The sequence below is a fragment of the Nuphar pumila genome, chromosome 6, assembly GCF_984573655.1.
Source record: "Nuphar pumila chromosome 6, dmNupPumi1.hap1.1, whole genome shotgun sequence".
NCBI lineage: Eukaryota > Viridiplantae > Streptophyta > Magnoliopsida > Nymphaeales > Nymphaeaceae > Nuphar > Nuphar pumila.
This window is the reverse complement of record NC_143254.1, coordinates 128,296,476-128,368,564: the sequence shown is the minus strand read 5'-3', so window position 1 is coordinate 128,368,564 and position 72,089 is coordinate 128,296,476. Positions and strand designations below refer to the sequence as shown.

Genomic DNA, 72,089 nt, shown 5'->3' with positions numbered 1-72,089 from the left:
AGCAGCTCATGGGCACAGGTGGAGGTTGGCAGGATCAGATAGGCGGCTTATATCCTGGTAGTGGTATCAAATGTACAAGTTTCCCAGGGAAGCCATTGAAGCTACATGTGATACCACTGGCTGCATCATCTCATTTAGTAGAGGAGTTGGAGCAGCGTCTATTGGTCAAGTAATTTAGTTCTTTTGATACTTTCACTTGTAGCATGTTTTTACATTCTTTTACAGAGTTGCTTGGCTACCAAGTCGATTAAAGTAAATTCTAGGACTAACCATTTGTGATGATGAAAAATCATGTATAATCTCAACAGAGCAGGTAACCATGCAAATGTTAGTTAAAAGGAGAGAGAGAGAGAGAGAGAGAGAGAGAGAGAGAGAGAGAGAGAGAGAGGACCTTTTCTTGCCTGGAACCATTTTGGTTTAAAGTAGACATTAAAAACTTTATATAGGCATGATTACTGTCGTTTTCTCCCTTTTCTTGCCTGTTGAATAGCTTGTAACAATGAATTAGCCTGTCAAATTTTTTGAAAATGTCTACTATTTGTAGAAGAGATTCCTGTACAGTGGCTTGTAGTGTTGGATACTTTTAGTTTGCATTTATATACTTTTATTTCCCAACGTGTCATTCTTCTATTTGTAAAAATCAATTTTCAAAAATTTGTTTGCATGGATTTCCATGCCCTTTTTACTACATTAAATTGTGTGATCTCGCATGATCCTAAACAGCAAAAGATTTTCACTGTTCCTTATCTCCATAATTTACTATGGTCCCTTGAGCAGGTCAGACTAGCTAAACAAGTTCTGCAAAAGGTAGTCACTCGATATCTCCAACGCGATAGCCTTTTGATATCTAGCATCAAGCGTCTTGCTGAACTTGCAAAGATCAGCCAAGAAGCATTGATGAATGGTACATAGACGAATTGGCAGCTATAATGTTGGAGGCCTGGAGACTGCATCAGGAGCTAGACCCCTACTGCAGTAATATTGAAGTGGATAACCTCTTCACGTTGGCTGAAAAATTCTGCTGCGGCCATAAGCTTGTTGGTGCTGGTGGTGGTGGGTTTGCACTGCTGTTAGCACAGGACAAGGACCATGCAATGAAATTGAGGAGAATACTTGAAGTCTCAAATTTAAACGTGAAAGTGTACAACTGGAAAATTTATTTTGATGGCTCTGAAGGTGACAAATTTACGTCAATCTTTAGCTGAAAACTAGTCTATTATTTATGAGTTTGTATCTTGATATTGTAATGTTGTATTCATTATGTAATTACAGCAACCAAAACATGGGGTTAACATGTGCAATGTTATCTTATGTACATGAATGACGACACTCTCTTTATAATAAATTTAAGCAAAATCTTCTGGCTACAAGCAGTTGTTTGGATCAGAATTTATCATGACAAGGGATATTCTCAACACTTCCTGCGATTCTTCACAGGATCACGTAGTAAATTCCAGGGATCCCAATAAACCTATATCAAAGGTTTGGAAAGTTAAGCATCAAGCTGAAGCGAGCGTGCACACACACACACACACACAGCGGTTTGATCTAATGGTATCCCTTTAGACTAATGCTACCATGTTCATCTACATGATTTTTGGCAGGCATAAGGCCGCAATGTTTTTTTTAAGGAGCTCCAATTAGATTATCCCCCATTCAACATGAAGTTGTCGAATTTCACCAAAATTCGAGTATGGAAGGACTTGTTCATGAAGAGATTTATTAAGCATTGAAAACGTTACTAAATTTTGTTATACCAACCTAGTGAAAACAGGATTTCAGAAGAGAGAATTCAAGCCTAGAGGCACGTTCTTAAGATCACTATCTTTAGAACTTCAATTGCCCCACTCCAGAAATTCCGAAGATGCGAAAAAGGGTTTTGTTACGACTGAGTTCCCAGGATACAACTAGGCTTGAACCTCAAGAGAGTCACTGCTTCGCAAGAACAGATGACCTCTCCCACACATGAACTCTGCAAGCCAAACCGAGAAGAAAGAAAAGGAGAAACCTAGAGAGTCAGAAATTCTGATATCCAAAAGACGAAAATAGAAGATATTTATAACCTTTTAGAGAGGCCAAAACGTTTTGCGATAAATGAGATTAAAGGTCATAAATCTGACAGTTTGAAAATAGGATGAAAGGTACCTGAACGGTCACCCACCTTTGATTGTCAATCAAAGGCCTCCAAAACCGTCCAACAGTCACAAAGCGCCTTAAACTCAATATAAATGCTATTAAAACCTTTCAAACGGCCAAATGTCTCAAAATCGAAAAATCAAAATGGATATTTGCGCCTCATATGCACCTCGCACCACTGCGAGCGTGCGAAGTGCGCCATCAAAACGCCACATTGCGCCTCAAGCGCCCTTGCGCACACACGCGCGCGTGTGCGCGAACGGCGCGTCCGTTGCTGCACGATGCGCAACAACGTCCGCAATCCACCTAAATACTCAAGGCTTACCAAAGTAAAGAATAGATTACAAACTCTCTATTTAAACCTCTTGAAAAACTTTTCTCTCTTAGATATGGGACTAAACTTTTTCAAAACACTTTTGGTAGTAACCATTAATAATTTAAAACTTTCCTAACAACCCCCCACTAGTTTTAAAATATATTTGGCTTGCATAGAAACTTATGCATTAGTGAGAGTGTCTGCATGACTTGAACCCCCACTATTTGAAAGAAAACCTAAATTAACTAAGGTGCTAAGTGGACTTACCTTGAACTTAGCTCCTTGTATTGTTAGCGGAGTTTTCAATCATACATCGGTTTCCAAAAGTTCGATTGTGTGGATTTCATGTTGGCACATTTAGAGCCTTGTGCTTTCCTGGATTCATGAGTGCTCTAGAGAATTGCCAATTCTCATAAGAAACGGCTCACATTTCTACACTCATATAGGTGAGTTTGTCTAGGTGTACTATAACACACACCTTAGCCTTAAGGCCTACAAACTCATTAAGAGCTATTAGCTCAACCCTCATATTAGTTACAGCTCATGAGCACACATTAGTAATGGGCTTACATAAATATGCTCAATATCTGTCATTCACCAATTCATTTCCCATTGAACCTATGCATGGGGGATCTCCAACGCTCTAGGTTGGGTATCCTTAGGTGATGACTTAATTGGCTTAATTCTCATTCCCCTCGATGTTTTATTGATGACATCTCTCGAAAGGCCTTTCGTAAATGGGTCTGCCAAATTTTGACATGACTTCACATATTTCAATGAAATAATATTGTCATCAATCATTTGTCTTATAAAACTGTGTCTTAGACTAATATGTCTAGACTTCCCATTGTATTTCATATTACCTGCTTTACATATAGCTGATTGGCTATCACAAAATATTGAAATAGTAGGTATAGGCTTCTCACCTAGTGGAATATCCACTAGCATATTCTTAAGCCATTCAGCTTCTCTACAAGCAGATGCCAAAGCAATAAACTCAGATTCCATTGTAGAATGAGTTATACAGGTCTGTTTCTTAGACCCCCATGCAACTGCTCCTCCTCCAAGGGTAAAAACCCAACCACTCGTAGACTTAGAATCTTCAAAGTCAGTATTCCAACTTGCATCACTATACCCTTCAATAATAGCAGGAAACTCGGTATAGTGAATTCCATAGTCTAAAGTATGTTTTAGATATCTAAGAATCCTGTTCACTGCATTCTAGTGTTGATGACCAGGATTATTAGTGTATCTACACACTTTACTCATTGCATAGGCAATGTCAGGCCTTGTGCAGTTCATTGCATACATAAGGCTACCTACAACACTGGCATATTTTAATTGTTGAACACTAACACCATCATTAGGAGTCAATTTCATATTTGGATCATATGGGGTGCATGCTGGTGAACTATTAAGATATCCATACTTTGTAAGAATTTTCTCAATATAGTGTGATTGACATAATATAATGTCATTTTTATTTCTTATTATTTTGATTCCTAAAATAACATCTGCAACACCCAAGTCTTTCATACAAAACAAGGAAGATAAAATCTTTTTGTTTGATTTATGCATTCACTATTGTTACCCAAAATAAGCATATCATCAACATATAAACAAATAATAATAATTGAGCCACTATCTACTTTACTGTAGACACATTTGTCCGCATCATGAATTTTAAAACCATTATGCACCAAAGAACTATCAAATTTTTCATGCCATTGCTTAGGGGCTTGCTTTAATCCATATAAGGATTTCTCAAGTTTGCAAACTTTGCGCTCTTGCCCTAGCACTACAAAACCTTCAGGTTGCTCCATATATATCTCTTCATCTAATTCTCCATTCAAAAAGGCCGTTTTCACATCCATTTGATGGATTTGAAGCTTATATATGGCGGCCATGGCAATCAGAATTCTAATAGTAGATATTCTGGTTACAGGAGCAAAAGTATCAAAATAATCAATACCTTCTTTTTGTTTAAAGCCTTTTGCAACCAAACGTGCTTTAAATTTATCGATTGTACCATCAGCTTTTAATTTCTTTTTGAAAATCCATTTGCAGCCAATAGTTTTGCAACCAATAGGTAAATCCACTAATTTCCAAACATTATTAGACATAATTGATTCTATTTCATCATTAATAGCTTCTCTCCAAAAGGCAGCATCTTGAGAAGACATAGCCTCTTGAAAAGACACAGAATCATTCTCAATTAGAAATGTATAAAAGTCAGAACCAAAATTAGTTGGTTTTCTAATGCGTTTACTGAGTCTAACTTCAGTTTCTGGTTCATCAACACATTCATTAGAATATTCAATCATGTCATTTACAGGAAGTTCATCTACTATAATCCGGCTGCCATCAAGAAGAGAATCAAATGCATTTTTATGTTCTATGAAAGATGCATCTCTAGATTCTACAATAACATCATTAACAATGTCCAAAAATCTATATGCTTTACTATGTTCAGCATACCCAACAAATGCACATTTAAATGCTTTAGGTCCAACCTTCTTCCTTTTATTTTCTGGAATTTTAACATATGCTAAACAACCCCAAACACGAAAATAACTAAGATTAGGTTTCTTACCAAAACACAATTCATAAGGTGATTTATCAGATTTGGAATAAGGAACTCGATTAAGAATATAACAAGCAGAAAGTATAGCTTCTCCCCATAAGTTGGAATGCAAACTCGTATTAAGAAGCATAGCATTCATCATTTCTACAAGTGTTCTGTTTTTCCTTTCTGCTACTCCATTCTGTTCAGGAGTTCTAGGAGCTGACGTTTGATGAATAATACCATTATCTTAACAGAATTTATCAAATTCTCCACCTAAGTATTCACCTCCTCTATCTGTTCTTAAATGTACAATCTTTGTTTTAAACCTATTTTGTACTTCAGCTAGATAAAGAAGAAATTTGGAAAATGCTTCAGATTTATGTTTCAACAAATAAACATAACAAAATTTTGAGTAATCATCTATAAAGGTAATAAAGTACCTATTGCCACCACGACTCAAAACATTATCCATCGTACACACATCAGAATGCACTAATTCAAGCAATTTATAATTCTTTTCTACACTAGGAAACGGGAGTCTAGTTAGCTTAGTTTGAATGCTTGTCTCACACTTATGTTTATGTTCTATTTTCACATGACACGGAAGAAGACCAAAGTTATTCATATTATGAATGCAACGAGAATTTATATGTCCTAATCTTGAATGCCAAAGAAAATAAGAGTCAACCATATAAACAGAAGTAGTAGCTTCATTTATGCTCATCTTGAACATACCACCAGTGGCAAACCCTTTTCCTACAAAGATTTTCCCTTCGGTCACAGTTACAATCCCAGACTCAATAACAATCTTAAAACCATTTCATGACAGAAGATCTGCAGAGATTAATTTTTTCCGAACTTCTGGAGCATAGTGGACATTCTCAAGTGTTAGGATTTTCCCGGAGGTGAACTTAATTTCCACACTCCTTTTTCCCAGCACTTTAGTTGAGGAAGAGTTTCCCATAAAGAGATTGCATCCCTCCCCCACTACTTCATACGACTTGAACAAGTTCCTGTCGTTTGCCACATGAACAGTGCTTCCAGTATCCAGGTACCAGTCCTTATTTGCAGCCACCATAAAGGTTTCAGAGATTACAGCAACAAGCCTCTCCTCTGACTCATTTGGCTTAGGACCAGTCCTCTTCCGTTCTCTACATTCTCTAGCAAAATGGCCAAACTTGCCACAAACATAGCAACTAATTTTCTTTTTTATCAGTTGGCTTTTTCCCTTTCACAAAATTCTTTTTGATTTTCTGGGTTTTCATGATTTTGCCACCCTTGTTACTAACAAAATTCACTTTAGGATAACCTTCTTTAGGACTCGAATTCTTTTTGTCACGAAGACGAGTCTCTTCCTCAATTCGGATGTCCTTAAGAAGGCCATCTAAAGTGATTTTCTCATTTTTATGTTTTAGGTGATTCCAATATTCTTTCCAGGAATCCGACAACTTCCCAATGATGACAACAACTTAGAAGTCATCATCAAGATACATACCTTCTCCTTTGATCTTATAGGCCAGTATTTGCATCTCATGAATTTGAGCAAGTATAGGCTTATCATCAACAATAGAAAAATTAACATACTGATCTACTATAAACCTTTTGTTACCAGCATCTTCTGCATTGTACTTGATCTCGAGAGCATTCCATAACTCTCCAGCCGACTCCAATGGTGAATACAGGTCAAAGAGTGAATCGGCTAAAGTGTTCAGGATATGCCCTTTGCATCTGTAGTTGTCAGTATGCCACTTCTCTCGCTCTTTCTTTTGTTCTTCTGTCTCAACTTCTCCAGCAACGATAGTGGGACAAGACTTTTTGAGGACATAGTCGATATGCAGTTCGGATAGCAAGAAAGATACCTTTGATTGCCACCGCTTGAAGTTTGACCCATCAAATCGATCAAGTTTTTCAAGGTCACGGCTAAGCAGATTGATGGAGTTGGATGTCGAACCAGAGGCCATAATTGAAGTTCTAAAATTGTTATACCAACCTAGTGAAAACATGATTTCAGAAGAGAGAATTCAAGCCTAGAGGCACGTTCTTAAGATCGCTATCTTTAGAACTTCAATCGCCCCACTCCGGAAATTCCGAAGATGCGAAAAAGGGTTTTGTTACGACTGAGTTCCTAGGATACAACTAGGCTTGAACCTCAAGAGAGTCACTGCTTCGCAAGAACAGATGACCTCTCCCACACATGAACTCTGCAAGCCAAACCGAGAAGAAAGAAAAGGAGAAAACTGGAGAGTCAGAAATTCTGATATCCAAAAGACGAAAATAGAAGATATTTATAACCTTTTAGAGAGGCCAAAACGTTTTGCGATAAATGAGATTAAAGGTCATAAATCTGACAGTTTGAAAATAGGATGAAAGGTACATGAACGGTCACCCACCTTTGATTGTCAATCAAAGGCCTCCAAAACCGTCCAACAGTCACAAAGCGCCTTAAACTCAATATAAATGCTATTAAAACCTTTCAAACGGCCAGATGTCTCAAAACCGAAAAATCAAAATGGATATTTGCGCCTCATATGCACCTCGCACCGCTGCGAGCGTGCAAAGTGCGCCATCAAAACGCCACATTGCGCCTCAAGCGCCCTTGCGTGCATGTGCGCGAACGGCGCGTCCGTTGCTGCACGATGCGCAACAACGTCCGCAATCCACCTAAATACTCAAGGCTTACCAAAGTAAAGAATAGATTACAAACTCTCTATTTAAACCTCTTGAAAAACTTTTCTCTCTTAGATATGGGACTAAACTTTTTCAAAACACTTTTGGTAGTAACCATTAATAATTTAAAACTTTCCTAACAAATTTCTGTCACCAGTAATTAATCAAAGTATCACTGGGGTTTGAACCTGCAAAGTCCCACCACAAGGAGGCATGCACTGACGGCTCCTACCAGCCACATGCCTGATGTGTATTGATGCCTGTAAAACATGTGTATTTAAGAATTAACAGGGCTCTGTAAAGGCTTGAGTGTCAGTGACCCCACCTGAGATTTATTTGCAGGGAGACGAGTTAATTAGGGTTTGTGTGATGGCTTGTCCACGAAATTATGGAACCCAAGAACAAAAGAGACAAAACACTCGTACCAAGTTCAATGTTTGTTTCAACAATACACAAAAGTTGTGTTCTAAAGTCCAACATTTGTTTTACGCTGTGGGCGGACTACACAGACACGCATGGACAATGGGTCAAATAACTTTGCTTTGGATAGTACGACTCCATCGACCCATTATTATCCAACAAGTTTATTATGTATTTTAACCTTAGATATGGATCTTGAATTGAATCCAAATATGAAAAAAAAACAGTAAAACAAGTAAGGAAACCATTTTTCGATGTTTTGAAACTAAAATCTTGGATTGGATTGGATTTAAAACTAAAAAATGTAGGATTGGATTGGATTGGATTTAAAACAAAAAAATGTTTAAAATTTGAAACTAAAAAATGTCATATTACATTATCATAAAAATATCAAATCCTATTAAATCAAATTAACTATAAAAAATATCAAATCCTAATTTCTGATAAAAACCTAAAAATAAAAAAAACGATCAAGGGTAGAGTATGTTGGGCTGGACACACACCGACTTGGATGGGAACAGGCCGAGCAACCAGCTGGGGCTGGAGGTAATGGTGGAGGCGGTGACGGAGTTCCTGAACATGGTGGTGAAGCCGGTGCTGGTGGGCGGTCCCAAGCTGAGGATGGCCAAAGCCCATAAGTCCTTCGTCGAGCTGGCGGATGCGAGCAGCTACACCGTCTCCATGTTGCCGTCTATAACGGGCCTGGTGCCGGAGCACCACCCCCACTTAATTGGCACCTACTGTGGAGCCGTCAGCACCCACTTCTGCAACGAGATCGCTCTGTCAGCCACTTCCCCTGCTTATCAAGAAGGAGAAGGAGAAGGCCCTCATCGTCCAGCCCAACCGTGGGACCATTGGCCACTTGTTACCAGTGGCCTTGCTGCCGGCCTCTCGCCAATGGCCTCGATGCCTGGCAGAGTCAGAGCATTGGGGGAAAGAGTCGGGCCTAACTTTTCTTTTTAACGTTCTTTCCATCTCTGCTATGAAAATAACAGGGGGGTGGGACAGAAACACCACGTTAAAAAGGATGTGGTGGATGCGTTTTGTGCATCCGCCTCGCATCTCCTGTTTGTCCAATAGGGCGTTCCAAGCGGCCGTGCAGGAAACACCGCATCAAACAAGCCTTTAAGTGACCCGGTTCTCGGCAAGAGTTTTTGGCATAAAAAAAAAAAAAAAACCAACGTACTTTTGGATGTGACAGATAGCCCAACATAACCATGTGGGAAACTGGACTACTTGTTTAACAACTCCCATATAATGACAAAGAACATATAATAAAAAAGACAGATAGTTGATTTTGGAAGAGCGGTAGATAATCCTCTCAAAACAAATTCATACATACACTATTGAGGCAGCTCTACTTTTTAGAGGAAATCCTTTAACTGGTGCTGCAATCACCAACACCTTTCCTTCAACCAGGCCAAGTCCTTACTGACTCTATTGAATCAACACTGAAGCCCGTTTCACTAGGCTCGTCATGTACCTACCTGGGGCTGGTACGTCTTGGTAAAAATAAAGGGTCAATATTCAATACTAATGAAGGTATGAAACTGCTCATAAAGGGTTCTGCTTTCTTAGTTAGCGCAATCATGGTATCAGTTGACATGAGACTATAATGGTTCGAAACCCAAGGAGGACATTTTCTCTCTCTCTCTCTCTATCTATCTCTCTTTCTCTCTCTCTATATATATATATATAGAGAGAGAGAGAGAGATTAAAGGGTAGGTCCCTGACGCTTTTTTGTGCCTACAGCGTGCTTATCCAGGCATGGAAAGATTGTTTTTGTTTTTTCTAAAATCTGACGATACAGATATGATCTACATGCTTGATTTTGTGGGAATCTACTTTTAGATCATTAGATTCCAACACCAAGTTAGGTTTTTATAAAATTAAAAAAGCAACGGTCTAGAATTTCAAAACATAATCAATACTTAAAAATCATTTTTTTCTCAAAAAAACATTATCCAAGTGTGATTTCCTAGTAAAACGATCATGATCTGTAGGGTCAGATTTTTAAAAAACAACCTGAGAAGTCCTATCCAAGCTCAGTAGGTACCCGGTAGGCACAAAAAGGTCATACACCTACCATTTTCTTATATATATATATATATATATATATATATATATATATATATATATATATATATATATATATATATATATATATATATATAGAGAGAGAGAGAGAGAGAGAGAGAGAGAGAGAAGGTGCTTGTGATACTTGTTTGTTGGTTTTTTTAGGTTGTTTCATTTTATTTTTAAATTCTGACCATGTGATCTATGTACTTGATTTTATAGGGATCAGCTCTTTAAGCGTTCGATTCCAACATATGACATATGGGGGTGGGTTTTTATAAGGTTCAAAAAATAAACGTCCGAAACCTTTATAAACTTTTGAGGCTTCAAATATCATTTTTTTTATTGAAAACACATGATCCAGGTGTGGATTCCTCATAAATCGACTACGCCCAACACATTTATGGGGTCGGAATATATATATATATATTCTATTGTGATACCAACCTACCATTTTGAGACTTCAAGAGTTTTACATGCAGTCACATGATTCAGGTATTTCCCTTGTTCTAGAAGAAAATAAGGGTATGAAACTCTTGCAAGGTATTCATCATGGTTTCTGTTAAAGATTGGACATTACATCACGTTTTTTCAACAACACTACTCTTTTTTTTTCATAGGCAAGCTGGGGTTAGGCAGCCCCCCACCAGTTATAAATCATGCCATTGGGATTTGAACTTACAACCGTGCCAACACAAGGTGACGTGCACTAAATGGCTCCTACCAAACAAGCAGACTGTTTTTTTTTGACAGAGAAAGCTGGGGTTAGGCAGACCCTTACCAGTTATACAGATATCATTTGGGGTTCGAACTTGCTACTTCCCAACACAAGGTAACTTGCACCAACTGCTCCTGCTAGGCAAGCTGAGCCCCTGTTGGATCAACACTACACAACACTACTTTTTTAAATCATGAAGTTTTGGTACATTGTGAGTGTTGATTTTTTAAAACCTTTGAGAAACCTACATTCATGTCACAATCACATGGTTCAAAACTCGTTTTTGCTAAACAAGTCACGTAGATCACGCATTTGCATCTAATCTTAAAGATAAAAAACCTGAAAAAAGCGGTTTCTACTCCGATATTACTGTATATTTTATTAGTACCAAATATTGGGACAACGATTGCATAAACATGTGTACAAATGCCTCTAGATAATCATGGCGCAGGTTATTTTGATCCATATAGACGGCAGAGATTGATTCAACATGATCAAAATAGGATCGAATTTTTGAATTATGTTATTTCAATAAAAAATATGATTTTATGACTTGAGAAAGTATCACATATGCAATGAATTTTGGAGGCCTTATAAAATCCTGCCTACATTTGTAATTAGACTGTTTCTTTTATTTATTTATGCACAAAGGGGGTTAGCGTAGTGGGGTGGGGCCTTGGCTGATAGAAGGGCAGTCAAGGTTCGATTCACATGGGTGTCGCTCCTCTGCGCAAGCCAATGCGTATCATAAGCCTCGAGGGAAGGGGTCCTAGCTTCGAAGTTTTACGCTGCCGACATGACGACCATAGGTATGACAGGCTGAGCCAGTGCAACCGAGTCTTAGTGCCAGGTACCAGTTTCTTCGGGTTATAAATTATAAAAAAAAAAACTAGGGTTTAGGCATAACCCTACCATAATACAAGGAGCTGTTGATGATTAGAAAGGAAACCAGGAAGAAAACCAGTCGTGGGTTCCATATGTCCTGGGAACACGAAGGATTTTTAAGGATAATATTTGCTACCCTCGTGGCTCGTGGGTTCCACATCTCCTAGTGAAAAACTCATAATTTTAATTAATTTATTTATTTTGCACATCTGAACATCCAAGTGCGATCTACACGTTTGGTGCAGTAGAAACTGACCATTGAATTATGTATTTTTGACATATAAATCATATTTCCGTAGATTGAAGAATCAATGGCCAGCGATGTACCAAAAAATCACATTTTGACATAAAAAAAATAGCTATTTTGACTATGCTAGGAGCCTGAAACACATCCACGACGGAATGAAGTCAGATTTAGTCAAAAGACAACAATCTCTCCTATGAAATTCAACAGTAGGGTTCCCCACCCGGGCAATATTTTCCCAATAAGTAAATGATATGGAGGTCTTGGTCACACTTTTCCAAGGAGAGAGTCGCAGCTTTCCTATTATTTTTGATTGGTCAACTGCGTCTACATAAAAGAATGTGACTCTTCTGCTTCCACCTCTTTGCATGCACTCAACTAACCGCCATTGTTCTTCCCCACCCTCCCAATTCGCAAGAATTGCAGATAAGAATGATCCCCAATTGGAACCCAATTCAGAAATAACAAGAAAAGCCCACCCCCATCTTTTTCTCCCACTGACCACTGTTATTCTCGGCACACCGTACACTAACCATTGGTCGATAGTGTCCAATTACTTGGGTGCCTTCACAGCAGAAGATTTTCTGGTTTTGGGTTGTTCAGGAAATTGAGAAGTGAGAAGGATGGGTGTTCTCTCAAACAAGATAGACAGAGCCCATCTCAGAGCCGGAGATCATATCTATTCGTGGAGGACGGCCTATACGTACTCCCATCATGGTGAGTTTTTCTTCCCTCGTGAATTCTTGTTTGAGATTTGTTAGTTTATGTCAAAAACGAGAATTCGTTAATTGGTTTGGGGAATTCTGCTTAGATCTGGTGGGATCTGGCAATGCTGGTCCTTCTTTTGGATCACCATCTTGTTCTTTACTTGACGATGTTGTGGTTGATGATTTATTAGTTGGATTCAATTAATTTCCTTAGTTATCTTCCCGTATGGAATCTGGCAATGCTAATCCTTCTTTTGGATCACCATCTTGTTCTTTACTTGACGATGTTGTGGTTGATGATTTATTAGTTGGATTCAATTAATTTCCTTAGTTATCTTCCCGTATGGAATCTGGCAATGCTAATCCTTCTTTTGGATCACCATTTTGTTCTTTACTTGATCATGTTGTGGTTTGATGGTTTATTTAGTTGGATTCAATTGATTTCCTTAGTTATCTTCCTGTATTTCCTCTAGAATTTATGCTGCTGGTTTCTGATTAAACGTTTGTTGATTTCACATCCTGTGATTTGCATGGTTATACCTTGATCCAGATGGTTTATGAGTTCCAAATGTTGTTTTTATTCTGCTAATCTCAAAACTTAACCTGTCAATGACGGCTGGTTCTTTTCTGAAGATTTTGAGATTTGCCATAAATCTTGTTCTTGAATGGAAAACACACAGATGATAACCTGATTATGAATATTGGGCATTACCATCTGCTCAATTTATATTGAACCTGTCTGCACTTTCCCATGTGAATTGATGGTTCCTATATCCATCTATGATTAGCATGTAGAAATGCATCAGGTATTTGCCAGCCTCTGCAACTCTGATCTTCATATCGTATTTCGATTAGCTAATTATATGCCAAAGTCATTCCTCATAGAATCACTCAAATCTGAAATTTATCTGGTAATGCTCATGAAGTAGGATACTAGGATGTGGAAGTGGTATGATGATGCCTTCCACAAGTCTACTCTGCTATTAACATTATCACTTAGTAGTCCTCTAACATGAATTTAGCTTTTATATACATCCGACTAGTGCTCTGTGTGTGTGTGAACCAAAGTAGAGTTTGGCAAGCTCCTATAGAGTATTGATAAGCTGAATGTAGTTTGAAAGATGAAAGCTAGATTGCTCATAGGCATGGCTTAACTGAATTCCCTATGCTAGATTCACTCAACCCCTATGGTTGGGTCAATGATCATGGTTATCTGTGCTTCAGAAGGGACCCAGTCACAGTCTTTTATGTGTTTTTACATTCTACATTTTTATTTATATGTTCATCCTAAAAAAACGAAAAAGGGAAGAAACTCTTGGCATTATTCATCTATCAAAGCGCTCTGTCACATGTATACTGTGAAAATGTTTATAGAGAAAATATGTGCATAAAAACACAATACCCTTGATATAATAAGTGTGCACAAAGGCACAAGGAGAACACTCACAAGTGCACAATGGCACGGATACACATGCACAAAGGCATAAAAAATAAACTCTTATTGAATCACCAAAGAGAGCTTTACAAAAGCTTAAAAAATATAAAGGGGGAAGACCCCTATTTATACACCTTAGGAGACCAAAGAGGGGCTCCAATATAGACTTGGAGCCCCTCCAACGTCTATGTTGGGGGCCCCTCTTTGGCTGAAAAAGAAAAAAAAGGAAAAGAAAGAAAAAAAAAGAAAGAAAAAAAAGAAAAAGACATACATTTTCATAAAGTAGAATATGTGTAAAATAGAGAGAAAAGACAGATTTACCCTTGTCGGGTACAAATATATTATTGAGACTGGTGTATTATCCGGATACGGGTCTGGAACCTGATCCATACTTATACATGTTGTATTTGGGTCTTATTTGTATATGGGTCTGACGTTACATTCTAGACCTGATCCATATTGTATTCTCCATATATATTAATGCTAATAGGGCTCGATCGGGTGTGTTGAATACCATCAACGATTGACGCCTCTTTACAACGTATCGTCTTCTTCCTCAGCACACACATATTCTGGTGTGATCTCTCACATGGTATCAGAGCAGGATTTCATCTGATATCTATCCAAGTAGGGATGGCAGTGGACCGGGGGAAAGCGGGGCCCCGCCTCGCCCCGTTTGGACCGGGGATGAAGGGTATGAAATGGGGATGGAGGCGGGGGTGGAGGATAAAATCCATCCCCACCGCGGAGGCGGGGCGGGGGTGGACGTGCACTTTTCCCCGCCCCGCCCCGTCCCCGCCACGATCCCCGCCCCGACCACTTTTCCCCGCAATATCCCTGCCCCGCCTCATCCCCGTTTGGACCGGGGATGAAGGGTATGAAACGGGGATGGAGGCGGGGGTGGAGGATAAAATCCATCCCCGCCGCGGAGGCGGGGCGGGGGTGGAGGATAAATTTTTGAGGCGGGGCGGGGGTGGAAACCTTGTCCCCCGCCCCGCCCCGCCCCGCCCCACTGCCATCCCTATATCCAAGGACGTGAAGTTGATCCCGGAAGGCGCGCTTGTAGAGATCGACCTTCGAACTCCAGGTTACGGTGATTCCTTTTTCTTTTCCTTCGAACTTCTCATTAATCCCAATCTCTCTTTTTCTAATCATCTCTTCTCTTTTCTAATCATTCCTTTCTCTCTTTAGATCTTGACAGATCTAAATCTATTTTCAGATATGCGTCTTTGATTTCAGATATGTGTCTTCTCTTTCTCGGTTTCGACCATTCTTTTTCTTCCAAATCTAATTGTCCCATGAGCTTTGTTTTATCGTTGGCTCTTTGAAATCTGATCCCCTCATCAGATCTATATCCCCTTCTCAGCAGGAACCCTAATTTTCACGTCAAAAAAAAAGCGAATATATATATGCCTCTTTCTTGCTATAAATCTGATTCATCGTTTTCCCAGATTCATTGTTTTTCCAGTTACGCCATTTTTAAATCTGTTCTTGTTGATATTTCTGGAATAGATCAAGTTTGATCGTATTTTGTGCATATCAGATTTATTTCCCAGTTACGCCATTTTTTTTAACAAAACAAAAATATGTCCTTGATACTTCTAGAATTGATCGCAAGTCTGATCGTATTTTGTGCATATCAGATTTATTTCTGTGCAATTCTTAAAAAAAAAAGGCTGCTACATCAGACTGACACGCCACTACCACTTAAAATTATTCTTTGCTCCCTTTTTGATTCTTGCTTCCTTTATGGATTCTCCTTCTCTTCCATTGGGCTTCCTTGGTCAACTTATATCTGAAAAACTCAACAATTCCAATTACCTAACCTGGAAGAGGCAAATTTTGCCTTTCATTAGGAGTTTGGATCTCTCTGGACACCTTGATGGGACAGTTCATGTCCCACCAGAATTTATTTTGCAAGAGGAACACGATGATAAAGGGGAGGTTTTCAGTAAATTGATTCGTAACTCAGATTTTGTGGCATGGAGAAGAAAAGATCAGGCAGTTGTGGCTTATATTACCTCTACTCTGTCCCAAGAGGTATTAGTAGCCATCTCAGATGAGTGCTCGGCCATGGAGCTATGGCAGACATTGGCACAAACATACTCTCAGATCTCAGAGGCCAGAATTTTACTTTTGAAAAGAGAGTTTCAACTTCTGAGAAATGACTCTTTATTTGTCACAGAGTATATGAATAAAGTCAAGATTATTACAGATTAGCTAGCTATGGTGGGTTGCGACATTTCTGACAGAGATAAAGTTCAGCAGACACTAAATGGACTTGGCTCTGATTATCACATGCTAGTCACGTCTCTTCTGTGTCTACCTTCGTTGCTTAATTTTGAAGATCTACGAACAAAGCTGCTACAGTACGAAGTTTCCATAAGAGGCGAGGAGATGGTCTCCAATTCGACCAACCATGATGTTCTAGTCACAGGTTTTATGTCAGGCAGGGGGCGTGGAGGTTTTCGAGGAGGACGTGGACAAGGACAAAATGGCCCAGGGGGTCATGGACTGCTGCCCACCCCTAATATGCAACATCATTACCTTTCAAGAAACCAGAGTTCCAGGAATGTACTCACTTGTTTTCAATGCAATAAAAGAGGGCATATTAAGGCGAATTGTTGGTTCAATCCGCAGAACAAAGGTAAATTTAATGGTGCTGGGACTTTTGCTCGAGGAAAGACAGGAGAAGGGCCTAAGGATGACGAAAAGGATAATGTGAAGAATCTCCTAATATCTGCACTTTCAGGACTGAGCTTTAAACAAAGTGAGCAAGGAACTTGGTACATTGATTCTGGAGCTGCCGCACATGTGACAGGTGATTTTGGTAAGATTTTGAAACCTGTTCCTTATCGTGGGAAATACAGTATTAAAATTGGCGATGGTGCTCTTCATCCTATTTCTCATGCTGGAAATGTTCTCCTCCCATTACCTAATTCTTCCTTGATTTTATCTGATGTTTACCATTCTCCTAGTATTGTTAAAAATATTGTTTCTGTTTCTAAACTTGTGGATGATACTCATTCTTCTGTCGAATTTACTCCTTCTGTATGTGTCAAGGACCTTCTCACAAAGAGGATGCTCGTTGAAGGAGAACGACAGGGAAATATGTATGTCCTCAAGGAAGCCTCTTTTGTTCGTGATGATCCCTCTAACACTTCAAACACTCAGTCAGCTTTGCCATTGTCATCTAAAAATGTTTTTAGTCTTTCTCAGTGTAATAAGCCAAAAATCTGGCATCGTCGTTTAGCTCATTGTAATTGTTCTTTTGTTCGGAAATTTGTGTCAAAAGGATTTATCCCGACATCCAGTCTGAGTCTTGAGTCTGATGTGTCACTTTGTTCTAGTTGTCAATTATGTAAGAGCCATGTTATCCCTTTTAATTCAATAAATCAAAGAGCTTCCCGTTCCTTTGAAATTATTTATTCTGATATGTGGGGACCTGCTCCTCAATCTTCTTTAGCTGAAAGTCGTTATTATGTTACCTTCATCGATAGCTATTCCAGATATACCTGGATCCATTTTATGAAACATAAGTCTGAGGTGTTTAAGTTGTTTTGTTCATTCCATGCTCTAGTTTGCAATCAATTTTCGTCTACAATTCAACATTTCCAATGTGATGGTGGGGAAGAGTACTTATCTAAAGAATTCACTGAATTTCTCCAAGATAACGGAATAAGTCATCGTATATCTTGTCCACACACACCTCAACAAAATGGTGTAGAGGAAAGAAAACATCGTCATATTGTGGAAAGTGCACTTAGCATGCTACATGATAGTTATATTCCTCTTAATTTATGGACGAAAGCCTTTTATTCTGCTGCATATATTATAAATCGCTTGCCAATGACGCTCTTAGACAATCAATCTCTCTATTTTACATTATTTGGCTTTTACCCTGATTACAATGAATTACGGGTGTTTGGCTGTGTGTGTTATGTTCATATTGACAGTTCTCAGCATAACAAGTTTCAGGATAAAGCGTGCAAATGCAAATTTGTGGGATATGCTGACCAATACAAAGGATATCGCTGCTATGACCCCATCACTCACTGCATCCGGATCTCGCGACACGTTGTGTTCGATGAGACTAACACTGGAGATCTAATGAGTGCAAATGGCCGCAATAAAAAAGTTGAAGGATACCAGCCATGGCTTGCAACTGAGCTATTTGATCACATAGGCGCACAAAGTATCTTGTCAGATCATATGCAACCTGTTGAACATCATGAGCCACATGTACGAGTACAACAGGATGCGTCGCCCGATAGACAGATCATTACAGGGACTGTTCCGGATATTGCCAAGTTTAAAGGGGCTATCTATACACGGCGCAATAGGAACCATGATCAGAGACTTGATGTGCTACCCAGACAATTTGCAAGAATTCGTCATCCTATCAAAAGGTGAGTCAGCTATGATAACTTCTCCACAGAATTGCAATTATTTATTTCTCAAATAGAAAAACAACACCTTTTTACAAGCATCTCAATCAACCAAATGGGTGGAAGCTATGAATGAGGAGATAGGTGGGACTTGGATGGTTGTTCCCAGACCTTTAGACAAGAATGTTGTAGGGTCTAAATGGGTCTATAAGATAAAGTACAAACCTGATGGATCCATCAAACGTCACACAGCGAGACTAGTAGCCCCCATGATCAAAATGGGCACCATTCAATTAATTTTATCTTTGTTCGTCAATTATGGATGGCCCCTCAGTCAAATAGATGTCAAAAATGTCTTTCTTCGTGGGAATCTGAAAGAAGAAGTCTATATGGAGCAGCCCCCCTGTTATGCAACAAAGAGTCCTAGTACACATGTTTGCAAACTACAAAGATCAATTTATGGGTTAAAGCAGACCTCCCGCTCATGGTTTGATAGTTTCTCCCTTGAAATTCAAAGGCATGGATTCATTCGATCTCACTTGGACCATTCTCTATTTATCTTCCATGATCCTCAAGTAACCACTCTTCTTCTTATATACGTGGATGACATTTTTTTATTACTGGGAACTCGACTGATCATATAGAAATCATAAAAGTTTTTCTGAGTCAGAAGTTTAAGATGAAAGATTTGGGCAATTTACGGTACTTCTTGGGCGTTGAAGTCGATAGGCAAAGTGAACGTGATGCAGAGCATCCTAAAGATCCACACATTGACGGTAAATTGGATCCATATCCAACTCATCAGATCCGATTCGGGATACGATCCGTGGTAGATCCAATCATACAGGACTATCTGGGTCCAATTGGATCTCTGCGTACCCAGATCCACTTTGAATAGCATGTTCCAATTTTTGGGATATTTTGTTTGTTTCTCAGAAATTGTATTTCTAAGTTTGATTCCATTTTGTATCTCCAGAATCATTTAGACTTTTATGTATTTTATATCTGTTATTTTATTTTATTTTATTTTTAGGTGCCGGATTCTACGGATCTGGATAGTTCTAGTGCCCTGTAGGATTGTTTTGCGGTACTAGATGGTGTATGAGGTACTCAGGGCAGTTTTCTTTTTTTTTTTCGATTTAAAAACCCAATATTGTGAAGGGTTTTTGGAGCAAAAACGTTATTTGGATCTTGGATCTTATCCAAGATCCAATTCAACTCAAACCCACTTTGGGTTGGACAAATATAACCCTTTTTTGAATCAGTTTGACCGTAGGAGGTCAAAAGGGTTGTTGGAGTAGCAATGATGCCCATTTTCAAAAGAAGCCCATGCATTGGGCAAGTGGGCGGCGGCTTAGAGAAACTCACTTCCCTTTGTGAGTGATTGGGGAAAATGGGCAGCATGATCATTACACCATCTGGAAGGCTTAAGACCCTCATGGGGGTCGACCATGAGGGGTGGTTGTTGTTTTGAGAAAAAATAAAGAAATCCGAAAATGGAGTGAAGAAGAAAGGTTTGAAGGTTGAAGACAGTCCCGACATTTTGGACGTATCTCCCTAGATACTGATCCAAATTGTATGATTTTTAGCTCGTTGGAAAGCTAAGATCCTGATCTACAAGTTTGTTTTTTACTACTTGGCTTGATTTGGCTCGGTTAAGCCGATAAAGTCTATGACAAGTTGCCTACTAATGGCTTCAAGGAAGTTTATGGGTGATGGGTTCTGAGGGATCCTAGTGAGTGTGAGAAGGAAATGAAGAAGGTGAGTGTGTTTTGGTGAAGAAGGAAAGAGCTCGAACTGGTGAGGAGGACTACGGTAGCTGCAGCTGGAGGAGTTGGCGCATTCAAACCATCCTACCTCGTCTCTATTGACATCCGCAAGCTTTGTTTGCCTTTTCAAACTCTTGTTCTTATATTTTGAACTTGTTACTTTTGATTCTCTCAGCATGCAAGCACTTGACTTATGTTCATGAATGAAAGTTTGAGTTTTAAGTTCATATGTTGTTTGAAAGTAGATTCCAACAATCTGCAAAACTCGTGATTGCTTACTCTTCCATTTCCTGTCAAAAATCAGATTTTCGGTTTTGGAGTTGTCAAAGACAACTCCAAAGAATCAACTGTATCTGCTAAGATACTGGTCCGATTCCGGTGTTCTTGGGCTTTCTGGAAAGATAAGATACGATCCTACAACATTGATGTTGAGGTCTCGGCCTAATTCGGCCGGCAGGGTCCCAGAAATTCCTTGTCAAGCAGTCGGTCAGACAGAATCTGTCAGACCCTGTCCCATCCAGAACACTGTGAACAGTTCTTCCGTATTTTGGGAATTTCTCACGATTCCCTCCATGAAAATCTGATCTGTTTGATTCAGTAGAAAGCCAAAACAAAGATCTAATTTTTTCATGTTTTTCATTTTAATCGATTCAGCCTGCAAGTAGCCTGAAAAAATCTATCTTTTTGTACTTGTCTTAGGTTTGAATATAATATTCACTGTTATAGCATTCTGTGTATGGCTGCTTAATTTTCGAATATCTGAATATGTATGGTGTGAAATCGAAATCCGAAAGTTAGTTTGGTTAGTTAACATCTGTCTGCACTATAGTGAAGTTCGGGATTTCTTCTGAAACCCTCTTCTGTATGCCCGAATCCGAGGTGATTCGCGTGGCCAACTAGAACCCCTTTATCAGGTTAGGTTAGTTAACAATTAGATCGTCAGGGATCTTTAAAATTTAGTAGAGGCGCGTAGGATTGCTCAAAAAATACAAGCCATAACTTTCTGGAAGGGTTTGAATCAGACCTTCAATTCATCTGTTGGGAGTTTTCGCAAACTCCATCGTCTGAAGAGTCAAAACCCTCTTCGAACAGGTTGTCCACCAAACTCGAAGAGCCTGTCACAAATTTGACTATCAGTCTTGGTTTTGAGTGCGTGGAGCGGACATTCCTGATCCGAATCCAATGATTTTGGATTCGTTGGAAAGGTGTGCACGTCGCACACAACTTTCCTTTGGACCACCTCTGTTGAAACAGAGCGCATGGGTCCCAAAAACCCTATTTCCCAGAGTCCTGTTCAGACTCATCTTAGTGAAAAAGTTTCCGCGCGTATTGAGATTCGTTTGGATTGTGGATCGGTGCATACCGAGTCTACATCAGAACATCTCTCATTAACGCAACATAAGTATACTTTGGATTTGTTGAATAAGGCAGGAATGCAAGATTGTAAACCTCTTTCTACTCCCACTGTGCTTAATCACAAGCTTGGCTCTCAGGATGGAGAAACATATAGAGATCCCACACAATACCGCAGTCTTGTAGGTATGCTTCAATATCTCACCTTTACCAGGCCAGGCATTGTATATGCAGTCAATCAAGTCTCGCAGTTTATGCATGCCCCATGCACAAAGCATATGAATGCAGTCAAGAGGATTCTTCAATACTTGAAAGGAACTCTTGGGGATGGTCTAGTTTATCATCAAACTAAAGCTAAAAGTGCACGTCACCGACTAGATGTGTATACATATGCAGATTAGGCTGGAGACCCAGATGACAGGCGCTCGGTATCAGGGTATTACATTTTTATTGATGGGAATCTAATAGCCTGGAGCAACAAGAAACAACGGGCTATTGCACGATCGGTCTATGGCAGCAGCGACTGCAGAGGCTACGTGGTTAAGGCATCTTCTAACTGAATTAGGCGAGAATGTTTTGCCCACTACTCTCTTCTGCGACAACCAGAGTGCTATACAAATAGCTTTCAATCCTATCGATCAACACTTCATTCGGCAGAAAATCGAAGACAAAGAGGTTGAACCAACCTATATCCCAACTGCAGATCAAGTCGTTGATTTGTTCACTAAGGGTCTCACAAGCATCAAATTTTGGTTCTTAAAAACAAGTTGTCCATGGTGCAGCACCACACACAACTTGAGGGAGGGTATTGAGACTGGTGTATTATCCGGATACAGGTCTGGAACCTGATCCATACTTATACATATGGTATTTGGGTCTTATTTGTATCTTGGTCTAACGTTACATTCCATACCCGATCCATATTGTATTTTCCATATATATTAATGCTAATAGGGCACGATCGGGTGTGTTGAATACCATCAACAATTGACGCCTCTTTATAATGTATCATTTTCTTCCTCAGCACACACATATTCTGGTGTGATCTCTCTCACATATACATATATATATATATATGAGTAGATAGATACATATACCTCTCTCTCTATATATAAGTATATATAGGAGATACAATTTAACACCCCTCCTCAAACTTAGGGCGTGATGACCGAAAGTTTGCCAAGAAGAAAGTTAAATCTTGGAGAACAGAGTTCCTTGGTGAAGAAGTCTGTCAGTTGATATTCTGATGTTATATAAGGAAGATCTATAACTCTTTTTAGATATTCTTCTCTAACATAGTGGCAACCCATCTTAATATGCTTTGTTCGCTCGTGAAATGTGTGATTTTTGGCAATATAGATTGCACTTTTATTATCACAACACAATTTTGTGGGCCCTTGAACACGTATTCCCATATCTTTCAGCAACCTCCAAATCCAAACAATTTTCATGGTAATCATTGCCATGGCTCGGTACTCAACTTCGGTAGATGAGAGACACTTTCTGTTGTTTCTTGCATCTTCAAGAAACTAATGATTCACCTAGAAAGATACAAAAACCAATGGTAGAGTGACGGTTATTAGGGTCACCTCCCCAGTCAGAGTCAGTATAAGCAATTAAATTTAATTCGGATGAGGAAGATAAAAATACTCTCTTATTTATGGTTCCCTTTATATATCTGATAATTCGAAGAATGACGCTCATATGTACTGTTGTAGAGGCATGTTAAAATTGGCTAGCAACATGTACTGAATGAGAGATATCAGGTTTGGTAATGCTGAGATATGTTAATGATCCGACCAGTTGCCTGTAAGGAGTGGGATCTTCTAGATGAATCCCATCATCAATCTTCATCTTCGATCCTACTATTTCAAGAGTTTCACAAACCTTGTCATCTGTGATTCCTGACCTGTCAATGACCTCACAAGCAAGTTTAGTTTGAGATAAAAAATAGCCTTTGTGAGAATAGACAACTTTAATACCCCAAAAATATGTCAGAAAACCTAAGTTTGACATTTCAAATTTTTTTGTTAATATAGATTTAATGTTCTTGATTCTTTTGGCATCATCACCTGTTATCAACATGTCATCAACATATAACAATAAAATCACAATTCTTGCATTAGATTTCTTGACAAACAAGGAAGTGTCAGTATAATATGAAGAAAATCCATTTTCCAACATCACATTGTTAAATCTATCGTACCAAGCCTTGGGAACTTGTTTTAAACCATAAAGAGATTTTCGTAGACGAAATACTTTATTTTTAGGAATTTTCATACCTGGAGGAGCATCCATATAAACTTCTTCGTTAAGATCATCATTTAAGAAAACATTTTTGACATTCATTTGATAAATATTCTATTTTTTAATTGAGGCAATGATGACGAGACATCTAACAGTGATCATACGCACAATAGGAGCAAATGTCTCATCATAGTCTATTCTATATTCTTGACTATATCCTTTGGCTACTAAGTGAGATTTATACCTTTCAAGAGATCCATCACTTTTGGTTTTGACTTTAAAAACTCATCTGCATCTTATAGTTTTTTTACCACTAGGAAGATTTTGAAATTCCCATGTTTTAGCTTTCTTAAGTGCTCTAAGTTCATTGTCCATAGCTTCTTTCCATTTAATACTCTTTTTGACTTCTTCAAAATTTTTAGGTTCGACATATGAGTGAATGACACTAAGACAGACTCAATATTTAGGTGAGAATAAATCATAGGATATAAATCTAGAAGGAACTCTTCTAGTTCTTTCAGTTCTTCGAGGATTTGCATCACATGAAGAAGTAGATTCACCAGGCTCACTATATTTTTCAATTGCACTTCTAAAAATGCCTCTATCTCTGTGTATAAGTGATAGGATCACTAGATGTCATTTCTTCACGATGATGGTTGGTAGGTGGATAAGAAACATTGTTGTTTTTGTCTACTTCATTATCACTAATATCATTACATGTGAATTCATCATCACTAGAAATATCATCATTTCTGGATAATAAGTCAAACAAAAGAAGGAATAGTCTATATTTTCTTCATGGGATTCACATTGTTCAAAACCACTAACATTTTCCAAAAAAGTTACGCTTCTCGAGACATATAATTTGTCATTTTTAATATCACAATATTGAAACCCTTTTTGCATTTTGGAATATCCAAAAAAAGCGCAAGGAATGACTTTTGGTGAGAGTTTGTAATTTTTATCTATAAGTACAAAACATTTGCACCAAAAAACTCTTAATCTATTATAGTCGGGTTCTTTTTTATACAATATTTCAAAGAGAGAAATTTTATTTAAATTTTTGGATGGAAGACGATTTATAAGATAAATGGATGCATGAGCCGCCTCGGCCCATAATCTCTTTGGAATATTTTGAGAGATAAGTAAGGTTCTTGTGGTTTCTATAATATGTCTATGTTTTCTTTTAGCCAAACCATTTTGTTGAGGGGTTTTAGGACAAGATTTTTGATGAACAATGTTATAATTTTCAAGATAACTTTTGAATTCATTTGAAAGATACTCACCTCCGGAGTCGGTCCTAAGTATCTTTAGATTACCATTAAATTAATTTTTAATCATCATATGATATGCCTTAAATGATGAGAATACTTCATGCTTATGTTTAAGAAAGTATATCCAACAAATTCTAGAGTAATCATCTAAAAAAATAACATAATATGCAAAGCCTCCTTTCGATATAACGGGTGTCGGACCCCATACATCAGAATTAACAAGTTCAAATGATTTAGTGGTAAACATGGATCTTTGTTTAAAAGGCAAGCTTCTCATTTTTTCAAAAATATAATCATTACAAGAGAAATTATTTTTACTAAGATTTTTAACAAAATATAAATAAGAGAGCTTGATGACATTTGGATGCCCAAGTCTTTTGTGCCAACCATTTATATATTTATGTTGGGCAACATTACAAAAAGAATTCTTTGATATTTGAAGAGATTCCACATAGTATAAATCTTCCTTCCTAGAGCCTTCCCCAATCAACTTCCGGACCGACGATCTTGTATCCAACACTTATCAGATGAGAATTTTATATCACATTCATGGTTCGAGAGTTGAGAGACCGAAAGCAAATTTAAATTCAATTTTGGTATAAATCTAATTTTGGGAATAAAAAATCATTGTCTTTCAAAGTTTTCAATTCCTTTGATTTCAAGAGAAGTGCCATCTGTGGTTGAAACAAAAGATGGTGATACATTTTTTGAATATTCGAAAAGAGAACAAATATTTGAAGTCATGTGAAAGGAAGCACCCGAATCTAAAAGCCAAGAAGTCTTACTGGGAGGAGAGAATGTTGACATGACGGCTCCGAAAATAGCTCCTTTGAGAAGATGTTGAAGTGCTTTCACGATTTGATTTAGAGAGAGAGCTCTATTGGTGGAAGTAGATGAACTTTCTTCTTTTTTTGGTTGAAATGTGGTGGACATAGTCAACAACTTCTTTCATTTTGGACATACCAGTTTAATGTGCCTTGGTTCTTTACAAAAATGACATATAATTTTGCTATATTATCTTCTTTTGCCTTGCCCACCCTTTTCTCTTGCTCCTTGATTTTGATTTTTAAAATAAGGAGGTTTGTATGTTCTCAAGTTGTTACCCGGTCTAGAAACGACATTTACTCCATCATTTTCTTCTTGATTGGAAGATGTTGTGAGAATACTTGGATTATTCTTGCTTATGCCCATACGAGCCCACTTAATTTGGTAATGACATCTTCAAGAGAAGGAGAAATAAATGAAGATAGGAGAGAAGATCTAATTTGTTCAAATTCGAGTCTAAGCCCATTTAAGAAGTTGAAAAACCGATCTTCCTCTAATTGTTTGTGTCAAAGTTCAATGACTTCTGCATTCCATTTGGGTTCAAGCATGGCAAGTTCATCCCAAATAGAAGATAGCTTAGCGAAATACTCTCTAATAGTCATTTCGCCTTGTTGGAGGGTCAAGGCCTTCTTTTGAAGGTAATATTTGTGAGACAAATCTCTTAAGGTATACATCTTTTCAAGGTATTTCTATGTTTGAGATACTTTTTTGAACTTTATAATGTTAGCTTTGATTCTAGTTTCAACTGACGAAAAAGTCCATGATAAGATTTTAAAATTTCTCATCTCCCATTCCTCATGTTTCTTCCTATATTCTTCAAAAGCTTTGGTTCTTTCTTCTCTCTCAAGAATTTTTATATCTTCTTTTTCTACCAATGTGATTTTTTGCTCCGGTTCCGGTATTGAGCCTTGGACATACCCCCAAAGCCCCTTACCTTTGATATGACCTTTCATGTTGCCAGCCCAAACATGGTAATTCGATCCATTGAGTTTGAAACCAAAAGAAAAATGAGTCTTTTTCCGCCATTTGAGAAGAGAGAGGATTCAAGAGTAGAGATACTTACCACAATAAGTCTTCAATGCTTACTTGAAGTGGTATGCTTCTCATGAATTGTATTGCAATGATTTTCCACACCAAAAACCAAGGATGAGGTAGGAGCACGTTATTCGAGACACACGCCGGAATGAGATAGCACACGATCCACTCTTTTGATGGCCGAGCTCTGATACCATGTGAAAATGTCTATAGAGAAAATATGTGCATAAAAGCACAATACCCTTGAGACAAAGGCACAAGGAGAACACTCACAAGTGCACAAAGGCACGAATACGCATGCACAAAGGCATAAAAAATAAACTCTTTCTTATTGAATCACCAAAGAGAGCTTTACAAAAGCTTAAAAAATATAAAGGGGAAGACCCTTATTTATACACCTTAGGAGACCAAAGAGGGGCTCCAATATAGACTTGGAGCCCCTCCAACGGTTAGAATTCTAACGGTTGGAGAGGCCCCAACGTGTATGTTGGGGGCCCCTCTTTGGCCGAAAAAGAAACAAAAAGGAAAAAAAAAGGAAATAAAAAAAAGAAAAAGGTACATACATATTCATAAAGTAGAATATGTGTAAAATAGAGGGAAAAGACAGATTTACCCTTATCGGGTACAATATATATATATATATAGAGAGAGAGAGAGAGAGTAGATAGATACATATACATATATACATGAAATATATATGTATATGTACCTCTCTCTCTATATGTAAATAAGTATATATAGGAGATACAATTTGACATATACATCTGTGGATATGAGAGTATGGCCATTTATACAAAGTTTATCAATGTACTAGCATAGAGAGGGGATGCAGAGTGGAAGTTATGTCGTAGTTGGAGAGTGATAGTGCTAAACTGTTCATTCTGGCTATCCATCGCCTCACTGTAAAGTATTCAGATTAATTCTTGTGTTTCTTTGATTAGAATACCATATGTTTCTACTATATGCAAAATTTTGCCTAGTATGGTCTTCCCAACAACTATGAACTTTGGCTTCTTGGATTCTCACCCGAAGGCCCTCAAGTACCTTCTGGAATCTGTGATGGTTGACATATATACTGTCATTTTCTGGATATCATTCTACACAAATCCAAACTTTCAAAGTCAAAGGCTGTTTTGGTTTCTCTGACATTCACAATTTACAAACTGAAAAGGATTTGGTTCCTCATTTTCTTTGATGATCAACACCGTGCTTGATTTTGCAGATAGTGTATCTGGCCTTGCACTGCAAAAGTATTAGAAAAAGTAAACTTAAAATTCTAGTTTAGCATTGGATCCTTGGTGCCAATTCACAATAGTTTTAGTTGCCCTTCCTAAGTTTCTTACTGAGGCTGAATGAACAGGCGATCATGGCAAGTTGATGGCCTTTAAGAGAGATGCTGACCACTGCATTTCGTAGTGATTGTGTTTCTGGGTCCGGTATCATGCAGTAGGATTCATGGCTACTAGTAGTCTAAGGACTTCTGAAAATTGTTTGTTCTTTAAGTTCTTGCTTGTCTTCTCAAGCTTCTGTATTCTAGTCTAGGATAGTTATCATATGATAGAGCCCGACTCCCAGATGGATCGGTTCTATTGAATCCTGGCAGACACGAGAATCGAAGTGGTGGGCAGAGGCGCGGTTGGAAGGGAGCAAAGTCTTTCCCGACTGGCCGGCGATGAGCGGAGATGGAAGGACGGGTGAGGGAGTAGAGTCCTCCCTCGGGAAGCAATCACACACATGAACAAAATTTAGAGAAATAACTCAATAAACTTCATTGAAAAAAACAAGGGACTCTTCACACGTATTTATAGAACAAAAAGGCTAACTAAGATAAGTTGTATCCCTTCCTGGATAGGATTCCAGGGAGGTGTGTCCCACCCTGAGAGAGTCCTGATGTGAATGATATTCTTCTCTCTCATCTACACAAGTCCTGATGTGAATGAGACTCCTCTCTTGCATTTGCACAAGTCCTGATGTGAATGGGACTCCGCTCTCTCATCTGCACAAGTTCCAGCTGGGCAGGACTCCAGCTGGGCAGTGGGGCCTGGGGTAGATCTGGGTTTGACGGGATAGATCCGAGGTGCGGTTCATAATAATCCACCCCTCTCAAACATACTTTGTCCTCAAGGCGGAAACTCCAGATACTGAGCTACTATCCGATCTTCTTCCCTGGTTGCTTCATCCACCCCACTTCCGGTCCACTGAATTAAGACCTCGATGATCAAGTGGTTGTCTTTCCTTTGCCTTCTCTTTCCAAGAGCTCTGAATGGCTGAGGTGAGGTATCACCTAGGTTCGATAGGGCCAGACTCTCACAGGGCGGCTCCCCCCATGTACGGCTTAAGGTGGGAGATATGGAATACATGATGAACTTGGGTTCCTACTTGGAGGTCCAAGCGATAGACCACTATCCCAATCCTCTTCAAGATATGAAAAGGCACGTAGAAACAGGAGGCGCTAACTTGTGTTGTTGTACGCGTTGTACGGTCCCTTGTTGGTGAGGCAACAACTTCAGGAGCACAAGGTCACCCACCTAGAATTGTTGTTGTCGATGTCTCTAATCATATGTCTGCTTCATCCTCTCCTGTGTGGTGGTCATATTTTTATGTAACAAGCATAAGAGGTGGTCTTTCTCTAATAAAGCAGACTTAACTGTGTTTGCTCGCGTAACTCCCACAACGTAGTTGGCTATGGCCGCTGGGGGTTGTTTGTACACTGCATGAGGCGAGGTCGCCTGAATGGAGGAGTGGTAGGCAATGTTGGACCACTCAACCCACAGAAGGAGCCTCACCCATGCCTTGGATTTGTCACCTATGAGGGCACAGAGGTAGTCCCCCAAAAATCGGTTCAGTACCTCTGTTTGTTCGTCTGTCTGGAGATGATATGAGGTACTCATAGACAGCTTGGTACGATATAATCGAAAGAACTCTACCCATAAGGTATTGATAAACACTGGATCTCTATCATTGACGATGGTACGTGGCATACTGTATTGACGGAACACCTCTCGTACGAACAATTCGGCGATGGATGTGGTGGTGTACGGGTGAGACAACCAAGAAACGCCTGTATTTGGACAAACGGTCTACCACAACCATAACTGTGGACTTTCCCTGGATGGAAGGAACCTAAACATGGTCCGGCAAAGGCATTGGCTGCAATAACCCAATGGGGGAGGCAGTTTCATACTTGACCCTCTGGCATACATCACACATTCCCAAAAATTGTTGAACCTACTTCTTCATACCCCCTCCACGCAAACTCCCTACTCAAACGTTGATAAATCCGTTGGACCCCCTCATGTCCCGTAGTGAGTCACATGCTACTACTATATAAGAAAATCCATCAAATCACATTTAGGAGGAACTACTATCCGACCACGGTGCATCACCAAGTTTCCCTGAATCTCGAGTATGGAAGCCTTACCTTTCTGAATCTGTGCCTGTATTGTAGAGAGGAAATCATGCATCGTATACTCTCGCTGGAGGTCATCCAGGAAGGAAAAGGTGTCAGCGGTCATGCTGTGAGACACATCAACTCATCCTCATGTCCCTGTCGTGAGAGGGCAGCAGTCACCTAATTGCTGACCCCCTTGCGGTATTGAATCTCAAAGTCGTACCCCAGAAGCTTCGAGACTCGCTTCCGTTGGGCAGGAGTGTTCACCTGTTGGTCTAGCATATACTTGAGACTCCTATGGTCTGTCCTGACTATAAAGTGCCGACCAATCAGGTATGGTCACCTCTTGTCCACAATCAGGATGACAACCATGAACTCCTCGCACGTGGACATGCCCCGCTTTTCAGCATCGATGACCTTGCTGTAGTAAGCGAGGGGCTATTTCTGCTTCATAAGAACAACTCCTATGTTGAGGTTAGACGTGTCAGTGTCAACTACAAAAGTCTACGTGAAATTTGGTAAGGCCAGAATGGGCGCTCGAGTCATAGCTTCTTTCAGAGACTCAAAGGCTGCGGTAGCCTCTTGGCTCCAGTGAAAGGCACACTTCTTTAAGAGTACCATCAGGAGGTGGGCGATATGTGCATACCTTTGAATGAACTTTCGATAATAGTATCCAGTAAGATCAAGAAATCCTCGTAGTCCCTTGAGCAACTGGCGTACCGGCCAGCTCTGTATCACCTTGACCTTTTCAAGGTTCATCTCAACACCCTGACTCGAAACATGTCTCAAGTAATGGACACGGGTTTGACCAAAGTTGCACTTGGTTCGCTTAGCATATAACCGATGCTCAGCGAAGGTCTACAGGGTAATCCGCAGGTGACACATATGGTCTTCCCAAGAAGGGTTGTAGATCAAGATGTCATTAAAGAAGACCAGTATAAACTGTCGTAAAAAGGTTCAAAATACATCATTCACTAGGCCTTGAAAAGTTGGTGGTGCATTAATGAGACTGAAAGGCATTATCAGGAACTCGTTGTGATCATCATGAGTCCAGAACGCTGTCTTATGCACATCGTCAGGGGCCATGTTGATCTAGTGGTATCCGGATCAGAGGTCTAACTTTGAAAAATAATGCGCCCCATGCAACTTGTCCAACAACTCATCGATTACTGGAATTGAGTATTTGTTCTTAATCGTGATCTGATTAAGGGCCCAATAATCTATACAGAACTGCCAAGATCTATTCTTTTTTCCCAATAGAACCGGAGAAAAATGCAGTCTTGCTAGCCCTGATGATCTCATCTCATAGCATATCTCTCACCAGACGCTAAATCTCCAACCTTTGAGTGTGTGCATTCTTGTAGGGTCGTACATTCGCAGGCTTAGCTCGTGTCTCTATGAGATTCGCATGGTCATGGGACCATGAAGATGGTAGGCCCTTGGGCTCATAAAACATTGTACTAAGCTCTTGCAGCAAGGCCTCCAGGTCGGTCAATGTCTTTCGGCCAATGTCTTTGTAGGGGTTGTGGTGACCCCATTTGCTGCCACCATCAAGAATATCTGTGTGACTTCCTTCTGAACAACCTGGGCGAGTTGTTTAGACTCAGACAGAGAAGGTGTCTTAGCAGGAGCTCGAATCGAAACCTGGTGGCCTTCGTACTCACCCAAGGATTGGAGCCAAGCCACTGTATCCCTAGGACCACATTCACCCCCTTAATCGACAATATGAACATGTCAGTGGTCAGGACGGTTCCTTGGATTTCCAGTCAAGCTCCAAGGCAAAGGACAATGCATTTGAGTTTGCTCATGTTCTCAACCACTACCTTAAAAGGCCGCTGAGGGGTGGTCGAGCACTTGATCTTTTTAGCCATTTGCGCACACACGAAGTTGTGCATCGAACCAGTATCAATCAAGAGTCAAGACTGAAATACCAACTGACCGATTCCACCCAGTACCTTCATCATGTAGGGCACCTCTGTTAAGATTGTGTACCAAAAATATATATATATATATATTTCAATTTATGTAAACCAAAATACCTAATGGGTATTTCGGTCTTTTCATATTGTAATAGTACTTAGTTCATTAGGGGCTGACTTTGTCCTTTTTATTTTTATTTTTTTTGTATTTTAGTTTTTGTTTTGAGAGTAGATGTCGATGGGACAACTCCAACTAGTTGTTGGAGCTGCCCCCAATGATCACAAATGTGACCGTTGGGGGCACTCTCCCTCATTTGTTATAAATAGGGGTGTAATGAAACAAGAGTGCGCAAATACAATGCCAACAAAGGGCTACACAAGTGCACAAATACAAATATAGTCTCTAATGGACCAACAACATTTTCATAAAAGAGATACGAAAATATGAAATCCACAAGAACACAAAAGCATAAAGCTCACAAAAGCATAACAAAGAAGATATTTGTATTAAGGCACAACAAATGCTTTAAAAAAGCATTAAGATACAAGAGGAGGTGAGGCTCTATTTATAGAGCCTCACATTACATAAAGGGAGGCAGTCCAACACTTGTTGGACGGCCTCCAACGATCACATTTATGGCTGTTGGGGGCAATCCAACGACTAGTTGGACTGACCTCCAAACAACCATATTGATTTAGCAATAAAAAAACAAAAATAAAAATAAAAAGACTTTTCAGTCCTTAATGGACTGTGTACATTATATGAAATGACCAAAATACCCCTAACATATGTATATTTATAAACATACATATATCAAAGAATATGTACACAGTATTTTAATACAGTCTATTTAATGATAGTCATGCTCAAGATCTTGGAGACTTCTCCATTCCTTTTCATGAGATAAATCGTGACTTCATGCGCAAGATTCAAAAGAAAGAAATTGCAGAGGCTTTGAAGAAAATGAAGTCAAGAAGGGCAGTTGGCCCAGATGGTATACCTATCGAGGCTTGGAAATGCTTGGGAGAGAAAGGTTTAGAATGGTTGACAAATCTTTTTAACTTGATTTGGCGAACAAATAAGATGCCTAATGAGTGGAGGAAGAGTACTTTGGTGCCTTTATATAAGAATAAGGGTGATATACAAGATTGCACAAACTATCGTGTTATAAAACTCATGAGTCATACTATGAAACTTTGGGAGAGGGTGATTGAGTCTAGGTTGAGGAAGGTTGTCATGATATCGGAGAATCAATTTGGTTTTATGCCTGGAAGATCAACTATGGAAGCTATACATCTTCTTAGACAACTTATTGAAAGATATAGAGAGAGGAACAAAGATTTGCATATGGTTTTTATTGATTTAGAGAAGGCATACGATAGAGTACCTAGGGACGTTCTCTGGTGGACAATGATGAAGAAAGGTGTTTCTCTCAAGTACATTAGTATAATTAAAGATATGTATGAAGGAGTAGTAACCAATGTCCGCACTTGTGGAGGGGTGACAACCAATTTTCCGATAACGGTTGGGTTACATCAAGGATCTGCTTTAAGCCCTTTCCTATTTGCGATAGTGATGGATGAGCTTACGAGATCAATTCAAGAAAATGTACCGTGGTGTATGTTGTTTGCTGATGATATTGTTTTGATTGATGAGTCTAGAGCTGGGGTTAATGCTAAGTTAGAATTATGGAGACAGACATTGGAAGCTAGAGGTTTTAAGTTGAGTAAGAGTAAGACTGAATATATGGAATGTCAGTTTAGTAAGCAACGAAGTAGTGATGGGAGTGTAGTGAAGCTTGGTGAGCAAGATATACCGGTGAATGATTATTTCAAATATTTGGGATCCATCATTCAAAAGTATGGAGAAATTGATGGAGATGTAAATCATAGGATAAAGGTTGGGTGGATGAAATGGAAAAGTGCTACTGGAGTGCTGTGCGATCGTAGAATGCCATTGCGGTTGAAGGGAAAGTTTTATAGGACGACTATTAGACCCGCTTTACTATATGGTACGGAATGTTGGGCTGCCAAGAGACATCATATTCAAAAAATGAGTGTAGCTGAGATGCGGATGCTTAGATGGATGTGTGGAAATACAATAAAAGATAAGATTCGGAACGAAGAGATACGTAAGAAGGTAGGTGTTGCACCCATTGAGAATAAGATGCGAGAGAATCGTTTACGGTGGTTTGGACATATTCGGCGAAGGCCTAATGATGCTCCAGTTAGAAGGTTGGAGAAATGGGAAAATATATTAGTTAAAAGAGGTAGGGGTAGGCCTAGGAAAACTTGGATGGAGATGATAGGAAAGGATATGAATGCTTTGAACCTCACCGAGGACATGGCGTTGGATAGAAATGATTGGAGGAAAAGGATTCATGTGGAAGACCCAAAATGAATTTCTTTTTTGGTTCATATCGCTGACCCCAATTGTTTTGGGATGAAGGCGTAGTTGTTGTTGTTTGTTGTTGTATGTACACAGTATTTTAACACTCCCCCTCAAACTTATGGTGAAATCACCGAAAGTTTGTTAAGAAGGTACAAGAATTTTGGTAGAAGAAGAACTTTGGTGAAGAAATCCGCAATCTGAAACTCGGATTGAACATATGTCCAAGTAATCATTCCTTTCAAATATTGCTTGCGAACATAGTGACAATTCATCTCAATATGTTTCATTCGCGCATGAAATGTGTGATTGATGGCTATATATATGGCGCTTTTGTTATCACAACATAGTTTTAAAGGTTTTGAAATATCAACACCCATATCTGAAAGTAATGATCTCATCCACACGACCTCAGTGGTTGTTGTAGCTGTTGCCCTAGTGATATTTAAGCGTAGTTACATCACTAGATAATTTAGTGAGTTGCTCTTTGATCTGAGCAGATCTTGCTTTGAACATGGTGCAAAATTCATCGCACATCTCCTGTGCTCGATTCATATCGCGGGGTTTCTGGGTTGCAAAAATAGGAAGGGTGTGGGCCCTCTCTTACGAGACTCGTTATATGGAAAGAATTATGGTAATGGTACTGAAAGCGCCGAGTGCGCAACAGACGGTTTGGCTTGGGGCTCTCGTACATAAGACAAACACGTCCCAAAACAACAGTCGAATACCTGGGTTGGTCAGACCCTCCCAAAAGTGTCTAGGTTGCACCAAAATACGTATTCGGCTAGGTGCGGGCTGAGAAACATTTAGCCACACGTTTACAAAACCGTCAGAATTGTTTTCCGGCTCTTTGGAGACCCAAATTTGTCACGGGCACGGGAAATGAAAAACAAATCCTCTGTATTTGAGTTAGATCAGCATAGGGTTTGATCTAGGACTTCACACGATAAAATCCGATGCAAAATTATAACTTAGAATTTAATACGTGCATCGAATTGTACCTGAACGAAAGTGGGAAGGGCGTGGGCTCTTGCTGCATCGATCGAAGAAGCTGCTGGTCAGTGCGGCGTGCATGACGAACTGGTTTGATACCAATTGATAGAGCCTGACTCCCAGATGGATCGGTTCTATCGAATCCTAACGGACGTGGGGATCGAAGCGGTGGGCAGATGCTCAACTGAAAGGGAGGAAAGTCTTTCCTAACTGATTGGTGATAGCGGAGATGGATTGACAGGTGAGAGAGCGAAGGTGGTGTATGGATGCCGTGAACGAAATTTAAAAAAATAACTCAATAAACCTCATTGAAAAAATAAGGAACTCTAGACACGTATTTATAGAACAAAAAGGCTAACTAAGATAAGCTATACACATGGTGACAAATATCATGAGAAATTGCTTGAAAGTTTAAAACGACAATTTTTTGTGAGATTTTCAAAATATCACGAGATTTATGAAAAAACTTAAATACCGCAATTTGAATGTGATATTTATGTTTTAAACGGCTATTATCGTGAAAAAAACGTGTTTTTATTTTTAAATAATTTTTATTAATATTTTCTTATAAAAAATATTTTTTATTTTTTTATTTCTGAGATTTTTCCAAAAATGCAAGATTTATGAAAAAAATTCAAATTCTCGCAAGTTTTTGAAAAACGATATTTTGCAGTTTTTAACTTTTGTCACTATGGCTATACACAGTCCCTCCCTGGTTGAGATTCCATGGGAGGGGCGTCCCACCCTGAGATAAGTCATGATGTGAATGTGACTCTCTCATGTGCACAAATCCCAGCTGGGCTGTGGGGCCTGGGGTGGATCTGGGTCTGACGGGACGGATCCGAGGCAAGGTCCATAACTTCATAACCACATCTAGTCAACAGTTCAAGGAATTAAAGCATCTTCTGGTTAACTTTGATATATGAGTCTGAATCAGGCTACACAATATTGAAGTCCAGCAGTTTGAAAACAGAATTTTTAGCTCTGATTGGTTGATGGAATATGTGATATACTGAATTTGTCAGTCAAAACTGTTAACTTTTCTTGTAAAATATCAGCTATTGTCTGTAATTTACTTTAAATTTCCGATTATTGTGATTCAGTGTGTAGTGTGCAGCTCAATGAACCATTAAACTTTGACTGTACAGTGCAAAATTCATGCCATTTCGGAGCTTATTCAAACATTATCTGATCCATATTTAAAGGCTTTGGGTTTTAATATTAGGATTCCCTTGCAAAGTGTACTAATGCTTTTGCTTGGGTTTCAATATGCACTATTAAATATTATGGCTTCCTTGTGTAGTCTTCTTGGGTGTTTTGAACATCGCTGCATATTGGCACAGGCATATATGTTGGTGGGAACAAGGTTGTTCACTTCACACGTGCTGTAAAATCAACTTCAAACTCAAGCTCAAGCGGGTCTTTCAACCCTTATTCATCTAACAAGGACTCTTCAGGCTGTCCCAATTTCCCTGACTGTGGATTTCGGCGCCCAAACAGTGGGGTGGTCCTGACATGTTTGGACTGTTTTCTTGGCAAAGGCTCTTTATACCTCTTTGAATACGGAACGCCACCATCCATATTCATAGCTAAGGTCAGGGGTGGAACATGCACTACTGCACATTCAGACCCTCTGGAAATTGTCATCCACAGAGCAATGTATCTACTTCAGAATGGGTTCGGGAACTACGACGTTTTCCAGAACAATTGTGAGGATTTTTCTCTCTACTGCAAAACTGGCTTGGTCATCCAGGACAAGAATGATGTGGGAAGGAGCGGCCAAGCTTCATCTCTGATTGGAGCTCCATTGGCTGCAATTCTTTCTTCTCCCTTCAAGTTCTTCATGGCAAGCCCTGTTGGGGTTGCAACAGTCACTGCTGGTATGTACTGCATGAGCAGGTATGCTACAGATATAGGCGTCAGAACAGATGTTATAAAGGTGGCAGTGGAAGATATCACAGCCAACATTGGCTATGGTAGCTCAAGTGGGGGAGGTTCGGCCATCAAGGAAAAGAAAGAAATGGCACAGAAAAATTGATTGATCTCCTGAACTATTTGAGAGAAACACAGTAATGTGTTGAAGTTTCTCTTGTCAAGATTAACGTTTTCTTGTCTGGTACAGTCTACATAAATAAACTGAAATATGGTGTCTTAGTCATGCATAGAAAAAGGTTCTGGTTGGTATGTTAACTAGATGCTTCACATCCATACTTGTCTGAAATGTGGGATCGCGTTTCAAGTTCTCAGCTGGTTCCTTAATCATTTCTTCTTTTTTCCATGAGAATCGGGGAAACCACCCCCGGGATCAGACCTAGTCGCTCTGGCGATGCCTGCCATATTTATGGTTGCCTTCCTGACAGTGCAAACCCCACCCCTTGCTGCCAGGGAGTCACCTTGCTTCCGCACTAGCAAGGGATATAATGTCTTGGTCCTTATAGGAAAGGGGCGTCTAGCAGCCAAGGCCCACTCCACTAAGCCAAGCCCATTGAGGCTCTTAGCCCTTCCTTTTAGATTCATAAAATGCTGAATGGACCAGTTTTGCTGTGACGTTTTTTCTTGCTTTGGTAGAAAAACAACTGTTTGGAAGCTATAGGTCTTGGAGGGACTTTAAGGCCTGTTTAGAAGGCAGATGCCAAGAAATTTACATTTTCATTTTGTTATTATCCTTGGAAACTTGGAGATCATTCCTTGACGAAGAGGAAGTGAAATATAGGATTTTGTCATTTTTTGTTATTTGGTACAAGTGAAAAGTGAAGGAACTTAAAAAAAAAAGAACAAAAAGAGGTAGCCGATTCTTTATTTCCTTGTTTTGGGTTCCTTTTGCAAAAATTAGATAATTGATAATTCCTTCGCCAAATTTTTTCATATTCTCACAAAAACCTCTTTTTTATCTTTCTAAAACTGTTGCTTAAAAACTTAGATAATTGAAATTTCTTCTCCAGTCAAATATCCCAATTCCTTGAAAAGTAGCTTTACTTATTTGTTGAAACGGTGGGCTTTATACATGTTCATTTTTCATTTCTATTATTAATCTACCAAACAAGATACAAAGTCCAGAAGGATTGGTAGCGAGCGATTGCAAGAATTATTAAGTGCTCCCAAACCAAAAAAGAAACCTCAATTTCCTCCAAATCATTTTTCTTTAGTTCCTAATTCCCTCCAAGTAATTCTTTCCAAACATAGCCTCTAGGAATTAAAAAAGTGAAAGCACTCAGTTCTTTGAGAAATCCTTATAGGGATGAGTCTTTTTTTATAAGATATAGAGGTGACAGTTGCCAACACCGTTTTTTAGGACAAATGAGGAAATGCTCCAACCACCTCAATTCCTCAAATGTCTCCTCGATACTCTTCTTCAAAGTCCAGCTAGCATCTCTTGCTACAAGGCTGAAGCTGTGTGTACTTCCCAATGGGCAGGGGGTACATCAAAGGTTTTACCAACCGGAGGGCAAGCCAATGTGCAGGAGATTGGATTATCCAAAACTTGCAGGGCCTGTATTTGCCCATCAAATTCTTCCAACTGAACACAAACAAGTGACCACCAAATGTGCTCAGACCCATAACATTGATTGAATATTGGCTGTCACTAACAACGCAGAGCGGGTAGTGCATGGTTCTGTGAAAAGAACAATTACCAAACCTCCATTTTGTATACAGGAATGAGGAAACTATGGAAGAACACAATGTCCTGTTCACAGCTGAAAACGTTTGAATGATTTTGCAATGTAATAAACCGAAATTAAACAAATGGAGATGAAGATGTTTATGCAAGTCGGACAATTTACAGCGGTTGAGATATGTTATGAATCCAATTTTTCAGCAAAAAGAGATGCAACTGGAGAGACAAAAAACAGTAACAAGTTATATTCGGCAAAGAATCACCATCCCTGGTTGGGAATCGGTTTCTGTATCTCATAAGAGTCGGGATTGCCAGCAGATGCAGCTCCATCCTTCACTAAACTAAATATGCAACTCAGAATTTATGCTTCCAGCTCAACAAAAAGGCTTGCATGTGGGTGCAATCCAGCATCTCGCAGTGATACCTGATACTTTTCTGAACTGTAGACGACCCGAGGGAAGTTGGAAACGAGTTTGTATTTCTCAGCTTTCAAGCAGCCCAAGGAATCAACATAATCGTAAAGCGATTCAATTGTGGCTGAACTGTGAAACCTCCGTTCCTTGCGTTCTCCAGTTGGAAAACGAACAAGAACCTGGCAACAGGAAGAGAACACTTTGAATATCAGTGCAAATTGTTAAGCAAATACTACAATAGCCAAATTTGAATACTCTGATAATCCAATCGGCCATCAAGCAGTCATCATAGATGAATATTGGTTATAATAGTTTATTTTGGGATATAATATGATGTGTTGTGATTACTCAGAATAATTCATCCTGTTGCCACAGATAATGATCACCATAACACTAAATATGCTGGATATTTGATGCATGACAAATGAGGATAACTGAATCTTATTGACAATTATTGATCATCAATAATTCACCATTCACCATTCATATCGCTAACAAACCTTTAACTAATCAAAGCTCAGGAAGAGAACACTTTGAATATCAGTGCAAATTGTTAAATTAAATACTACAATAGCCAAATCTGAATACTCTGATAATCCAATAGGCCATCAAGCAGTCATCATAGATGAATATTGGTTATAAGTTTATAACAGTTTGATTTGGGATATAATATGATGTGTTATGATTACTCAGAAGAATTCATCCTCTTGCCATAGATAATGATCACCATAACACTAAATATGATGGATATTCCATGAATGACAAATGAGGATAACTGAATCTTATTGACATCATTATTGATCACCAATTCGCCATTCACAATTAATATCATCAACAAACCTTCACCTAACCAAAGCTCCTTTTGACACTTCCCCTGCCTTTTCATCTTATTTATGGACAGTTCAAATCCCTTAATGATAAGCAACACTCTAGTATATGAAACTACAGCGGATCCTAGACTATCCCCAAGTTACAGTTTTCCACCAGGCAACGTATGTACAAGAATCTCAATAGAAATAACACAACAATGGATTGTTGCAAGAAGGTTTGCAGAATATATGGCGATCACACAAACATTCATAGAAGCAAATTCACCATAGCCATTTGTGATGCCATACAGATTTGAGTATCACAAAAGTCTATTGAGACAATAATTCTAGGAAAAGTGTAAAAATAAGCTATTCTTCATAAAGCCAAGAAAAGGAAACCAAGTCACTTGTTCAAACATAAGAAAGGAGGAAAAGAGATTTACATTAGTACATTCAGCTAATCTAGATTCTTACAAAGTTCAAAATCCCTTCCTAAAGATTCAAAGAGGAATTACACAACAACCATTATCGTTCAACTTAGAACGTTAGAAGGCACCTAACCCATGGAAAATCTTTGAACTGAATGCTGTACAAAACAAAATACTCAAGTTTTTCCTTAAAGATCAACAATAAAGACCGAGAACCAATTCTACATCCTCAATAGCCAATATATGCCAAAAAAAACAAGGCAAACATTATCTTCAATAAAAAAACCACCATACAAATTAGGAAAGTACACTTATAGTACATAATGTGGGTCAAGCCTTTGTGAGTGTGAGTGTGAGTGTGTGTGATAGAGAGAGAGAGAGAGTACCTGTGTGACATCAGGACCTTTTTCAGGTTCAGTGCCCAGTGATAAGGCTTTCTCTTGGCGCCTTCTTTCTAAAGCAGCCTCTTTCTCAGCAGTTTCACGAGCTGCTCTTTCCAAAGCCTCCTCTTCCTCTTTGCGCTTCCTCTCAGCTTCTGCTGCTTCCCTTTCAATCCGTTCTTGCTCTTCTCTTCTTTGGCGTTCCCTAGCCTGAAGTAATAGAAGACAAGAAACATAACAAAGAAGACCATCGGAAATGTTGAGTTATTTGACAACAATGATATATTTTACACAAAGAAAGAGAGAAGAAACATTAAATGAACTTCGGCCAGAAAAGAGGCAAACCTGATCAGCCTCAAGTGCTGCCCTATATGCAGCATCCTGTTCCTCCCTTAATTGCCTGCTGTTCCTTCTTTCCTCTTCATCAAGCCTTGCTGCAACAAGAACAGGAGCACTCTCCTCAGCCACCTTCTGAAGGATGGTAATGAATTCCTGGGGAGACTTTGGTCCCTCAATCTGTAGACCAGTATCATAAGGAATTTAAAAAAGAGTCAGTACAGACTACAAATTTATAAATGTATCTCAAAGCTCTATTGCTATCCAGCCATAGGACATTCAAGAAAAACTTTTCTACATGGATATAAGAAAAAATTATAGCAAACATTAGAAGGAACTTTACTATTTAATCCATAATTAGGAAAAACAATAGTAACAAGAGCAAAAAATATGCCCAGCTCTACAAGGTAAAAAAGATAAACAAGCGGATGGAACCATAAAGAGCAAGAAAACAGGTGAGCGACACATTCCAATTGTTTGAAACTAACAGTTATGACCTCCATATGTCTCTGTTCAGTAGAATCAATGCACAATTAAACTCATTGTCTTGCTCGATCAGTATAACCAAATCACTTCTACCTCCAGCTAATGAAGATGAAAAATTGCTAGATACTAAGATACATAAATCAACAACATAAAAAAGTATAGCTATCCTCGCCTATGATGCTTCCTCTCCTCACTTCATTTGATGCTTCCATTTCATACCTCATCTGCATTTCTCACAGAACCAATACCCCTTATAGCAAGATTCCATAAGGCCTTCGCTCCCCCTCGTTCTCCATTTCTTTTTTTTTTTTAAGACACAGGCTTTCTTTCATTGTGCTTAGTGAGACAAGAAAGCACTTTTCAATAACTTCCGAGACTCCTAGGCTACTGCAAGTTTGTACGTCTACCTCACCTTTGTGAAGCTATTCAATGACATGTGTTTCTTACACCAAATCATGGACAAATATCTGATGCAAAATCACACAAATTGTACATCAGAAAGTACCATGAGATCCTGATGTTGTTTCCATGATAAAGCATCAGGAACAAATATCAACCAGAACTCCTAATATGTTCTGTATAATTTATAGGTAAGAGTTTTGGTGCCATGATCCAAATCCAAGAATGATGCTCCTGATCACCTTGTAGATCGAGAAAGCATTCAACTAACATTTTCTACCAACATTACATTCCATCCATAATTACTGTTAATGTACTCATGAAGAAGGCAAAATATAATTCATCAATGGCAGAGGTAGGGTGCAGAACTGGACACAGTGGCACTCCAATCTACATGTAACCTAGAGAAATTTGTTTCTGCCACAGTCCAAAAGAAAAAATGCAGACACAGGATTCAAGAAGTCAACAAAGAAACCGCATTCTTGAGTACTTAGTTTGATAGGTCAAAATACAGGTTAGCATAAAAAAAATCCATAGCCTTAGGCCTAAAAAAAGTCTCTTATGTCTTGCACTATAGCAACATATGAAATATTGAAGAACATACAATTATATACTGTACTATGAAATTTAAGATTAAGCATCAGGGAAGCAAAAGCTACAAGTTGTCCTATATGCAAGGGGCACTAGTTTGGAGTCCACACATGGAGAAACCAGTTGACAAGGTTGCAATAAAAAAAGGAGAAAATTAAACAATAATAGGAATAAATGTCAAAATATCATCCTACATGGGAAAACACAATGTTGTTATACAATAACCACACCTACGCCTACATGATATGGGTTGCAAATTGTTTCCTAGAAAAGGCACGATGATTTCAAATCTATCATGTCTCCACCAAAAAAAAATTTAATGAAAAATAAAACTTGAACATGAAAACTGTTGTATAGGATTTCTTTTTTAACAGTAGAATACTAATGCATTACTGTACTGCAGTATAATATTACTACTCAATTTTGTTTTACAATACTATCATCTATCTCACATGGACACTTAGCATGTTTGCTCATGATTTGGGTACCGAACACATCACAATGCTTCAGGGATATAGTCAAATTTGCCTCAGACATGGTCCACAACATCCTTAACTTCATACATTCCTTTTAAAGATATTGATCCTTACCTTTATTATGTGGTTATTTTGTTATTTTCTTTTTAAAATTTATCATTGGTTATGCATGTTAAAATATTCAACTTGGATTTGTTACTTCATGTTTATTAATTAAACTGTTCTTCAGCAACTGCACTTTTAAAATGAGCTTCATGTTTTATTGCTAACTATCAATGTACACAATCAAAAACACATTACACGCATATACACAGGGAAATGTTCCAGTGTTGTAGTTCTACAAAACCCTGATGTCATTCCAAAATTGTCCATATCGTGTTCGTACTTGCATCTCACCAGACCCAGTATTCATTCTGTAATAACACATAGATGATGATGATGATGATGATAGTCATCATCATTATTGTTTGAAATGAAAATAAAAAGGCTTTATTTACCAGATCGTGGAAAATAAATAATTGTGAAGTTGCAGTAACAGAGAAAATAGATAATAATTAAATAGTACAAGAAGTGTAAAGTAAACAGTGTATAATTTAGTTCCAAAGAAATCCTAGGAAGCTATATTGGCGTTCTTGTTTGAAAACTACACCTAGTGTAACCAAGGTTAGTTTTACTCTGTATGGACAACCCCAAAAACAGCTGGCAGGCAGTCACATACAAAATCATCTTGCTTTTTTTATAAAGTACACCAGATCATATTCATCTGTTTTATGTTGATTCTCGCTTCCCCACCAAACTGGTCTTCCCATAATATGTAGGTTAGGCTACATTTTCACATGAAATACAATAAATGTGTCTGCATGCACGGAAGATTTTGAAATTATAACTCATGGCCGATGGCTCATTCTTGTACCTATGTTGCACCTTAATGGATATAAGCCAGCAATAGATACTCATAAGCACACAAAAGTCCAACCTGATCTACAAGCATGCAAAAAGCAACCACCAACAAAAAAATTAGTTTTGTTTGTTACCTTCCTCACCTCATCCATATAAAAAGAATTATATGTCTTCTTTGCAACTAATGCAGCATATTTTGTACTGTACATAGATATAGAGTACAATTTGTATACACAAGTTTTTACTTATTTCTTTTCTTTACACTACATGCTGCTTCAATATGATTTTTTTTTTCTACAATGACCCGGCAATAGTTTTATCCAGCCATTGAACTAGAACAATACGTGTACAGAAAAGCAGCCAAAAAAGGGCCAGCTTGATCAAATTAATCAATTCCTCAATGGCCCTCACCACAGGGCAAGTAAAACCACGAGTTCTCAACATATTTTGGGAAAAGGTAGCGTAGAGGGTATTCATCACCCAATTTTTTTTTCTAGCAGAGTGAATGACTCATTGAAGTATAGGCCAGATGGTTCGTCTAGTTCATCAATACGAATAGTGAACTTGGACTAAGACCTGATGAACAACTGTTACAAGTAATCATAGATTTCGACAGGCAAACAACAATTTCTTAGCACAGTGAAGAACCGACAATAAATATTCACCCACTTCAAAGTAACGTATGATTATTGCCTAAGCTAATCATTCTAATGAATTGATGCAAACATGAAAACAGAGAATAACTAGTGTTTACCCATCCCCACCTGCTGAAGGAGAGCAATTCTCTGATTTGCAGCAGCCATGACTACGGCGCAGAAAGGGAACCTCGACGCCTTCAAGCTGTTACTCATCTTGAACCCCTCGCTTGCCCGAATGCTTCCACCCCACGAAACGAAGTTCTCGTTCACAAACTCTGCCACGACTTGGGAACACAGAGTTCCCTCGCAGAAAACCGGCGTATCCGGGTGATCCGGCGAATGCAGATACACGAACAGCAGCTTGAACGAGTTCCGCGACCTCTGCAGAGCCTCCATGAACCCTTCGGAGATGAAATTCGGCCGGGGGCGGCCTTCCCCGCCGTACTCCCTATCAAAACTCTCGATAAACTTCAAAGCTTCAGCAGATCCAGCCGAGAGCGAAAGGAGAGGTGATACCTCGCCGTCGCCCCGCCCCCTACCAACGGCCCAACTGAGCGCACCGAGCGAGTGAGACACCACGCCGCCTGCGATCCAGAAGCCGAGGCCGACGGCGCTGGAGACAAGCCCCAGGCCGCCAGAGATCACAGAGAACGGCAGCTGGATCAACTTCCACGCGAGACTGGGCGGAGGATTCCTCACCGCTGTCAGGTCAGCGATCTCCGTCGGCGGCGCGTCCGGGGTCTGGCCGCTGCTTCCAGCGTCATCGGCGGGCTGGGCGGGGGAGGAGGGCGGGGCGCCGCTGGTGGAGGTGGTGGTCATGGTGGAGACGGCGAGCTCGAGATCCCATCCGTGGGCCTCGAGGATCTCGGCGCAGAGTCCAGCGTCGTCGATGCCAGTGACCGCCTGGAAGTAGGCCAGTTTGTCGTCGATCTCGCCGGAGGAATCCACCATCACGGCGATCGGAGAGAATTACTAGGGTTTCGTTGGGAGGACCTCTCCCCCGATTTTTTTCCTCCAAATGGGAAAGCGGACGAAATCTATCGTTTGGATGGGAATCCGGAATTCCGAATTGAGAGAGAGAGAGAGAGCGCGCGAGAGAGAGAGAGAGAGAGAGAGTGAGAATCGTTTCACAAAGAGGAAAAACGAAGAGGCAAAAGGAAAAGGGAGAGAGTTTTCAGAAGAAAAGGAGAAGGCAACCACCAGGAAGACGCAGCATTCCTCTGCACGGTCGTTAAAATGCCCTCCTTTTATCTTTATTATCAGGAATGTCCCCTATCTGTCTTTCTTGAACGGTGAAATAAGAGAAGTTTAAAAAGTCAAGCCAACTATACTTTTTTGCCACGTGTAGAGATGGGTAGTTTTGGCATGAGCAGAAAATCTGAAGATGCTCATTTTTTACACTTTGCAACCTATTAGTGGAACGTGAGAAAAACCTAATATGTTACTCTATAGAAAGCCAAGACATTTCTTGTTGATTTTTTTTTTGTAGGAAAACATTTAAGCATTAGGTAATGGCTTAATTAGATGACTATTATAATTAAGCAAGTTTTCAACATGTTGAGAAATCCATACACAAAATTTAAAAAAAATGCAATGGTAATTTTTAAGTCATCGATTATCCAATTAGAAGGACAAAACATATCCTTGTGATTGTGAAGGTTAATTACAACCAGAAGATTAGTCTAATTTTGTTGGAATGTCGGTAGAGTGTGGATGATCTATAACATAGTCACAAATATCATCTCGGCTATATCTGGGCGAGGCAATTTCTTGGGATAATATAGCTTTAGTTGATCAATGTCAAAAAAATCTTGAAAAAAACTCAGTGCTTAAAAAAAATTAAAAATATACAAATAGTAGAAATAAGTAGGAAAAATAACATGTTTAGATATAAAAGTAGGAAGAATAACATGTTTAGATATAAAAGTAGGAAAAATAACATGTTTAGATATAAAGTACACATAATAAAAGAAAAAAAAAACATAGTTAAGATACAGAAAAGAAGTAAAAAAAGTAATAGGTAACTCATAATATCGCGATAATGTCATGCCATGTATAAATTTCTGATTTTTTGCCTTTAATATCATTCTATGAATTTATAGCTATAATATCACTATATTTTCAAAATACCGCCTATATCTTTCAGACCATTTACCTACTCTTTTAGAAAACATGTTTGTGTTTTTTGTTTAATCTAAATTCATAGATGTGATTTCCTTGCTTTATTTAGTAGAAACCATGTATAAGTTTTAGCATTTTTGATGCTTAGATGTGTTTTTAGTTCAATGAAAAAATCAACGGTACATATTGTACCAAAAAACTTGTTTAACTAAAAATCATTTTTTTTTTATTAAATTGATTTGATCCAAAGCATGGTTTTTAGTAAATAAGCAATGATAAATGCATTTATGAGTTTGGATTAAACAAAGAATTTGTGAAATATGTTCTTTAAAAAGGTCTGGAAAGATCTAAGAGATAAATGGTTTGGAAGATACACATTATTATATTATAAAATAGAGGCACGTAATATGCACTGCAAATTAAGAGTTCAACCAAAACATAGAGAAAGAAATGTAAAAAACATAATTTATTTGCAGAAATATGTAATGTATCCTGTAATATTATATAAATATCCAGTACATCCTATAATATTATATAGTATATCTGAATGTGGCAGCAGAAGAAATATCAGCAACAGCACTGGCATGCTTGCACATTTTGAAGTGCCCTTGTTGCATATCTTAATAGCAATGTCATAGCAATCTCATATGCATGGAAGGACTGCTTGCATAAGCTACTTGTTACCTTATATTCATCCTCACCTATATCAGTATGACAAAACTCTTCATGACTCATCTCCTCATTACTTGTATAACTGCCGCATCATCTGATGCAGTGATCAGGAAAATCTCTCCTGACCCGACAAGAATCGGTACCCTAGCCCAGTTACAAAACTTAGAACTAAGAAAAATAAAAATAAAAATTACAGAAAAGTAAAGAAAAGTAATTAAATCCATTAATAATCATTCAGCAAGCTCCCTTTTTATCTCTCTACAATGACTATTTTATTGCAAACAATAAAGCAACCCTAAAACCCTGATCTTAATATGCATCAAAGATAGATTCAACCTTAAACTATGATCCAAATATGACTTAAGAATCAATATAAATATAGATATATTCGATATAAAATAAGATAAAATTTAAATAATTAAAAAAAATCAAATAGTCAAAATAGATTGAATTGACTACATGTCTCACTCCTGGTCCTGCATCATCATCACATAAACAATTAATATAAAATGGTGAGTCACTGTTCCTTGGAGTGTATTCATCTTCACTTAGTTATGTGATGATGTGACAGTTATCTAACAAAAATGGTTTGTAAGAAAATAAGGCAGTAAGGCTAGGGGTGGCAATCGGGTCGGGTGGGTTGGCGGGTAGGACGGGTTGACGGGTCAGCATACCTCAACACAAACCTGACCCATTTATTAAATGGGTCGGATATATATGGCAAACACGAACCCGACCCATTTATTAAACGGGTAACCCGACACAACACGATTAACCCGTTTAATAAACGGCCTGGGTCGACGGGTAAACAGGTTGGCGAGTTAGCGGGCGGGTTGGCGGGTCGGGTTCGAGTAAACGGGTTGGCAGGAGGGTCGGGGTCGGGTAAACGGGTTGGCGGGTCAGGTTTGAGTAAACGGGTTGACCTGCCCGCCTAACCCGTTTATTAAACGGGTCAGTCGGGTTGGCATACCCCTAACACGAATCCGACCCGTTTAATAAACGGGTTAGGCAGGTTGACCGGTTTACGACACAAACCCGTTTAAACCAAACCTGAACCCGGCTAAGAAGTGGGTTGGCTGGTCGTGTCAGATTTTGCCACCCCTAAGTAAGGCGAGAGAATATCCTGTAAAACACTGGGTGAGATTAGCACGATTACAACCACAAACTCCGCCCCTCTTTGGGTTTCACTTGTATTGAGCTACAGTACAGTTGGGGTGGGTTTGTGGTAGTAATTGCTAATCTCATCCAGCGTTTTATATAGGATCCGCTATCCACTGAGGCCACAATGACAAACCACTTTTTCTTGGTAAATATCGGCACCCAAAATCTATGATTTTTAATTTCTTTTATAAATCTCGCAAGGGCCATGAGTATTGGCATAAGTGGTTTGTTTTTTAAAATATGCTGAGACAACATAATTTGCAAAGCCCCACGAGTATATCGTAAGGGCAATCTATGAACCTCACAATGTCACAAATTCGAAACCCACAGGTACAGGATGTCACAAATTCGAAACCCACTGGTGCGCATTCATTGTTGCAAGATCAAAACTGAGTGTACCCTAGAATAAGCAAGAGAGACCTAGAAATTTTACACCAATGAGCTTGCAAGTAAAAAGAGGTAGTTTTTTCTAGTTATCCAAAACTAAAAAAAATGACTTAATAGGAAAAATAAAGATTTTTTTTTGTAAAACCCATTGCAACTTTGCGCCTTGCACCAGATTTTTTACTATGACAGTGGGAGATCTTTTTTTTTCTCAAACAGGACAGTGGGAGATATTATGTGAGCTTACAATTTTAGGCAACATGACACGACACGTTATGACACGTCTAACAATATTTTAATATTTCAAATAACATTCTTAATGATTTATACATTTTATATATCAAATTTAAAAAGCATTGTTTATCAATTAATAAATAATAAGATGTGTCCGCATCGGCATGTTCTAGTTTAAAAAAAAAAATTGCCTTTGTGTCGGCTTCCACGTAACATAAGCTTTTTTCTAGGCTGTATCCATAGATACACTTCTTTTTCGATAAGCTATCTACTTGACCAAAAGGCTTTTGCCATGGATAGAAACTAGAAAAACGTGGAAAAAGGAATGGCATACTTGTGATATTTGAGAAAACCAAGTTCCATTTGAATAAAGAATATGGTTCTCTTGTTGGAGGCTTCTTAGAGGAAGGCCCAAGATCTAGAAACAATAAAAACGTGTAGAAAAAAGAATGGCTTAAAATGCAAGTACATGAATAACTCAAAGCTCAAGCTCCGTTTTCTCATCATGCCACCACTGACTTCTTCCACATTTCTATCCCAAAGTCGAGGCATTTCCGACTAATAAGGAAAACGTTTGTGGTTCCAATGCAGGGCTTACTCTTCAAAGTCACCTGGTTGTCGAGAGAACATTTTGTTGAAAGACTATTTGGAGTCATCACGCCGCTTGTCGCTTCTGACCGAAAATTAGGTAGATGACGTCCTAAATATCGGGATATTTTTGTAAACAATTGGATATTTTCAGGGCAGATATATTGTAGGGAAATTTTCAAAAAAGAACCTAATGTTTGAGCATTAATCAAAAAAGTATCTAGGTTTTAGAAATTCAAAAAGCTCACCTAAAAAAATATTCTGATTAATTAAAAAGGCTCAGGAGTTTACTAGTACCACCGTCAAGTTTGCAGTTAAATGTAATGTGAAATTAGTATTTCACCCTCAACATCATATTAACAAAAATACACCTACAAAAACAGGGAAACAGTTTTTGAAAGATTAACTAGTAAATTAACTCATCTTAGGTTAGTGATAACCTAGGTTGAACAGATGAAAGTTTGTTTTTGGATAACGGTGCAAAAATTAAGGTGTTTTTTAAAAAAAAACAGACCTTAGGTGCATTTTTTATAACTACCCAAACTTTAGGTACCTTTTTTAAAAAATTTCTATGGTAAAAATAAATCGTTATTTTCAAAATACATTGTATTGTATTTTACCGCACTATGAACGTGATAGAATAATTTTTTTAATGTTTTATTTTGCTATGTGTTTGTTTATATTTATGCATGTATTTCTTATATCTATGTTGTAATATATGTCACCATTTTGTGCAGATATTTTCCAGAAATCCAAGAATTTCAAGATATCACAGGATTTTTCTCGACAACTAGATTTTTGCCATTGTTGTAGATGGATTTTGCACAGACAATGGCGTACCTTTACTGTAAACCCAATAGGGTCCAGGTATGGTGATAAATAAGAAGACCTTATTAAAACCCAAGTACAGACTCGAAGGTTGATTAATACATGGATCTGGGTATAGTTTATGAAAATTTATATCAGACCCGGGCTCCACCTGAGTTCCGATTAAGACACACAATTTTTCAATGTAAAAATGATAAAAAATATTATTTTATCGGGTATGGCTTGGGTCTGGTTCATGTAGTTCTTATAGGGTCCGGGTATGGTTTCTCTTATAGTGGGTTCGATTAGACCCACATCGAGACCTGATATCATACCCAAAAATCGGTGCGAGGTCTGATTCTATGAGTCCAAACCAAACCCAACCCGTTGACATCACTACCAGGTAGGGGTGGCAATTTCTGACACGACCCGCCAACCCGCCTCTTGGGCGGGTTCGGGTTGGGCTTAAGCCAACCCGTTTAATAAACGGGTCGACCCGCGTAACCCGTTTATTAAACAGGTCGGGTTCGGGTTGGGGGTATGCCAACCCGCCAACCCGGCTGACCCGTTTAATAAACGGGTTAGCCGGGTGGGTCGACCCGCCAACCCGTCTGCCAACCCGCCAACCCGACCCGCCAACCTGCCTACCTGCCAACCCGATCCCTCAACCCGCCAACCCGACCCGCCAACCCGACCCGCCAACCTGAAAACCCGTTTAACCGACCCAACCCATTTATTAAATGGGTTGGCGGGTCGTGTCGGGTTACCCGTTTATTAAACGGGTCGGGTTCGTGTTTGCCACAGCCGACCCGTTTAATAAACGGGTCGGGTTCGGGTTGAGGTATGCTGACACGCCAACCCGCCAACCCGACCCGCTAACCCGACCCTATTGCCACCCCTACTACCAGGAACCCTCGTCAAAGTGACAAAAACCTTGGGTGGGGCCCCAAGACCACCACGTTAATTACACTTAGGCACGAGATACTGCGATGATCATCTTAGCAAATTATGAAATTTTCGTTTCAAATTCACAGTAAGTGAAATTTTGAGAAAATGCACCTAATTTTTTTTAAAGGTAAGCTGCAGACCCCTACAAGATATCTCTTAAGGCCCATGTGACAGAGGGATTCGAACTTGGGCCTTCAGCTTGGCACAGGACCCCGCTTACCACATGGGATACCACCTCGGTAATGCACCTAAATTTTTAGTGATAGAAAACAACACGCTTAAGTTTTTGATATTGTTTAAAACACACCTATTTTCATGGTTAATAAAAAAACTAAGTTTACTTCCGGCAAAGTTGCCATTGAACGTGTGGTGCAATTACCAAAAATTAAGTGTGTTTTTTATTATCACAAAAACTTTAGGTGTGTTTTATATAATATCAAAAACTTAGGTGTACTTTTGACTATCGCTAGAAACTTTAAGAGTGTTTTTTTTTTTGAAAATTTCTTTCAGTAATTACTCTGGGAATCCATAGCATTTCTTTTCTTTCTTGGGAAGATGCTTGAAGTTAGAGGTGGGCACCAGTCCGGTCAGTCCAATAGAGCCGCTGGCAAGGCCGACCCAGCCCTATATATATATATATATATATATATATATATATATATATATATATAAAGAGTAATAGTGGATGCTTTGTAAGCATTGAATGGGCGAAGGCGTGCTTCTGTAAGGGATTTAGTGATGGTTGTGACCGCTGCTAAATAGCTTCCCATGATCAAAAGCGTAATTTCAGAAATCACTGAATATCGACAGAAAATAGCAAAAAAAAACTGGTTATAAGCATCTGATGAAAACCAGAAATAAAGGCCAAGTTTGAATGCCTTCTCCTATACAGAGTAAAGGTGTCCTATTTCCAAGAATACCCTGTTTCAGCTGATTTTCCAGTTTTACTACTATTGCAGACTGAGCAAGAGAGTATTCTTCCATGCTGAGATGAACAGGCATAAAATGAAAATGAAAGCCTGAATCATGATTATAGAATTGAAGAGATCCGAATGCAAAGGAAGCAGAACCAGAGAAACTTCATATGTAATCCAAAGAATCAACGACTGCTCACCATTGATCAGATGGATATAAGATGAAGGGTTTGAGCCAGCAAAGGACTTGAAAGTCTGCAATGCAAGAGGTGATTGTAAGGGACGTGATTAAAAAATCTCCAGCATTGCAGCTGAGTATGAAGGGTTTGAATCAGGAAAAACAAGAAAAATGTGTGAAAGATGATAATAAGATCTCTGGCAAATATGTCTCATGATCCAGTTGAGAAGCCAATTTTTAGAGGCATGAAACAGTTCAAAACATGCAGCAAACTACCCAAGGAACACCATTTGAGGGCCCAATGTTAGTGCAAAAAAAACTACCACATATTCTCTTCATCGAGAAAGAGAAGCACATCATTTTAATTATGCATGAAAATGTTTCAGTGCACTTAATTTATTATAAATGCTAAAATTATTTGGTTGGTTTCTAGTTTGCAGCTGTTAGCTACTATGTATTATTTCTAAGCATGAAATGAGATTGTCAAAAGTTGGTACATCCTTTGCCATCTGCTCCTCAATATTGTTCCCTATCTTTTAAATTCTCATTTTCTAAAGTTTAGGTGTCAAATTTTGCGCTTAATACCACATTATCAAGTCTTAACTGTTAAGATATATGTAGCCTTTTTTTGTGTAATCATTTTTGTCGTGTATATACCAAAGTACACCTAAGTGTACTTAAGGTATTTTCTTCTTTTTATGTAGTCTTGTCCTCAAGGTATACTTTAGGTATACCTTTTGCATGTATTTTAGGATAAGTATACTTGTAGGATAGTTTTAGGTTTCTTTTGTTTTTATTCTTTTATTTTTTTGTATTTTTGGTAGCTTGTCCAACTAGTTGTTGGAGTCTACTAGCCATTAGGATGGTCAAACGGTTAGTTTGTCTAGCCGTTAGACCATCCTAGTGGCTAATATTTTGCTTGGCTATTTATATGAGGCTTATGCCTCATTGTGAGTTTGAGGATGATTGTACATATTGCAAGTGTTTTGTAGTGAGGTTTATATGTAAATTTTGTTTATTTTATTATTAATAAAAAATATTATTTTATTTGTTTGTGTTCTTATGAATGTAAAAACATGTTATTTCTTATCAATGGTCAAATGAGTTATGTCTATGCTTTTGTTCCTCTTCATTTGTCTTTAGTTTGTCACGGGTTCCATGCCACTTTGTGACATGGTATAAGAGCCAAGGGAAGATCACCTTGGTGTTGGTCTTTTGGCGATGGTCTCGGGATCCTCTTGGTTTGACTCCATGCTTCGTAAGGTGTCCTTGATCGAGGTATGTATCTCAATTTTTTTTTCTTAGGATGTTTTTTAAAAAATCTTGTTTTTGGTACTCTCATGCATTGTGTGTGAGAGAGAGTTCTTTTGTTGTAAATTTTTTATAAAAATCATTATGACTCATTTGTTTTTCAAAAATATAAGTTGTTTTGCCCTAATTTTTGGTGAGCTCTTTCATTTTTTAAAGGGAATGTCTATTTGGTGTTTATTTTGTTTTCTCAACTTCATGTTGTTTTAAGTTTGATGTTGGTTTGTCGTGGTTTTAAATTGTTTTTGCATTGATAAATAGTTCATTTGTATTAAGTTGGGATATTGTTATCCTTTGGTGTGTGTTCTTGTATTTGTTTTTGAACCTAATATGCTCTTGGTTCTTTATTTATTTTTTGTCATAAAGGCCTTCTCTTATTTAAAAAAACTGTGGTTTTATAGATAATTATGAGGTTTTGATGCTTGCCTTCTACATACATGCTTTGTGTGGATAATCTCTTTGAGAAGTTTATAATCATGTTTTGCATGTTAGCATGTTCTATAGTGATTTTGTTTCCTATGCTCTTGAGTTTTGAGAGTTTTGAGTGAATGATGATATTCTTGTTTTACTTATAGGCACCTTGAATATTTATGCATTTTGGGTTTATAGCATAAAATGTGTTTGTATCTTGTATGCACTATGGATGATATCTTTCTATTCTTTGTTGACTACTATATGCATGTATAACATTGATCTATGAGTTTTTAAAATAATAACATATTCATGTATGCAAATGATCCTTTTCGAGCATGTGTTCTTGACGTCTCGTATACTTTTTTTGAAAATTGTGTTTTATTTTGTATGAGAACATTATTGACCTGATTTGAGGACATGTGAATATTATATTTGTTGGATTTGTGCTCATAAGAAGCCTATGCTCTAATTTGATTGTGTTTCTTTCGAACTCATTGTGTGATTGTGATGGTCGTATAGGCATATTACATACATGTTTTATTAAATATATCGTGTATGCATGAGAACATTTTGGGTGATCGCTTGATGATATCATATGTATTTGTGAGAATTTGGTATTAAAGCATTTTTTTGCATATAGAACTTCATATGAAGTTATTGTATTTCCTCTTATGGAATTTGTTATGAAGTTTATGAATGCTTGATGTATGAGGATTTAAGCATTATACTTGTATCTTGTCATTGCACCATGATTTATTATGTTTTTTTTTTTTGTTAAATCCTTTTGAAGTTTCAAATTCTTCTATTGGACTTGATTTAAAAAATGTGTTATCAAATCAGCTCTTGTTTGTTTCCGCTTTTTCGAAATTGTTTTCCAAGGTCTTCTTGTTGCTTTTTTGGCTTTGGTTTAGCTCATCAGAGTATTTCTTTTGAGGCTTCATCACTTATTTCTTTTGGCTTGTTGGAGGTGAGTTGTGTGCACTTCTTTTATTGTGAGGTTAGATATGTTTGTTGAGGTGAGTTGTGTGCCCCTCCCTGTTGTATTAGTTTAGATGGTTGGTTTATGAGTGGTTTTGACACTCAAATTGACTTTAACAGATGTTTGTTTGATCTTTGGCTTTGTGAGTGGCTTGTATCACTCATTTATTGTGTAATTTGTTGTGATTGGATGCTTGTATACTATATTTTTTTTGTTATGACCATGGTGGTTCATCTCATATTATCGAAAGTTTGTAAAATTTATTGTTCTTGCCTTGATTTGTATATTATTGCCAAATCATCTTTCTAATCTTCTTGTTGACGTTAGTTTGTTTTCATTACAAGTTCTTTTTACCTTTCTTGTTTTTCCACTCTTCCCTCTTATTTGAGCAATTTTTCTTTGGATAAGGGATCTTCTTTATCAGTTTTACAACCATGTGTGTGGCGAGTTATGTGCACCTATTGTAACTGATTGTGTTGTTTATAGTTTTACAACCATTTATGAGGTGAACTGTGTGCACCTCTTGTGGTTGTAGCTAGTGTTTATTGTTAGTTTAGATTGCAGTATTGGTAGTGTATGGTCGCTAGTATGGTTATTGCTGACATTTGTTTTGATCTTTTATTCTATGTGCTGATACACTCAGTTCTTCGGGTTGTTGAGATGAGGGTTAGGGAGGTGACTGCCTGTGGTGACCAAACTATTATTTTTTTATGAATTAAATATTTGAAAATATTATCTTTTCTCGTTAAAAATTCATTGTAGAATATTTTTTTAAATCTCTTCCACAACTCTTTTGCCCTTATATGGGAAATCGTTATTCTTTGAAAAAAATTTATGCATTATTATGTGCATCAAATATGCTTTAATTATATGTCAGATATATATTTTGAGGGGATTTGTTTCATGTTGGTTATCTTGCATGCAGTGTTGTATGCATTTTTGTATGAATTTAATTAATTTATCTTTTGTTGTGAGCTCTTTTGAGCTTTTACATTTTATATGCATGTTATCGTGTTTGCTTTTAATATAATTGATGATTTGTACCTTCATTTGAAATGTTTATCTAAGCCATTGGGATATTATTTATGATTTTTAGTTTATGCCTAATATGTGTTTGTCTTTTAGACTTTGATGGTCAAATCCTCTTATGATTAGTGTTTATGTTTTTTGAAAAAATATGTTGATTTTGTGTATATATCTTAATGGCTATTGTGTCTTGTTTGAATAGTTGCTATTTTTTCTAAATAATTGTTTCAAAAAAAATTCTTGTTACTTGTTTAAAAGCAAAATAAATAATAATAATAAATGTCTAGTTTATTTTCTACATATTGTCTAGTTTATTTTCTATACTTATTTTGTTGGTGTGTGTGATCATGGTAATGTTTTTCCTTTATAAAACAAGTTTATTCTCAACATATTGTATAGTTTATTTTCTATATATTGTATTTTCATGTGTTTTTGGTATGCTTGACCATCCTCTCTCCATATATGTATCTAATATTATAACTAATATGTGTGTGTGTGTGTGTGTTCATTTTGGTGTTATAATCGTTTTGTTGTAGTTGTTGCTGTATGTTGCAGGAACTTAGAGAACTCATGGATTGAGCTAAGGTGAGATGAATGAAACTTCTTAACGATGATTGAAGTTGTTCAAGATCTCATCTTGATGTTAATGCAAGCATTTGAAGACCCATCCATATCTTATTGTGGTAAACTTTTGGATATCCACGGCAAGTTTGAGGGGGGTGTTAAGATATTTGTAATCATTTTTGTCTTGTATATACTAAAGTACACCTTTATGTAGTCTTTTACTCAAGGCATACTTTAGGTATACCTTTTTAACGTATTTTAGGATAAGTATGCTCAAGTATACTTGTTGGCTAGTTTTAGGTTTCTTTTATTTTTATTCTTTTTATTTTTTTGTATTTTTGGTAGCTAGTCCAACTAGCCGTTGGAGTCTACTAGCCGTTAGACCATCCTAACGGTTAGTATTTTGCTTGGGTATTTATATGAGGCTTATGCCTCATTGTGAGTTTGAGAGAGGATGACTGTACATAATGTATGAGAGTTTTGTAGTGAGGTTTATATATAATTTTTGTTTATTTTATTATTAATAAAAAATACTATTTTATGTGTTGGTGTTTCGTTTGTCTCGGGTTCCATGTCACTTCGTGACATTAACATCCATATACTTCTCACTCTGTATGGTGACAAACTCGATCATTCCCTATCATCCTTTTTCACCACACCATCCACAACAAAAAAGCAAACCAAAAAAAAAAGAAAGCAAAAGCTAAAAAAAAGATAGATCCGCTGAAAAAGCACTAGCTGACCATTTGGTGAGAATACTTAACCACCAAAATTCACCTTAAAAAAAATTCAGCACACCTGAAGGTTTACATGGTTGGAGTGATAAGAGTCTACCTACCAACGCCACTGATTTTCATGCATTGCAAGTAGTAAATTTGCATAGATTTACAACATAGATCGTTGGTTTTCTACGCAACCAAAGATCGATCATAGCATTGAAGCAGATTTACAGCCAGAGTTCCATTGCCAATTATCCAAATAGAGCTATCTCAGTTAGACCTCCTCAACAAGAACCTTAGGCTTGCAATCTTCCTTTCCCTCTATCCTTAGATGCTCATCTCTTGAGTCTGAAGGTGAAATTGCAGCTCTTTCCAACTTCACAGCAGCAGCCAATGATGACCATGTTTCCCCAGGTTGCTCATGAGCCCAACACATGAGAAAATATACTTTCCTGGAGGCACTCTTGAATTTGCTCTTGTTTTTAACTTTCTTCTTTTCATGTTTCTCAGATTTGAGCTCTTCAAGAGCTGCCTCAATCAACCTATGCAAATCACATAGCATCGTCACTAGCACATCTCCCCCCAAAGATAATAAGCATGCCACATCATCAAAGAGACGCAGACCGAAATGCAGGCCACCACAGTCTCTGTATGCTGGTGAGCAGGTCTGCTCCAGGCACCAAGCAAGAGCTTCAGCCACCGTTTCTGGCTGACCACCTTCACCCAAAACTGATGACATGTTCAAAATGACCGATGATGCACCAAGCGGGTCAGATTGCCATTCTCCATTATAGAGTCGGAGGGTGAAGCAATAAGTATATATAATATCAACTAAGTGCACCCCTAACAGAGGCGATGGTTCGTTACACGTTAGTTGACAAATTGGTTGTAATGGAGCTTCAGGCCCTAAAGGAATATCACCTGGATCATTTTTTGTGGCTCCTTCAGATGCACTAGTTCTTTCTCCAGAAGTGATTGGTTGGACTAGTTGTGCTCCTTTGTGGCTGAGAGAGATTGTTCTTGCAGAGGGCCTGAGCCACCAAGGTTTCCAAGGCTCTATGAGTTTGCTAATCTCCCCAGATGCCACTGCTCTTTGAAACTGCTTTCTGTCCTCAATGGAAAGGTCATCTAAACTCATTACATCTCCTGGCATAACAAAGCAGTACATATTGCAGAGAATTAACATGGTAGAAATACATGTAACAAAGGCAAAATAAAAAACAAACAATACATAAAAAAGAATATTGCCACTCTCAATGACAAGGAGCATTAAGAAGTTTCAGGAAACCTAGCTAATGGATACAATCAGAGAAGCAGAGAATAGAAGTTATGCTGAAGTACTACAACAGAACATTATTAGAGATACCCTGGTTGTGATTTCTCACATCATCTTTATCTCTTTAGATGCACAAGGTTAAACCTTTTTTTTATTTAAAAACCAAAATCTGATTTCATAAGGTCAAACTATTGTATCATCTAATATTCATACTCTATGTGATCTGTATCCAACTGACATGAATTGTGATAACTATTGCCATCCACACGCCACAGTCAAACTGCCCACTTGTTGCATGAAAGATGCCAAGCACACTGGGCTGATTTGCAAATGCAAGTTAATTATCTGCAATGTAAATTCCAGTATGCGTGAACAACATTTGCTTCTCTATAGTGAGAATGGACATGCATAAACATGCCGATACACATGTAAATGCATTCTTGTTATGCAACTGTATGCGTATGTGATGCCATTAGGAAATTTGTGATAGCCTGCAGAGTATAGCATTACCCATGAATTCCCGAAAAGTGTCGACAACAATCCATGACCCAAGAATGATCATGTATGCCCAGAAACTTACATGTGAACATGGAAAGTAATCAGTGACACAATGAAAGTAGGTATGGGAAACAAGCTGTGTCGCTCGTGGTTTGACTTGCCATGAACTTGTTCATGTTCGGTTCATGTAGCTGGTGAGCCGAGCCACAAGCAGCTCGTTAACCAAAAACGAGCCGAGCATGAATAAAGGGTGCTCTGCTCAGTTCAGCTTGTGCAAACTCGTACACATATAAGATATAAAATTTTAGTGCAATATCTGCCATAAAAAAAGTAGTTTTATATTGTTGGTAAGGACATATGACGTGAAAAAGAGGTCTGCAGTTCAAATCCCATTGTTTCCATGTTAAAATACGTTTCTTTTTTCTTAACGAGCCAGCTCGTGGCTCAGCTCAGCTGACTCGAGCTCAGCTTGTCTAGTTATGAACATGAGCCGAGCCCGAGCTGAGCCAAATGATAAACGAGCCGAACCTGAACAAGACAGGCTTTGACTCATTCGGCTTGTTTAGCAGCCCTAACTGAAAGAACTAAAAATTCTTTTTGTTTTTTTTGCAGAAAGCTGTGAATGCATATTTGTTGCATATACTAAATATATCTATATAAATATTTCAATATTGATGATTTTAAATTTATATGAGCATTTTGGTTTGGCACGGATGTTATAGGGATTGAGAAATGGAAGTCACGAGTTAAAACGTCAAACTTCAGGAAATAATTATACATTTCAATTGCAAAACACGTTGAAGTTTCAAATGGACAAGTCTCAAAAAATTGAAGTAAAGAAAAAATCTTAGTTGCTACATAAGTTATGTTGACAAAATATTAAAAAAATATTACATGTTAGTGATGTGACACTGTTATCCCATGGATCATGTTTAAGCATTACCAGCAGTGCTCTCTACGATCAACCACGCTATAGAAGTTCCACAGTTCATAGCATAAATCTTCTATACCAGGGGAAGAGCTGAGATTCCCAAGGATACCTAGTGGAAAGAAAGGTCTTCTGCTGTTTGGAAGAAAAGGCTAAGACTTGAGTTCTTCAACTTAGGATTTAGAAGATCTTATCGGGCAATAGACTTATCAGAAGCATACACCATCATACGCTGTTTGCAAGTTCCTGATAACACCAGATTGGACTGGTTAGGTTTATTTGACTGCATCTGTTGCATGAGGCAGATAAATCTTCTCTAATAGATAATCTAACTCTTTGCTTTATTTAACAAAAATAGGTCCTACCATATACTCAATTCCTGTGTACCTCTATTGCTTGTGGAAGAAGGAGATCAGCAAGATTTTCAAGAACAATATATAACCATGAGATCAAGATAGCTGCATGCCATGGTTAATACATGTAATCATGTCAAGCTTTTCATCCTTATAAAACAAATCTCATCTGAATCCTTTGGATCAGGAAACATGTAGAAATAAAACATAGTATATTATGATACTTATTTTCAATTCTATTGAAAATATATAATTTATATAATCTCCACATTTTGCAACCTGTGCTCCTAAACCATAAAGAAGAAAATGATGTAACATACATACCTCTTAGAATCTTCTGAATAGTCTCCTCAGATAGCATGGAATCTGCATGATCTACATGAAAATTATAATCATGTAAAGGAAACAGGAGCATGGAAAACGATAAGTATAAATATAATACATGTAAATTTCACTTTGGTCAAAATCAATCAAGTCAGTTCAATTTGTGCAGAGCTGTAAATTTGATATATGCGATCAATCCTCTAGGACTGGGCACTACAATGATATAATCCAATTTAAAATGGACTAGCCTCAGATCAATATGAATATGAAATATGATCCTAACTTTACAGCACTTGGAGGAAGTTACAGCACCAAAAATGAGTTCCTTTGCAGAGCACTTTCTCATGATTTGCAATTTACAAATTAAAATTATTTAGTATTAACCCATGGAAATCAATAAAGAAATAAAGTATTAAATTTTAGAGTCAAATTTAAGAAGGTGGTCAACATTCTTTACCAACCATCTTCATCAACTTCTGTTTCAAGAGGGCCACCTAGCTCATCTGAATGGAATCTTTTGAGTAGTTCCACCATTTTTTTCTTTGTTTCATTTTCAGGTTGCATGTGGCGCAATTCCTCCATAACATTTTCTCGCATGAATGATTCTGTGCAGTGAAGACTGTGCATCTGAAAAAGGAGTAAGCACAAGTAACATTATACTAGTTGCAAAGGCCATCCTTTACAATTTCTGTTGGGATCAACTTAACATATTCAGGTTGACAAATAATGTATACTGATCACTGAATAATTTACAGCATAACAGATTACAATGTAATCAAATGTCATTTTGTATAATATTATAATGATGCCACTGTATGCTACATACTGCATTTCACTCCATTTTTGTATGCAAATTAGATTTTTTTCTTCTTCCTTCACTAACATCATAAATAAGAACCATTTTCGTTTAATATTTTTATGTTGCAAGGGAAGACCACATTTAAGCCTTCGTGCAACCAAGTTAAGTGATTCAGTAGATTCAATATGACTTTCCGTTACACTATGACCATCTTCTAAGCAAATAAGAAGGCTTATTAACAAGGTTTGTTGGCAAATGATTGATGATGTCACGAATTTCAATTGGAGCATAACGAGAGTTCCATATGTCATGATTAATGGAATTGTATTTTTAGTTCAAAATTACAAAAAAAAATTATATATATATATATATAATTCCTTCTTAAAAAAGAAAAGAAACTAACAGTTTATTCCAGATAGTCATGATGGCATGATCAAGTAAACAGACCTAATTACCTAAATGATACTCACTGCAGGCACTAGGCAAAATTGCAAAATTCATGATTCCTATTGGTTATGACTTGTAAGATGAAGTGCCAATGGCCCTAAACCTCCATAAGATAATATAGGCATAGAAGCCTAAGAAGTTGATACAAAGGAATGCCATCTAACACAGTCACACTAACCTTTCCCGAAAAAAAGAAAGCCTTGCTAGCAAAACATGCATATAATGGAAAGAGCAGTGGATTATGAGATCAGTACTTTGGCTTCATTTAACATGGACAGTCAAAATATGATGGAATCCAATATTTTAGCAGTAAGAAACAACTTTGGTCATGCATTGAGGGTAAAAAAGTACATCCTGAATCAGGCGTAACACAAAACTTCTTGGTTATCTTATTCCTTTCCCTTTTACAGATCAGTATACAAACTTGTTTTTTTTTCTTCGCCATGGAGAAACAATAATTATAGTATTTCAAAGAATTGGTTAATTCAATTGAAGAAAAAGAGATGCAGGTGTGATGGTACATGGTAGATACAGAAATTTACCTTGTAACATGGAAGAGAGCAATAACGAGCATTGCATCGAGGACAGGTATACTGTGAAAATTGTTTCTGACATCTGAACAAAGAAAATACATAAATGAATCATATATTAACCAATAAGGATGTCATGAATGAAGGGAAGGGTCAAAGAAGTTGTAAGATATAACACAGGAAGCAACTTGTAATACCTTTTTAAAGGAATTCCTTTGCTCAGGTTTAGAACAACTTGGCCTGGCCTAATCTGGCAGAGGTCTTGTCTTCATTGTAAACATACTTGACCTTATTGAGTGACTGGTCTATCTACTGGGCCCAACTGAAGCCCAAGGTCAAGCAAGATTAGGTCAGGTTTGACACACCCACATTTTCCCCAGATTTTGATGACATCAAATTGATGAATGAATAGATTATCGCATGTATAATGCCATCTATCAATGATTGGTATAAATCTGTGCTACAGCAATTGCTCCTAAATATGAAGGCATTGTTTCCTTTCAAGTTGTCTCAGATGCATATGCTAGATTACAGTTCTAGAGCCTAATCTAGAACCAGTGGTTAACTAACAATCAATGGCCATTGGAATATGAACCTAGCCACTGATTAAGTCATTATGATGATCAGACCTAGTTCTACTCGTAGTGAATGCTTATTTTTTGGAAAATTCCAAAATCTCGTAGTCCCAAACACTGTTTGATGCATACATAGTGATATTAGGGGATCTCAACAAGTAGTCCCACACCGGAGACCGTACACTACAGAAGATTTCGAGTAACACCAATATTAATGATCATCCTTCTCAGTCCCTAGCGGCAAGCAAAGAGGATACTAAATCTTCAGAAAAAAAAAGAAATTTGAAGATGGGCATCGTATCTTCTCTACTTGAACTAATTCGCAACAGAAACAACACCCAACTCAAAATGATGAACAGAAAGGAAAACACAAAATTTGGACCCATATAAAGAGAGAGAGAGAGAGAGAGAGAGAGAGAGAGAGAGAGAGACTTACACTCGACAGATGATACGAGCTTCGCCCATTGGAAAAGAAGTTATTGGGGATCACCGAAACTTTGGATTACCTTCTCCCTCGTTCTCCTCCAGAATTTTCGGCGTGCTTCCTCCTGGCGGGAAGCTTTCGGAAAGACGCGAGGCGCTCTCTGGAAGGGAAAGGGTTTCCACGGGAAGCTTTTCCGCTGTTTGTTCGGCTCGTTAGTGGGAGGCACATGAATATTTAACGCAGATATTTTAAATAGTGCGAGTTTAAATCCGATAATTTTAATGGGTTTTGTTCTGGCATTTATATATATATATATATATATACACACAATTTGAATTCCTCTGAGTTCTTTTAGAGCAAAAACAACCTTTCGAAAATATCGTGGGATTCCCCCTTTCTGAGATTTTCTTGAGAACGAGATGTGAGACTCGGATTCACTAGGTGAATCTGTTTCAAAAATGAAAACATTGAGTGGATCGAACCCGATATAAAAAATTTTGAACTTTTACTAAAAAATCAGAAAAAAAGAAACATAAAAATACATAAAAACCTACACAAGAAAATTTTAGAAAAAAGGATAAAATACAAAAAAGTTTCAAATTGATGGAAAGAAAGGGGTGGCTCTGCTCGGCAGGCAGATCGGTGCTCGCCGATGCCACCGTGCCAGAGAGAGAGAGAGAGAGAAATTTCGGCAGGCCTTACCGGCTGTTGTTTTCCGGTGGAGTCAGGCAAAGTTCGCGAAGGCACCGCAAAAGGGGATTAGGGTTTTGGGATGGGGTTGCGTTGTATTTTTTTTGTTTTTGTTTTAATCAATGTTGTAAGAATCGTCTGCTTTACACGTGTTAAAAAATATTAAAAAACTATTTTGACCATTTTTTAGTTTTTCTAGAAAATTAGCTGGTTCAATCCAGTCTCGTATCGATTTTCCGACGATATCAGCGATTCAGGCCGATTAGAACCGATACTAACAACACTGGTTTTAATGTGAAACCAATTCGGACCCATTTGCCGATTTGGCTAAAACTCGTTCGAATTGAATGGGGCTTGAATCGTGCCCTGCATCTTTTGGAAGGGGACCGATTCGATCTGAATCGGGCCAATTTTTTATTGAGTTTGATCTGATGTCCGATATCTGGCCTAATCCGACTCTGTTTAGTGGGATTTGGTAAGCCAAACCCATATCCGATTGTAATTAGATGTGGATATAGCTTTGACTTTTTGCCACCGAATCTGATGGATATCCGGATTTGATAGAATCCGGTTACACCATGCAAAAACAATTAGATTTGGTATGAGCTTTTTCACCATGCAAATCCGAATCTAAATTCAAATATATTTAACTAATATTCTATTAGTTGCAGCTGGTGTTGACCAGATCCGACCCGGGCCCCAACCGTTGGGCATCCCTAGTTGGAGGTGACATGGATGGCTTGTGAAGGCCTAAGGGTGAGATCCTATGGTTTGGGAGGTCTAAGGATATGAGATCCGTATTGTTTGCATGACTAATGGTTTTAGCAACCTGGAATTGCATAATTGGGTAATATGGGCCTTGGATCCAGTACATCACCCAAATTAGATGAACAGTGGGTTACATCAACTACAACTGACAGCCACGCCCCGAAGAGCAGATCAGGTGATCTGCCAAATCACTTTAAGGAAAATGATTTGGCATCCTCGCCGTCCACAACTTGCATAAAGACCGTGGGGTCTTTGTGGGATGAAGCAATGGACGGTGAAGATGTCAAATCGCTTTCTTAAAGTGATTGATCACCTGATTTGCTCTCCGCGACCCTTCCTTTTTTAATAGGGTTGCAAATGGGTCGGATCCGGGAAGAGGAATTTGTAAAATTTGGGTGTTTCAGGTCTGGACTGATCCAACTTTCCAATGTATTTCGAGATCCAAAACTCGACCTGTTTGCATCCCTACTTTTTAAGGAGGGGGCAGGACTCTGCTGTGGCTGTCAGTGATCGGACCAGGTACCAGAAACCCGTTCAAGCATTGACAGCCATGCCCCCCTCCCCATTTTAAGGAGCGCGTAGGACTAGGGATGCAAATGGGTCAGATCCACAATAGAGATTTGCAATTTTTGGCTGTTCCGGGTTCAATTTCGATCCAAATATCTATGTATTTAGCTGTTTTGTATCCGAACCGTTTGCATCCCTAGGCAGGACTGTGGTGTGGCTGTCACTGATTGGGCTAAGTACTGTTTTGCAGGATACTCCACCGATCACTGAAGTTGCTCCCATTGCAACAGTCTTGGTAACACTGACTAAAGACTTGAACGTCTTAGTTGAGTCATTAGAGTAAATTGATGGAACTTTTATCAAATTTGAAAAATGGTTCCAACCCAAACCATGGAGACAATAATGAAAAAGCTGAACATTTGGAGAAATTTTTACTAAGCTGACCCACAAGGGAGGGTTAGCTTATCTGGTTGGAAAGATTTGTGAGCATTACAAAGTGTCATGACTTAGCAGGGTTACCGGAAACTCTACTTACATTTGATGAACTTGTTTTTTTTTTTTTTTCTTGAAAGGCGGTTAGGCAGACCCCTACCAGTTATACAACTATACCATTGGGTTTTGAACCTGCAACATTCTAACACAAGGTGAGAAACCTAACATTTCCAAAACTTGCAAAAAGTTTCTAAAAATGCATGGGCCTGATTCCCATCGGGTGAGAAACCCATTTCTCAATAAAAATTTGAATCACACATATTATTTAGAATTCAAAAAACAAAATTTTGTATATATTTTTAATATTAGGAACATAATGTATTGAATGAAAGGTTTGTAACCCCAGCTTGCCTATTGAAAAAAAATGTATTGTTTTTGGAAAGGTTAGCTATAATATTGACTGACAATTTAGATGTCATTTCAAAACTTTCCCTATTTTTTAATGTAATTCATACAAGTTTTAACTGTTTTTTATGCATCGATCAAATTAAAGCAATCAGTGGAATTGTTAGAAATAGAGATGCACATGCAGCCAAGTTTGAGCCGAGATTGGGCTGGCTCAACTTGACTCGGTAGGAAAATCTGGTTGCTCAAGCTCGGCAACTTGTGTCCGTAATCGGCTGAGCCAATTCATTTATTCCCTGAGCGTCCTTAATTTGTTGATAACCAATTCATGTGCTAGTTGATGGATTTTACAACCAATTGGACTTGTCAGTGATGTATAGTACTTTATGGCTACAGTGGCAACTAGATAAATCTGTCATTGCACAGAGAAGTTCACATCAAAGTTCAACATGAATCTTTGAGCACGAGATCTATGACTATTATCAAGTAATAAAAAAAAAACACTTTGTTTATACATTTGATCCATTGTTCATATTTTCAGGAAGGTCCAGCTCAAGCCCAAGAGCAGATGGCGTTTGATCCGAAGGGGCGTGTTTGAAAGAAAGCAGCATCAAGGCAGGTGTTGACACTTGCCCTCACCTGCAGGGAAAGTCTGAAAGAATGAAACTAGAAACAGGCAAGTATTGTCAAAAGTCACCTGCAAGGGAGAGCCATACTACTACAGATTGACGACATTAAAGAAAGAAAACCTTGCCAAGATGGGACGTTCGATCAAGTGTGGCAGGCTGAGGTTTAGGGATGGCAGTGGATGGAGGCCGAGGCCAAGGTCTCCACCCCTATCGCGTCTCAAAATCTTGCCCTCCATCCCCACCTTTATTTCAGTACAGGTTTTGATTTTAACCTTCATCCCCACCTTCATTCTGGTATCCTATCCTCCATCTCAGATTCAAACAGGGCGGGCGGGCAGGTGGGGCAGGGCGGAAAAAAGCATAAGTCCATTCCTGCCTCCATCCCCACACGGGTTTTGATTTTAACCTCCATCTCTGCCTCCATCCCCGCTTCATGTCCTCCATCCCCGTTTCAAACGAGACGAGGCGGGGTGGGGCCCTGTTTTCCCCGGTCCACTGCCATCCCTACTGGTGGCAAGGTCAGAACATGGCATGATCAGGATTGGCAGGTTGAGGGTCCTCGAGATGGCAATGTTGGTGTAAGGCAGGGACATCAAAAACACCAAGATGACACGCCCCACCTAGGTTGGCCGGTGCTAAAGATCTTCCAAGATGGTTCATCTTACCCAGGATGACTGGTTCCTCCTAAGGAGAAGATATCAAAATCTTTCTTAATTCAATCGTGTACACCTTGAATAAGGTTGAACTTGTATGTATATTATTACAGAGCTTCTAAAAAAATTCGTGTAAGAAAAAGAGAGAAAAAAATATATAATAAGAGAGTTCATGTCGTGGATGTAGTCACCATTGGCCGAACCACTTTAATTATCATGCCTGTGTGAGATTGATGTGTGTTTGACGGGCTCTTCCTGTATTTATAATATTTTGTCATTCATAAATGGAAAAAGCCTTAAAGGGATTTTGTAAATCTTATTACTATTAAAGATAACTAAAGTGTCAAATCTACGATGTCTACATTAATGTTGGTAAATGATGTACTTGATTGTAAGGATGCCCATAGTTAACCCCAGATGAAGAGAACAGTATATTGAAAATCCCATTTGCTTAAAACATAGAAGAATGTACAAAATCCTGGCTTTCATTTCTCTTGATTTTTTTGACACAAACAAGAATATTGTTCCTAGACTTGTTCTAACACTTTCATTTCTTTGGGGTCTTCATCAGCTTGATGCTTCTGATCCTGTTCTTCATCTTTGAAACCGGCAAGGTCAGCCAGTTCATCGACTGCTAAGACGACGCCTTCGATCCTCACCGTGATTTCAATCAGCAGTGCCGCAGCTGTGACTGCAGGTAATGCCTCCATGACTGTGGCTCCACTCTCATTCATAGTTTCAGGCAGACATCTTATTGCATTTTGGACCTGTTCTACTGCATTGTTCATGTCATGAACCAAGAAGCTTGTGTTGGGGGACTTGCTCATAGTCTTTATGGATGCTGCCAGTTCCTTTAAGACCTCAGAGGAGGTAGCACCTAGATTGGTGCAAACGGTTTGTAGCTGCAGCTTTACAGAGTGAGGTGCCTGCCATGCAAATTAAGCTTTCTTGCGTTAAGAACAAACTTTAAAATCAATGGCTTCATGTATTTGTGTTGTCTAAATTGTGGGGAGGAGGGTGTGTGATCACCTGAATGTCAGAGTTGATGCAGCCATTGAGAGCTTCAATGCGATAAGCACAATAGCGGGACATGGTTCCAATCTTGAGGTACTGCTTCCATGGATACTTGAAGTTAAAGGGGCCATGGGCTGGCTCCCATCTAGCAAAGTTGGTCTGCAAGAAAGGAAAATAACGAGCATATTAGTCGAAATAAAGTAACACTTGCATGGGGTTGGCAGAGTGGGGTGGGGGCCTTAGCTGCTAGACGGGCAGTCAAGGTTTGATTCTCATGGAATCGACCTTCTGCGCAAGCCAAAGCGTAGCATAGGCCTTAGGGCAGAGGTCTTAGCCTCGGAGTTTTACACGATCATTAATTAAGTATGGCGGACTGAGCAAGCAGGACCAGGTCTTAGGTCATCGTGCCGATACAGTTTCTTCAGGTTATAAATTCAAAAAACAGAAGGAACACTTGCACATGTGCGCACATACACACTCTTATGCGTGTGTACACACGTTTGTGCGCACGCACACACAAAAGCACTCACCAGTGATTCTTCCATGGTTTTGGAATTAAGTACACACTTATACCCTTCGAGCTGAGAGCATTTGCTGTTATCAACCGCAGAATCTCCAGGGTCATTAAAGAACTGTCCAACGCATCCTGAAAAGTTTAACCATCAGAGAGTCGATTATGCTGAACACATCTGTAGGGTTAGATTTGTGAAAGCACCTCAAAAACCCCTGTTCGCTCGCGGTAGACACCTTCTTTGTATATGTATATATGTTAGTGCAAAGAAGAAGGAGAATAGCAGTACAGAGACATACCTTCTAGGGAGGTAGCAAGCTTCTCCATGTTATTAGTGATGAGTTTGTGAAGGTCATCCCCGGCCCAGATGGGGTGGAGAAGCACGCTGATGATCACGCATATGGATGCTCCTATTCCTACCGTCGACAGCCTCTGCAACGCCAACTCGATCAGCTTGTCAATTCGATAGCTCGAAACAGAGACGAGGCTGAAGGTGAGGATGAAGATCAACACTCCATAGTCGTATCGGCGCTTCACCCACGGGATGAAACGCGAGAAGGTGGCCGCAGATCCTGCACCAACATATTCAAAACAAAGGTCAAGTTCAAGGACGTCGAGAGTTGGATACTCAGGCTGAAGCCAAAGAGATCGCATTCCTGGTGGGAAAAGATGGAGTAGACATGGAGTTTTAGCCCAGATGTCCAAATCTATGTAGTGGTTTCTCTCAGAAAAAGAAAAAAAAAGTTTAAGATGGATGTTTCCACGACCATAGATCAGGTGATTTGACAAAACACAATTTTTTTGTGTTTTGAAATCATCACCGTCCATTACTTCAATTACTGTATAAGCAGTGGGACCCACAGAAAGCGATGATGCCATCAATTTACCATAGATGGTGATGATTGAAGTGATGGACGGTGGTGATTTCAAAACACAAAAATTTGTGTTTAGATAAATCACCTGATCTGTTGTGTGTTTCCACCCTTTGCCTGACCGGTGCCCGGTAATCTGGGCATTACCAAAATACATATTCGCCGATATGATGTTTTCTCATAAGTAGAAAAACACAGAAAATTACTGCACGTGCAGTGATTTTCTATGCTTTGTGAGGTCCGAGTATTTTTTTAAGTACTTGGGCCCGATCATTGGATCAGCTTCTCTAAAAATAATGATGCCATGTTGAGGATTCAATGAAAGCAACCAAGGATATTCTTGGGAAATGCTGTTTACCTCCACAAGTGGCAGCACTTAAACTCGATTTTAAAGATGCAAAAGACTTCACCCCCACCATTCTCCCTTTCACAACTACACATTTTAATTGTTGTTAGCATATATATTAATTCCCATAATGACTTTCATTATTTATGCTGCAAAAGCTGCATTGAACCGTTCATCTCAGTAGGAATTTGAAGAATTGGTTGTATGACCATATTCATCCATTCTAAATGAAAGGTTTATTGCGGCGTTTGCATAATCAATGTGCTAAAAAAGCAAACAAATGGAAGTAAAACACAGAGATACTGACCCAAGGGTTTGGCATAGTGAGATGGGGCCTAGACCGTTTAACGGACAGTCTAGGTCAAATCCCATGGGTGTCACTCCTGCGTAAGTAGAAGCTTGGCAACTCTCTGGGGTTGAGGGGTAAGCCCTTAGAGTTTTACACGGGAGTACAGCAGGCTGAGTCAGTGCGGCTAGGTCTCTGCGCTTGACGCAGTTTTTCGGAGTAAAAAAAAACACAGAGATACTACCAAGAGAGACAAAAAGGAAATACCAAATTTATGTGCTTTAGCATTTTGGCTTAAATTCATGCACGAAGGGACGGAAAAAAATCCACTGTTAATAAAGAAGTGTACAACTTTGGGGAAAGAACTCTAAGAGCATGTTTGCTAGATATCAGGTTTCACAAGTTGTGAAAATTTGTCTTTCAGAATGCACCATACCAATGTAATACAAATTTTTAAGAACGAACTTTCTCATGTTCTCTTTTGTGTGAGAAGCACAACTCTTTGTTTAGAAAAAAATAAATGTCAAATTATTACTTTTTCAGATTCTAATTTAAGAATTTACAGCTTGTGAAAGTTGGC

The 72,089-nt window shown here is 38.5% G+C and overlaps 4 protein-coding genes across 4 annotated transcripts in view; 1 reads left to right on the top strand and 3 right to left on the bottom strand.

Moving 5' to 3' along the window:
- Nucleotides 1-12,330: 12,330 nt before the first annotated feature.
- LOC149836164 (protein LEAD-SENSITIVE 1-like) lies at nt 12,331-37,943 on the top strand. Its single transcript, XM_090009033.1, has 2 exons — nt 12,331-12,745; nt 37,097-37,943. The coding sequence occupies exons 1-2, from the start codon at nt 12,652-12,654 to the stop codon at nt 37,789-37,791; spliced, it is 789 nt and encodes a 262-aa protein (XP_089865159.1). The 5' UTR covers nt 12,331-12,651; the 3' UTR covers nt 37,792-37,943.
- A 1,501-nt stretch (nt 37,944-39,444) lies between these two features.
- LOC149836163 (plant UBX domain-containing protein 10-like) lies at nt 39,445-46,356 on the bottom strand. Its single transcript, XM_090009032.1, has 4 exons — nt 45,352-46,356; nt 41,745-41,915; nt 41,406-41,609; nt 39,445-39,961 (listed from the first exon to the last, which is right to left on the bottom strand). Exons 1-4 carry the CDS (start codon nt 46,174-46,176, stop codon nt 39,731-39,733), a joined length of 1,431 nt encoding a protein of 476 aa, XP_089865158.1. The 5' UTR covers nt 46,177-46,356; the 3' UTR covers nt 39,445-39,730.
- A 12,160-nt stretch (nt 46,357-58,516) lies between these two features.
- Nucleotides 58,517-64,539, bottom strand: LOC149836162 (HIT-type Zinc finger family protein). The gene is made up of 6 exons (XM_090009717.1): nt 64,409-64,539; nt 63,410-63,482; nt 62,083-62,248; nt 61,622-61,672; nt 59,164-59,388; nt 58,517-58,971 (listed from the first exon to the last, which is right to left on the bottom strand). The coding sequence occupies exons 1-6, from the start codon at nt 64,435-64,437 to the stop codon at nt 58,517-58,519; spliced, it is 999 nt and encodes a 332-aa protein (XP_089865843.1). The 5' UTR covers nt 64,438-64,539.
- Nucleotides 64,540-69,007: 4,468 nt separating this feature from the next.
- LOC149836161 (aluminum-activated malate transporter 10-like) overlaps nt 69,008-72,089 on the bottom strand; it is a 6,243-nt gene continuing 3,161 nt past the window's right edge. The window contains exons 3-6 of the mRNA XM_090009715.1: nt 70,305-70,577; nt 70,025-70,140; nt 69,510-69,653; nt 69,008-69,406 (exon numbers count right to left, since the gene is read on the bottom strand). Of these exons, the coding sequence (XP_089865841.1) occupies nt 69,008-69,406; nt 69,510-69,653; nt 70,025-70,140; nt 70,305-70,577 (932 nt within the window). The remainder of the gene's footprint in view (nt 69,407-69,509; nt 69,654-70,024; nt 70,141-70,304; nt 70,578-72,089) is intronic.

What these genes read in the sequence shown, in the direction of transcription:
- LOC149836162 (XM_090009717.1), bottom strand. Translation starts at nt 64,437, where the DNA reads ATGGGCGAAGCTCGTATCATCTGTCGAGT. An exon ending in GCTCTCTTCCATGTTACAAG is followed by an intron (nt 62,249 to 63,409) that starts GTAAATTTCTGT and finishes CTCCTTTTTCAG; the next exon opens with ATGCACAGTCTTCACTGCAC. An exon ending in AACAGAAGTTGATGAAGATG is followed by an intron (nt 61,673 to 62,082) that starts GTTGGTAAAGAA and finishes ATTTTCATGTAG; the next exon opens with ATCATGCAGATTCCATGCTA.
- LOC149836163 (XM_090009032.1), bottom strand. Translation starts at nt 46,176, where the DNA reads ATGGTGGATTCCTCCGGCGAGATCGACGACAAACTGGCCTACTTCCAG. An exon ending in GAATTGCTCTCCTTCAGCAG is followed by an intron (nt 41,916 to 45,351) that starts GTGGGGATGGGT and finishes ACTGGTCTACAG; the next exon opens with ATTGAGGGACCAAAGTCTCC. An exon ending in AAGGTCCTGATGTCACACAG is followed by an intron (nt 39,962 to 41,405) that starts GTACTCTCTCTC and finishes TCCTGTTGCCAG; the next exon opens with GTTCTTGTTCGTTTTCCAAC.
- LOC149836164 (XM_090009033.1), top strand. Translation starts at nt 12,652, where the DNA reads ATGGGTGTTCTCTCAAACAAGATAGACAGAGCCCATCTCAGAGCCGGA. An exon ending in CTATACGTACTCCCATCATG is followed by an intron (nt 12,746 to 37,096) that starts GTGAGTTTTTCT and finishes ATATTGGCACAG; the next exon opens with GCATATATGTTGGTGGGAAC.